The sequence below is a fragment of the Lytechinus pictus genome, chromosome 5, assembly GCF_037042905.1.
Source record: "Lytechinus pictus isolate F3 Inbred chromosome 5, Lp3.0, whole genome shotgun sequence".
In the NCBI taxonomy this organism is placed as follows: domain Eukaryota; kingdom Metazoa; phylum Echinodermata; class Echinoidea; order Temnopleuroida; family Toxopneustidae; genus Lytechinus; species Lytechinus pictus.
Window position 1 is genome coordinate 53431334 of NC_087249.1, and position 72089 is coordinate 53503422.

At 35.9% G+C, this 72089-nt stretch overlaps 1 protein-coding gene and 1 long non-coding RNA gene across 4 annotated transcripts; both read right to left on the reverse strand.

The window, feature by feature from the left end:
* Positions 1–586: 586 nt before the first annotated feature.
* On the reverse strand, positions 587–12936 carry LOC135154151 (uncharacterized). The gene is made up of 3 exons (XR_010293567.1): positions 12629–12936; positions 9987–10147; positions 587–2262 (listed from the first exon to the last, which is right to left on the reverse strand). It is a non-coding gene; the product is annotated as an uncharacterized LOC135154151 (long non-coding RNA).
* Positions 12937–21696: 8760 nt separating this feature from the next.
* On the reverse strand, positions 21697–58846 carry LOC129261089 (uncharacterized). Of its 3 annotated transcripts, none has more exons than XM_064099244.1 (13): positions 58747–58846; positions 54524–54692; positions 54066–54250; positions 53594–53743; positions 49198–49296; positions 47240–47376; positions 40212–40317; positions 39268–39403; positions 37718–37913; positions 34637–34833; positions 31896–32216; positions 27233–27323; positions 21697–26490 (listed from the first exon to the last, which is right to left on the reverse strand). In XM_064099244.1, exons 2-13 carry the CDS (start codon positions 54642–54644, stop codon positions 25932–25934), a joined length of 2298 nt encoding a protein of 765 aa, XP_063955314.1. In that variant the 5' UTR covers positions 54645–54692; positions 58747–58846; the 3' UTR covers positions 21697–25931. The 3 variants fall into 3 exon arrangements, with proteins under 3 accessions (XP_063955314.1, XP_063955315.1, XP_054755106.2); XM_064099245.1 differs by having other exon boundaries at positions 54524–54669; positions 58747–58813; XM_054899131.2 differs by lacking the exon at positions 58747–58846 and adding an exon at positions 58549–58717.
* Between the last annotated feature and the right edge of the window lie 13243 nt (positions 58847–72089).

The following is a 72089-nucleotide window of genomic DNA, read 5'->3' on the forward strand; positions in this document are numbered from 1 at the left end:
TTTTTAGGAAGCATTAAATTGCATAACATTTCAGAGATGAGGTCGGAAAGTTTTACCACGAATACATTGTTGTATGGATGTTAAAAAACGTTATTGAAAAACACATTGTTATTTTGTAACACGTTTTTCCTTTTTTTCACCTTTGAGAAATGCTATAAAAAGCTCGGAATTTCGTAACATTTCTCAGAATAACACCCGGGGTCGATCCAGGATTGACAAGTTGGGGGCAATGCACATTTTCAGCCAATTGGCAAGCAAAAAGTCGGAGGTCAAAGGTCATCGCCATTCCAGTTTTACTGTGCCCCTAAAATGAATAAGATACAAAATGGGGTCTGAGGGGGACAATGACCACACGGCAGCCACCCCCCCCCCCATCCGATCTAGCCCGTGTATGGAGCGGGTTGTGACGACTAATTAAAGCATAAAGCATGTCACATTCTGCAAGCTATTATGCCTAGTCTTGCCTGACCACCTAATTGACCTAAAACTAAATTGTTCGCAGATTTTTTTTTGCCCAGTACAATTCGTTTCGAATAGTTAGAATACACAACAAACTGACCTTATTTTGATCTCTTCTTTTCTCTTCGCTTCGTCGCATTCTTATTCGGTTAATCACACTACGATCCCTTCCTACGGGCAACCACTTGGATTGATTATCAGGTCGGGGGTTCGATGCCTGAGCTCTGGCTAACTGGGTGAGAAGGCCCCGTTCATGAGGAATGGGGCGAAAGCGGTTCTCGGACAGACTAAATACTTGATGTGTGACAACCAGAAAGACCGCTAATGAGATACTAGACATTTTCATTTTCTTCACAGGATAGCAGTAAATGTGGATTAAATACTGGCATAAACGGAACACGTCGAGAAAACATTTTAAAAAAACTAGAGAAAAAGGCCTTTTATGTACCTTAACATGCTGCTGGGAGCCGCCTCAAAACAAACAACGTTTATGTGACAGTAGCGACTATCATCAACAATCTGTTTTAAAGCTTTTCTAGTTCCTTCATTATTCTTCATAAAAAATTATGATAATTTGGCATCTAATTATCACGAGTCAGAACAATTAATATTTTAACCCCCACAAAATTTATAACTTTTGACTGTCATGTTCTATAAGTCAAGTGATGTCCTTTAAGCCATTAACAAAAAATTAGCGCCTGGTATACCAATCAATGACGAGTCAGGTGGCCCGGAAGCTATCACCTATATAATGACACCTGTCGCGTTTCATTTCCGTCGAACTCGTTGCCTTGACAACGGATGCACCTGACATGAAGCATGACGTTCTGAGTGCATATCTGACCTAGCAATAGAACAATATTTAAAAAGACAGCGAGAATGTCGCTCGGATCATCTTGTGGCACTAAAAAGTACAAAGCAATTTAAAATAGATAATGAATGAGACGATGGGCACATCTGTCATCGAATTTTAAGCTGGACATAAAGGGAAGATTGTGGACAACGATTCGCACGTTCTCTCTTTCTGAAGATTGATCGTGCTTAAATGAGAAGCTTATTGATTTTTAGTATGGTATTTATATATATCAATACAAAGGGCCCTTCCCCTAAAAATACACGATTATCATTTGGTTCTTCCTGGTAACGTCGTGTTCATCTGACCGGCCGCTGTGATCATACATTACTAGTTGCTATGTCTGGTATATCTCTTGAAAGTTTCAGTCTTTCGAGAAAAAAAAGATTCCTATTGAAATAAAATATGCGTAAAGGTATCGTTTGAAATGTTTGTCAACAGATTTATCATGAAGTTTTCGCGTATGGAGGAATCAAGAACATAGTCAATACATTGACAATGCCCGTCAAATGGCAAAGAACAGTTAGGAGGTCTTTGTCGAAAAATGGTGAACCGGAACAGCAGTTTCGTCATTTATAAGCTTCGGAACTGACCAAAAAAATGCAAATACATGTATGTCATTTGTCCGGAGTCAAGAAAGGACTAAACTGCTGTTTTGATTCATCAATTTTTCGAAAAAGACTTCTTGATTGTTGTTTGTCACTAAGGGCATTTGACAATATATTTTCTCTTTTCTTGAATCCTCGATCCGTACGTCGCCGTGCGAAAACTCGCTATTGGATAATAGATACCAATTTACCTTCCAATCAGGAATGTTGATCTGCACTGGATTCGAATGACCACTTGGGAATCTTGATGGTAGATAAAAAGGTTCAGCCCCTGGTTGTATTATTCCAGAATGCCATCTCCCGTAGTCACATAATGGATCGCCAGTTGACGAATAGCGGAAACTACGGATAAAATGAAAAAAAAAATTCTCACCTGTATTTTTCCGAGTCTTTAGATATAGCATCAAAGCGTTATATTATCAGAATAGATACTGGCAGTGGTGTACCGTGGGGCACGAGCAAAATATTTGAGTCACTTATTTAGCGCGCAAAGCGCGCTCAATAGCAGGGGCGGATCCAGCCTTCGCCAATAGGGGGAGGCTGATTTTTTTTTCAGCCATATATTCCCCGATCGGCCGCTCGAAGATCATGATATTTGGTTGAGGTAGTCCAATATTCACTTGTTAGCTTTATTCTTATAAATCAACCTAAATATATAATATCATAATCAATATTTATATAATGCGAGCGCGAAGCGCGAGCTCATTTTTTTTTGGAAATCTTATGTATTTTTTCCTAAAATTTAAAAATTCTGGGCAATGTTTACTATCCTGAAAAATATGTGTATGCAACTAAATAATTACTACGAACGCGAAGCGCGAGCAGAAATGAACAGATGAAAAGGTACCTATTAAAGACTACATGCAGGTAGCCATGAAGACGTTACATATTCTAAAAATCAAATAATGCAAGCGCGAAGCGTGAGCTGAAAGTTTTTGACATTTTTACGGAAAGAATGGAAATTCTAAGCACATTTTGTAACTTAAATAATAGGTATATTACTAAACAATTGATGCGAGCGCGAAGCGCGAGCGGAAAATTTCGAGATTTAGATCTACTGAACGAGACACTCTATTCATGTCTTGTAAATCATGAAAAGGATGAGTAATTGGGGATCTTCCTTACATTAATAATGCCAGCGCAAAGCGCGAGCAGAAATTTTTGATATACGTTTTGGCCTGATCGGAAAAAGTACCTGTTAGGGAATGATTGCACTTAGCCATGAAAACGTCACATATTTCAACAACAACAAAAATTATGCGAGCGCGAAGCGCGAGCTGAAATTTTTTGAAATTTCTACATAAAGAATGGAAAATTGTAGTTAATTTTTGTAACCGTGAACAGGATAGCTATATAATTAAACAATTGATGCGCGAGCGGAAAAAAATCGAGATTTAGACTTAAAAACGGGACACTCTATTGATGTTTTGTAAATCATGAAAAGAATGAGTAATAGGGGAGCTTCCTACATTAATAATGCGAACACAAAGCGCGTGCAGAAAATTTTTGATATACGTTTGGACTGATCGAAAAAGGTACCTGTTAAAGACTGCTTGCACTTAGCCATGAAGACATTACATATTTCAACAAAAAATGATGCGAGCGCGAAGCGCGAGCTGAAAATTTTTGACATTTCTACATAAAGAATGGAAAATTTTAATTAATTTTTGTAATCGTAAACAGGATAGCTATACAGTGCGTCCCACAGAAAACGAAACCGAGATTTATCGATGATTTATCATAACTTAATCGCAAATACAATAGACAAATGACCTACCATTTTAAAGCTTAGAATCTCCTCTTTCATCTGAAATTACTTAGATTATTTCTCATTCACGCATAATTTAGCAAAAACGATTTGAAAAGGGGATACCAAAAAGTCACTTGGCGGGCCGTATCTGGGTTTTAAAAAGAAAACCACATTTTTAAAAAGTTCAATATCTGCTCTTTAATTTGATACCTCAATCACAGAAAATGGTCAAGAAATGACAAAGTTCTGGTTATTTGAAATAAGGCTTGAATTTCAATAATTTCATAAAATGAAGAGGTTTTACAGGCTAGCGTTCAAACTCACTCGACACTTCGTTTTGTTGACGATCAGCCATGCATTAAGTCTTTTGTTACCGTGCGATAGCTTCAGTGGGAAACCGGTGAAAACACGTTTATTTAATGAAATTATGGAAATACAAGCATTGTTTCGAGGGATCATAACTTTTTTACTACTTGAACATTTACTGTGATTTAGGTATCAAAGAAAAGAGAAGATATTGAACTTTTTAGTCATGTGATTTTCGTTTTGAAATTCAGATACCCCCCGCCAAATGAGTTTTTGGCATCCTTTCTTCAAATTGTTTTTGCTCAATCATGCGTGGATAAGGAATAATCTAAGTAATACCAGATGAAAGAGGAGATTCTAAGCTTTACATTGGTAGGTCATTTGTCTATTTTATATATGATTAAGTTATGATAAATCATCGCTAAATCTCGGTTTCGTTTTTTCTGGGACGCACTGTATAACTAAACAATTGGTGCGCGAGCGGAAAAAAAATCAAGATTTAGACTTAAAAAACGGGACACACTATTGATGTTTTGTAAATCATGAAAAGAATGAGTAATAGGGGAGCTTCCTACATTAATAATGCGAACACAAACAGACAAAGCGCGAGCAGAAATTTTTAATATTGTGATCTAAAACTGGATAATGATTCAAATAGAGAACAAGTTGAGTATCTAAATAAACATGCGCGCGCGTTTCATATTGAGACATAGAATCTAGGCATTCTAAATACATATTTTATCATGAAAATCAAAGCGAGCGCGAGGCGCAAGTTTAAAATATTTGATATTCCGTCCTGAAAAAGGAGTCAATTTCAGTTTTATATTTCAAGCACTTTGTAGGAAAATTGTGAGGTGGATATGGATCGCACTTAATAAAGAGCTGACATCTTTCATTATTATTTCTTTGAGTTTTGACATAGGACCGGGACATCCTTAGGACATGTCATCATATGAAAATGCTAAATCGCTAAACGCGACATGAAACAAAAGGGACAATTTAATTATTAAATTAGTATCTTATTCATTAATGCCTATAGAAAGCGCGAAATCTTATGATATTATGGCCTGAAAACTGGACATTTGAAGCACTTTTGTAATTATGAATAGGATGCATCAGTTGATATATATTTTAACCATTAATGCGAGCGCAAATTGCGAGCCAAATTTTTTTTATAAACTGTCATGAAAGGGGATTTTAAATAGTTTGTTGTATTGAGACATACATAACTCACCAATCAAAATGCGAGCGTGCACCGGGACATCCTTAGGACATGTCATCATATGAAAATGCTAAATCGCTAAACGCGACATGAAACAAAAGGGACAATTTAATTATTAAATTAGTATCTTATTCATTAATGCCTATAGAAAGCGCGAAATCTTATGATATTATGGCCTGAAAACTGGACATTTGAAGCACTTTTGTAATTATGAATAGGATGCATCAGTTGATATATATTTTAACCATTAATGCGAGCGCAAATTGCGAGCCAAATTTTTTTTATAAACTGTCATGAAAGGGGATTTTAAATAGTTTGTTGTATTGAGACATACATAACTCACCAATCAAAATGCGAGCGTGCAGCGCTAGCTGATACGTTTTGACAATCAGACCTGAAGAGGGATATTTTGAAAACTTATTGAATACACGAAAATAATAGGTAGACTACCTGATAAATATTCAGACCAAAAACTGACATTTTAATAGAGCACTTTCTAAAAATCAATTTGTAAATCACACAAAATAATGAAAGTTCGATTTCCGAGGTGAAATATGTTTTGTATATTGACTTCCAAAATTTGATATTTAAACTCCATATTGAACAAGATATGAAAATCACCTAACAGGCAAAGCGAGCGCGAAGCGCGATCGAAAATTTTATATACCAGTAGTGAAATGAAATATTCTCTTTATTTTCCAAGTCTTCCCCTCATCTTATTTTATTCACTCGTCTTCTTCCTCTTCTTTTTCTCCTCTCTTTTCCCTCCTTTTTTTTAAATTCCTTTTTTTGCTCCGCCAATAGGGGGGGGGGCTGCTCGAGCCCCCCTGGATCCGCCTATGAATAGCCATGTATACTGACCCAATAGAGACATTTTAAGGACTGTGCCATTAAAAAAAATATGTATCTCACTCAGACCTAAATATATTATAAGCAAATTTTTGTAATCGTGATACATACCTGTCTCACTAAACAAACAACGCGAGCGCGAAGCGCGAACTGAAATGTTTGTATATATTGACCCTATATAGGGACATTTTAAGGACTATTTTGTGGGAATTCATGAATACATATCTTGCCATAGTCATCAAATGCAAGGGCAGAGAGCTTGCTGATAATTTTTTGGAATTACACCTAAACACAAGTCATGAAGCACCTTTTGTAGTCACTGGAATCATGAACATGATACGTTTCTCATGAATCAAATATTGCGAGCGTGAAGCGCGAGCTTAAAATTTCAAAATTCAGACCTGAAGAGGGGCATGTTAAGGCTTGTTTGTAAGAATTCACGAAGACTTTGTGTACTTAACTAACCGAATGATGCGAGCACGAAGCGAACATTTTTTAAAATTCAGACCAGAAAAAGGGACATTTTAAAGACGGTTTTTAGAAATTCATGAAGAGCAGATTAGACTGGAAATAATTTATATTCAGACCTTAAAAGGGGCAATCAATTTATTTAGTCATGAAAAGAAGCATATGTCACTACATAAAATAATGATAGTTCGAAGTGCAAGGAAATATATTGGTGTATATTGGCTTGTAAACGGGATTTAATCCCCTTGAACAGGATTATTTATCTCATTAAACGGACAATGCGAGCAGCACCAGGAGAGATGAACACATACTAGCCCTTAGCAAATTATGCGTAATGAAGTTATGGAAAAATATGTCTTATGCAATTTGATATAATATATATTACGTAATATAATATCACATACAATAATTTCTTCTTCTTCGCCCACTACGTTTCTTTTTCTTTCTCCCTCTTTTCTAATTTCCTCCCTTTTGGGGGGCACATCCCCCGTAGTTATGCCACTGGCTACTCGGTTCTGATGAGAACATGGAGAAAGAGGATCAATGTTTTTTCTCCAGGCACCACTTCTTAAGAGAAGAATGAATGAAAGAAAGAATGAATATGGATCAACAATTAAATCAATTTGGGCCGCGGAACGTTTTTGAAAGTTGTGGAAGGGGGGGGGGGGGGGCTCAGCTGAAGATAAGGAGAGGGGAAGTAGCTTGCACGGCCTTGGGGGTGCTGCATGTATTATTCACCATAGGCAGCGACCCATGAAATATGGTAGATTATGCTAAATATCATGAATTAAAAAAAAATAACCGAAATCACCTTAATTTTGCAACCCCCTTTTTTATTTTTGTTTGTCAAATGAAAAACAGCACCCCCTGTAAAAAAAAGTCGTTCCCAGTGCCCTGGTAGCAGACCATGCAGTGGCGTACCTAGGCTCACGGCATTGGGGGGCACCAGCAAAAAAAAAAGAGTCAATCAGTGGGCGCGCGAAGCGCGCTCAAAAGCCGGATACTGACCTAATAGAGACATTGTAAGGACTGTGCCATTAAAATGATATGTATCTCACTGATCAAATAACGCGAGCGCGAAGTGCGAGCTGTAATTTTTTCATATTCAGAAAGAAAAAAGGGACATTATCAGCTAATTTTGTAATCATGATACGTACCTGTCTCACTAGACTAACAATGCGAGCGCGTAGCGCGAGCTGAATTTTGTTTTATATTGACCCCAAAACAGGGAAATTTAGGGGCTATTTTTTTAGGAATTCATGAAGAGCATGCATATCTCACCATTGTCATCTAATGCGAGCGTCAAGCACGTGATGAACACATAGGCTCTAACCAATCTATGTTCCATAAAGTTATGAAAATAATTCTTATGTAATATAATTTGTCCCCCGTAGTTACGCCACTGTGTTCATGCATTTGTACACGTTTACAGAAAAGGTGGCACGCGGCTAGGTTCAGCTGTCCTCGAAGAAGATGAATAAATAGATAACCAATCAAAATTGAAAGGTACATAAAAACAAATTATATGATTATGATCATGATTATCTGCAACAAAGAAAGAGAGAACAATGCACCTTTGAAGCTCTGAAGGCTGAATGTCAAAGTCATATCTCACATGCAACTAATTTAGGGCTTCATTTGCTAAAAAGTGCCTCGTAATTTAATATCGATTGTAATCACCTTTGAAATTGATGATGGCAATTGCATATTCAAAGCTGGTAAGCCGGCCCAACCGATAACTGCTTTTTTTAATATCATAATTATTTTGAAAAAAAAGTTCATGTTAACGCTGCAGCTAGCCTGCAAATTTCTTCAGACAACATACAACATTTCACTAACTAAATAAAATGTTACAGATTGTCAATTTGCCAGGAGTATAATGTGTTTCTTATTTCCTCTACATCCATGCATCACATTTTATCGGTAACCATTGAAACATTTCTTTTCCCTTTCTCTTCTTTTTCCCTCTTTATTCATGTCTGACATTTATAATTCTCCTCAAGCCTAGTTGTTAATTTTGTTGACGGAAAATTGGCCACTGGGAAACATTCTAATCCAAAGACTAACGCCCGAACACACATGCCTAATATCATCATCACCATTATGTTTATGAAAATAAGTCGAAATTCATTTGACGTATAATTCTTTTTTAACATGTCTGACGTAAAATAATTAATATGAATATGTTGGTGATATCTTGAACTCCTTTGACATGTCATTCAAACAGATTGTTTAGGTTGAGTAGTTTTAAATTCCATTAGCAAAGTAAACATTTTCTTGAAAGTGAATGACTGACAATTTAAAGTGGGTCACCTTTATTGAATTTATGGTCTTTATAAATGTTTGAATTTTCCCGGACTTTACACTACATAACTGTTTTATTATATGCATCATCCCTTTCTCACTTCTTCATCCTATTTAATCGTTTATTACTTTCCCTTTTCTGCTATCATGATATTTTCTTCTTTAAAATATGCTGCGATTCTATCCGATATCATTCCTGACATATAAAAGGTATACATTAAGAAAAAATTGCACCCTTCAAATGCAATAATGGGGGCCTTTCTTTCCCATAGGCCTGTGCACCCTGAGAAGATTTTTTTTGACACCTCAAGAATGCAGTTAGCTATAGGCCAATGTTGCACCAATTAAAGGTGCATAAATGTACCGTTCAGCAGTTCAGGGAGGCAACGGGACGCAAAACATCCTAAAAGGTGAATTTCAGATGCAAACAGGAAGCAAGGTTGCATTTTGCACCTGTTTTTTTTTTAAACCTATAGGGTGCAGGATTGCTCCAGGCATGCCAGGATAGTCAAACGTTTACTGAGTTAACTTTGGTAGCTAGGACGGCGCCACTGACATGCTTATGTGTCGCCGACCCTCCCGAGATTAATTCAATAAATTACGTTTCTAGAAACAATCTGGTATTTCTTTCATCTAATACTGGCGCTTCATGTTCTTTCTTGTTTTATTAATTATCATTATTCCATTTTGAACATCAACATTATGTTCGAATATAACAATATTTCGCATGGGCAATTATGCACAGACAGTAGGCGGTGCACTCTAAAAAATATTGGGTAAAATACTCTATGAGGGTAATTATGTGTCCAACCAACATTGGGCATTTCTTTTGGGGCATTTTTATTTATCCAGTGTGATGAATATTTTGCCCATTCTAAAGTAATTGCTGCTTATTTTGTTAACCTTAGTGGACAATATGCTTCCCGCAATGGGTAAAGTACATGCCCAAATAGGTTGGACAGATAATTACCCTCGTGCTGGTTAAAATTTTACCCAATAATTTTTTTAACAGTGGATGGAGCACCTGTCACAAAAATCTGCGCATTTTAACCATGAAAAACTGTAACAATCATAATGCACTGAAATATGTACTAGGGACAGTATTTGGAAAAATATGGTCCCCCCCCCCCCATCAACGCCCATGAACATGTCACACAATGATCATACCTTGAAAGGTGAGAGACGCAGATCTGGAACTCGTAGTAACACGGACCACATTGCCCTTCCCTGAAGTTACAACAATTATTACCATATAACCTGCTGACTGGATTGAGAAACTGACCAAGTCTTAGAGACAACACCACTCTTCCATCACACCTTTTGACAATCTAGAGGGATGAAATAAAAAGAAAATGCTTAAATGATACCGGTTTTTTTTTTGTAATATCAAAGGAAAAGTCCATCCCCAACGAAAAGCCGATTTCGATAAATAGAGAAAAATCCAACAAGCATAACACTGAAAATTTCATAGAAATCAGATGTAATATAAGAAATTTATGGCATTTCGAAGTTTCGCTTAATTCCACAAAACATTTATATGCACATCCTGGTCGGTATACAAATGATGGAACTACTCACTATTTCTTTTGTGTTTCTATTATGAAGAATGAAATATTCCATATTTCTCCTCATTGTCCTGTAAAAAAAAGTTTTATTTCTTCCTTAAATGTGGAATTACCATTGCTTTAATATGTTATGGTTCAGTCAAGTTGGTCCTTATTGTCTAATCTGTAAAAAGTGAAACATTGTACAATTCAAGCAATAAAACACAAAAGAAATAGTGAGTGGGAGACATCATCGATTAGCATTTTGTAAAGCCATATAATTCGGATAGGTCGACGAATATAATATGAATTGATAAAATAAGCCTATATAACATAAACATCAGTAATCTTGCTCTGTATGCCAATATACTGTCTGTTATCTGAATTCTCGCTTTTGTTTAAACGCTCTAGACATCATTGGCGTCATCTTATTCATAACACGAAGGAAGATTATGATGTGACTCGATCAGTCACTTACTTCAGTCCAGTGGCGCATTATCCATCCCCTTTTCCTTTCTTATCTCATTATTTCTTTTTCTTTGGGGGATGCCCCAAACCTCTGCCATTGCTTCCTTCGTTCTGCACAGTCATTCAGTCATTATTTTGTGCACTGTGACCATGATGACTTATTCCAAAAATAACCCACAAACTCGTAGTTCTGACTTTGCTTGTTAGAAAGTTTGTATGCCGATGGTGGATCAAGAATTACAGAGAAGACGCGGCACTCAAAACTTTGAGAAGTGTTCAGACACACCTTTTTGACATAATTAGTTCAGACAACACTCTAAAAAATGAATTATTACATCAACAATTGAAAGGTTGGAGGAGTGACAACTTTTATCCAAATGTTACATCCAACCTTGCATAGAGCTGAATCCAACATTTGAAGTGTTGGTTCGAACCATGTGAAGTGGTAAATGCAACATTTAGACAAGGTTTTCACTCCTCATTCCTTTCAATGGTTGGTTTAAAATTTCTTTTTTTTTTAGAGTGAAGCAGAAAACAGCTTTCTTGCCTGAAGAGGAGCTTCAAGTTTTCTCTACATCTTCCGATAAACACCCCCAACACCGGGTGGATATTATCTGAAGAAGGGGCGAGATATTCCCTTATGAATTCAACTTTTCATAGATGGAGGACAAGCTAAAAAAGAAAAACCCAACACATAACTTTGCCATGTCTGCGGGGGCAATTGCCATGATTATCGTAAAAGAAATGACACACTTGCACCATCTGTAATAGCTCTATGCTTGCACACTTGGGGCTAAAATATGATATGGACGGGATATGCCTCTTTCTATTTCCAATGTATCACTTCAAGAACTCCGGTCAAAGTTTCTAGAAAGACATAAAATGGGTTTGATTGTTTATAATTGAGTGGGTTTTCAAAGTGTAGATGTAGGTCAGGAGCCAGAACAAAAACAGACAAGACAGGAATTAAGCGCTCATTAAGAAAATAGATTTAGGTACCTTAATCATTTCCCTTTCCCTTCCAGGTATCGCTTCTTAACACATTGTGTTTTAGACATGGAAACAATAGCAAGACCGCAGAAAATCAACTATGAACTATTCTTTGACCGACGGTCCTATAAAAAAACTTCATTGAAGTTTTCAATTCGTGATCAATAATGTGTACCGTCAAGACTGTTTATGGTCACGGTTATTCCCCCCCCCCCCAAAAAAAAAAAAAAAAAAAAAAAAAACGTCGATTTTAATAAACGTTGCATGAATTCAAACACGCTTAACGCTGCAAGTTCATCAAACTTGAACGTAAAATAAAAAGTAAAAATGTGCATTTTAATGTCGAAAAGTTATGCACAGTAGTACTTTGTTGATGAAGAGAGCCAATATACGCACCAATTATTTATTGGCCATATGAAATGTAGCCGGCCTATAGAATATTTCAAATTTGTAGAATTTATGACAGAGAAACTTTTGATTGAATCCAATTTTTTAATGTCTGGATGTGGAGGAATGAGTCAAACCGGTTACACAGGGAGAACCCCCCATCCCCCACACACAAACACCAGTGGGGGGGGGTTACATGGGGGCTAGCGAAGATTTCGCCTCCGAAATGCTAAAAAGTGCCCCGGAAAATAAAAAAGGTCCCCTGAAATTTCACATTTACTGCAATGTTTACATGGTTAAAGCTAATTAATTGTTGCAGATTTAGCTAGCAAACGCGTTGTGAAAAGTAGACACTGAAAAAACATATTTTTTCCGCACATCAAATATCAATAAAGAATGAATTATGATAAATATACTCACATGCAAGAGGACAACAAGAATGAGCAGACAGTGAAACAGTTTAGTCCAATTAGTTCCAGGCATGTTGAAGACTTGTGATTAGCTCGTCCGGTGAAAGCTATTACACCTCAAAATCAAGGGTAGTTAATCTCGAGTCTGCGGGAGAGTATGAAATAGATGAGGAGCCTGGTGATGTGATGTGGAATAGCTCGTTTAATGGTCTTGTTTACCTGAGGATTCTTTTTTTAGATTTCAAATATGAAATAAATGTAGGCAAAGATGTCATCTTGGTTCAGACTTGGCGTCTCTACTTTGTTGCGATTAGTGACAGACATGGGTTGCGGGTATATGCCGTGACGACCTTCCGGTAACAAACGGATCAGTGGGCCAATAAGACATTAAGTTGGTGATAACAGATTAGCTAAGAGTCACGGCTTCCAAAATCAATAATGCAGTAGGCCAATAATGGCGGACTTCGAGATAAACGTTAAAATTCCCATACTTTTTCTTTCATGAGCAAGTCTTATACGAATCAGCCACTATAACAAGTTTCCTTTAGTTGTTCTCTAACCCATATCCGGGAAGTCAATGTTACGCAATCAGGGATACCATGGTCAGGGTGACCATGGACCATGGGGTGATACCAACCGCAGGAGACAATGTTCACAAAAACACTTGAATCTCATTAGAAAATCATCTTAAGATAGTAATTGTACTATCCTGTTCGCTAGCTCTTACAAACGAATCCTTGTGAGGATTCAAATAAAATGTGCTCATCTATCGCTCCTCCGCTATGACGACACGTTTCAAGCCCTCGAACTAGTCGAATAAGTAGTCAACAAAGTTTGTACCGAGCCAAAAATACAATTTCCCCGGGTACATGGATGCACGCCTTGACTGAACTAGTGCAAACGTCCATAACCTTGCTTCCTGTCATCAACATCCTTGCGGAAATAGACCCAACAAGATCATCCAAAGAGAGAGAAAACATAAATTCGCTGAGAATGGCTTTTATTTATTAACAGAGTCAAGGGTGACGACCCCGATTTGCCGATATTTCGATTGGCACAAGAGCTGCTCCCTTTTCAACAACACAAGTCTGAAAAAAATCCCGGTTGATAAAATAATTATTTAGCCGCAATTCGTGATAGAAGTGGCCTTCGCAATGGCAGATCGGCACGCGAGGTGATTATCACGGACAGGGGTGATTCATTCTAAATTAATATATTTTTTTTCAGGGGTGTCAGTGTGAGCAATGTTCTCATGAATTTCAACAACTTCATAAATGACCTAGTAAAAGCCTCATATATAAAGTCCGAACTACACCCCAAACCTGACTTAACTACCCTACCTTAAAAGTCCCTTTTGAATAGTCGCAGAATTTGATATGATTTGTTTTTTTTCGGAAGATTATTTTACCCATACGTGGTTCTTTGGGGGTAGTTTTGGGGACTGAAGCCCCCCCCCCCCGGAAAAAAAAGATAGTTTAGATAGAGTCATGGATGTCGATCCAAGTTTCGGATGGGGGGTGAGAAACTATCCTAGATTTAATTTTAAAAAACATAATTTTTTAACATGGAAAACGTCAAAATCTTGAAAAAGAATGTATTTTCAACAATATTCTAATGTCAAGTATATTGGTTTTATAGTGCTTTCCGATGTTTTACAAACATATTTTTGCATTGAATACTTAACATTCTTTAAGTTGTCAAAGTTATTCGGGGAGCATATCGACACATTCTAATATACCTTATACTACATTCAAAGGTCTCTAATATTTGAAAATATCTCTCTTCAGTTGAAAGTGGGAATTTTCAAATTTTTCAAAATTTCAAAGTCTTCTTATTTGCCCAAAATCGAAATTCGGCTTGGTTACCATGGTTACACAATTCTGAAATGATCAACTCTGTTCATTTTGCATCAATTTGTATCGATGCCCCAAGAAGGAGGAGGACAGGAAGAAGAAGAAGACAAAAAAAAGAAAAAGAAGAAGAAGAAGGAAGAGGAGGAGTTGGAGAATGGGGAAAAAGATGGAGGAGGAGAAGAAGAACAAGTACAAGCTAGAAGGAGGAGGAGAAGAATAAGGATGAGAAAAGAGAGGAAAAGAGATGGCGGAGGAGGAAAAAGAAGCGCCCCCTTATGTGTAACACGTATGAGCAGTGGCGCATTGAGCCAAAAGTTTAATGGGGCCAGATATGAAGCAAAATTTCCAAAAAGTCGCTAGTGAGCGAATTACTTGGCCCTCTAACACTCAAGCTAATATTGTGATATATTTTGACAGTATAATTATTTAGAAAATAATACATTTCACTTTGTCCCCCCCCCCCTTGGTGGTGGAACTTAAGGGGACCACAGCCTCCAAGCCCCCGACCCCTTCCCCATATAGTCGCCAGTACGTACGAGTATTGTCGTTGATCAATTTTTGTGTCAGAAAAATGATTAGACCTGATTTTGCCGCCCTCTCTGGCAATGCAATGCATAATGATGGTGCAATAATTTACTTCATGTTATATAGTAAAATGATCCTTCATCTACTCGGGGTGAGCCGCAGTGTAGTGGATATCGTTTGAGACTGAAGCTAACGGACTTAAACCCGATACCAAGCATATGCTGGTGGGTTGTCCGCTGCACCTAATTCGATACTCACTCTTTTTACCTTTTTTTTCATAATAATTGTGAGCTTTAAAAAAAAGTGACAGATTCACGAATGGGGGCAGCGGCGATTGAACAGATTGAAGCAAGGGTGAAAGCTTAACAAACCTAATTTGTGCAGAAGTCATATTTCAATAGCATTTTAAAAAGAAGAAAAAACTTTTTTATAAAAAAAAGTCACGCAGAATGTACCTTTTAAGACCTAAAACCAAGAGGGGGGTGGGCTTCCATTGAAAAGTGGATACCTTGCGCGTCATGGGGTTTCGCAAAGCACCCTAAAAAGTATTTTCCATGTTCTGAAACTGCAACCCGTAACAAGTATTGGAAACACAACCGTACCCTGCACAAGTATTCCCTCAATTTGACACCCCAATCAAGTTCAGCGATATTTTAATTGTTAAGTCACCGACGTCGGCTTTACTTTTACTTACATTGGGTTTAGTACCGTCCAGTGGCGTACCTGGCATATTTCGTCGGGGGGGGGGGGGGGGGCAAGCGACAAGGATATGCAAGGGTGGGGGGTAGTAGGAATGGACGTATAGGCGAAAAATTTTCAAGGGTGGGGGCTGATAATCATTGCCCAAATATCAACATCACAGTTTTTAAATTTCGAGCGAGCAAAGCGAGCGAACATTTTTTCAATTATTATTTAGCCTTTTTACATGATGTTCAACGTGCAGAAATTATACATTCGGTCATAAAATTACCAATACACGAGGATATTTGGGCACCTCGCAGTCCTCCAGGAATTTCAAGGGGGACATTTTTGTTCACAAAAAAATTGACAAGCCCCACCCCCAAAATTCTTCACTTTCACTTGCACGTGCCTAACAATTTACACTAAAATAATATAAAAATAATAATTGCGAGCGCGAAGTGCGAGCTGAAATTTTCTAAAAATTTAGACCCAAAACAATACATTTTGTGCACTTAATTATAAATAGGATGGGTATCTTCCTTAATAAATTGTGCGAGCGCAAAGCACGAGCTAAAATTTTGATATTCCTAAGTGGACACTAGACATTCTAAGCAGTTTTACAGGATGGGTATCTAAACAGTCTTGCGGGCGCGAAGTGCGAGCTAAAACTTTTGCTATTCCGACCTAAGAACTCGATATTCTCAGCTGCAGCAGCACTTTTAGTAACCATGAACAAATTGGTTCCTAACGGAATAATTCATTGATGCGAGCGCGAAGAGCGAGCTGAAAATTTGTGATATTCCCCCAGAAATGTGGACATTCTAAGCACCATTTTTTTTAACTATGAACAAGATGGTAGTTAAAAACAATTAATTGGTGTTAGCTCGAAGCGTGAGATGAAATTTTTTTATATTTCGACCTGAAAACTTTACATTCTAAGCACTTCATTTAATTATGAACAGGATAGAATTTTATGCGATTGCGAAGCTCGAGCTGAAATTTTTGATATCTCGACTTAAGAACTTGATATTCTAAGCAATTTTTGTAACCGTGAATAAATCGGTTTCTAATGATATATTTTTGATATTTTTTATATTCCGACCTGAAAACCGGGCATTCTAAGCACTACATTTAACTATGAACATGATGGATATACCCAAACAGCCGCGAGCACGAATTGCAAGCTGAAATTTTTGATATTCAGCAAGACCGACTGAATATTATAAGCACTTTTTGTAACCGTGGACAAATTGGTTTCTAACTAATCAATTGACGCGAGCGCGAAGTGCGAGCTGAAAATTTTTGACATTTCATCCTGAAAACTAGACATTTATTTTAGGTATCCAACTAAAAAATTGATGCGAGCGCGAGCGAAATTTTTATTGTTATAATTATATTACTTAAAAATGTTGTTCTTTACCTTTTTTTACCTGTCCCTGGTCAGCCCAGTCCATCCTCAATATCGGTTCAGAGAGCTCTAAAAGTCGCATTGCGTAAAAATCACAATTTATCAATAAAAGTGTACAGTTTAATTGACATTTACCGACAAAGATGGTGGAACTAAAAAACGAATCAGTTGGAGTAGCCCCGTGTGCCCGACAGTTTATCATTAATTTTTTTCCAGACAGTCTGCAGTCCAGATTTTGTTTTCCCCTTTCTCTCAAACTCTGTCTTCTTTTTCCTCTTCCCCCTTTTTTCTCTCTTTCCTTGTTCCTCTTTTTTTTTCTTTTTTTTTTCGCTTCTTCTTTTTTTTGCTTGTGACTCGTCAGGGGGGGGGGGGGAGTCTGCCCCCTGCCCCCCATTAGGTACGCTAGTGGTACCGTCCCTCCTCCTTCTCGCTCAAATCGGACACTAAACACGTAGTGTTGGGGAAAAAACATCCTTTATAAAGCATTTTATTGGCGAGGTAAAATTTGACCATAAATACGTAGCTTTCCTAGCGAAATATATACCCCTTTAGTATTTTTGACACCCAGTCTTGAAAAAGAGATAATTTTTACGCGTTTCTATGGACACCTCATACACCCATGGTATCCACTCGTCAATTAAAGTACCCCCGGGCCTAAAACTGATTTAAGAAATTTTAAGCTATGTAATGAATGAGCCGTTTGTGAATGGACATACTTCTTCCCTTGTACCATAATTATATCCTTTTGTTATAATTTTTATCTCATTGTTCCCAGTATTAATTTACTGAATGATCAGAAATACAAAATAATATGGGAAATGAGAAATTTTATCCAGGGCCCTCTGAACGATTTTCTTTCTACTGGGGTGCTGATGTAAATTTGAAAAGTAAAAAAAAGGGCCACTCACTACAAATGGAATTCAAATTGATCCCGATAAATTGAAAAAGGTTAGAAAAACGAGTCTCACTTATACACTACAAAATTAAGCCGGTTATTTGGTTACATTTATCTTTTTTTCACATCTTCCAAACTGGGTGCTGCCTTTGGAAAATAATACACACAGTACCCCAAATAAATTTTGAAGGTGCCAGCTGGATCTGATGACATAACTGAATCTGAACAAAAGTTTATTTCGGATATCTCCAGCATTTTTTCACTAAGTTTTTATCATTTAAAATGGGTCTACATTTCATTTAATACTTGTTTCTCTACACTTTTTCCAAGCTTTTCACTAACTTTTCAAAAGTAAGTGGTGCTCACTCAAGCGGAAATATTTTTCGTCATTTGCTTAAATGGATCTGTACCAATGTTAAAATGTGGAAAAATCTTCAGGATATTACAAATGTTTGATTTGACAGGATTTTTTTCTAGATGTAAACTTTTTTGATACGCACTGTAGAATCGCACTGATATTACCCTTATCAGACGGTTTCGTCTCACCAATAATTCTATTGTAGGATATATTTATTCTTTTAGTACATGTAATATTACTATTATTCAATGAATAATATAAAAGACTTTTATTTGCCCAATATCGAAATTCGGCTTGGTTACACATTCTAAAACGATCAACTGTGCTCATTTTGCATCAATTTGTATCGAGAAGAAGAAGAAGAAGAAGGATGAAGAGGAGAAGGAGATGGAGGAGGAGAAGAAGAAGGTGGTCGAGGAGAAGAAGAAAAAGTGAGGAGGTGCAGATGGAGAAGAGAAAGAGAAGAACAAGAAGAAGGATGAGGAGGAGAAAAAGATGGTTGAGGATGAGGAAAAGGAGATGGCGGTAGAGGAGGAGGAGAAGAAGGAGGAAAAAGAAGTGTCCCCTTAACCCTAAAAGGCCCGGGGCGGATTCTGCCCCCAGCCCCGCGGCCTCTACACTTTTCACGATAAATCCCTTCGCGAAATTTTTCAACCGCGCCGTTCGCTGACTTTTTACTTTCAAACCTCGCAAAACTTTTGAGACCGATCGGTTACGACATTACGCAACATTATGTAAGTGCATATCAGACCCAAAACTGCTCAAAAACGTGAAGTCATGTACAATCCAATGCAAATTGTGTATTTAGCCAAAATTCATAAATGAATCATTATTTCTACTTTTACTGATTAAACTTAATTGATTTTGTCTTGTTTATGATCAGAATTTAGTCTGCAACAATTTCCTTCGAAAAAACAAAAAACAAAAAATCGGAAAACAAAAAAATACATAAGAAATTAATGCGATACAATTTTTTAAGTACTTTTGATCGGGATCATACGAAGAGCCTGTGAATAAAGAAATTAGCAGTTTTGGGGCCGTATGATAGTTGATTAGAGCAAATGTTTTGTTTCATGCATAAATTAGCATAATTAATTCATTAAATGAAAAATCTTATTAAAAAAAATAACCATACAGCCTTGTAGATTTTATCCCACACTACCACTGTGCAAATTTTCGCGGCGCTCTCGCGATCGAAGGCCGAGATCTCAGGTCCGCCCCCCCCCCGAATGTGAGAGGGGTACCGAAATAACCCGGCTCTTTTTATAGGGTTAAGTGTAACACGCATGAGCAGTGGCTCATTGAGCCAAAAGCTTGATGGGGCCAGACATATATAGACTATGAAGCGAACCCCCCCCCCAAAAAAAAAAAAAAAAAAAAAAGTCGCTTAGAAAAAAGGGCCCCTCGAATACAAAAAAGCTGATATAGTGATTTTGACAATATAATTATTTAGTACATTTCACTTTGACCCCCTTCTTCTCCCCCCTTGGCGGTTGAAATTTTGGGGACCGCGGCCTCCAAGCCCCCAAACCCTCTCCCATCTAATCGACAGTACGTATAATAAGAGTTTTGACGTTGATCAATTTTTGTGACAGAAAAATGATTAGACCTGATTTATGCCGCCCTCTCTGGCAATGCAATGCATAATGATGGTGCAATAATTTTACTGCATGCTATATAGTAAAATGATCCTTCAGCTACCCGGGGTGAGCCGCAGTGTAGTGGATATCGTTTGAGACTGAAGCTAACGGACTTAAACCCGATACCAAGCATATGCTGGTGGGTTGTCCGCTGCACCTAATTCGATACTCACTCTTTTTACCTTTTTTGTTTATTTTTTTTCATGAAGATATTTGAAAGATCTTTTTTAAAAGTTTATGCTGAGTGGCAGATTCATGAATGGGGTCACTAAGGATCCAGGGGGGGGGGGGGGTGTTCCGGCCGGCCCCTGCCCCCCCCCCCTTTTGATAGGCACAATTAAAATTTGTAATGTAAAAATGCTGTTAAAACATAAGTGTGCTCCCCCCTTTTGAAAAAGAAGACCTTCACGAAATACCCTTAATTTTTGTTTAAAACCTTTTTTTTTTTGCTTGTCAAATTTTTCCACGGGAAAATGTGCCCCCCCCTTTCGAAAAATGCTGGATCCGCCCCTGAATGGGGTCAATGGCGATTGGACAGAGTGCAACAAGGGATGGAGCTTTATAAACCTAATTTGTGCAGAAGTCATATTTCAATATTTTAAAATGAAAAAAACTTTTTTATCAAAGTCATGCAGACGTTACTTTTTAAGACCTAAAACTGATAAAAGAAGCTTTAAGCTATGTAATGATTGAGCCGTTTGTGAATGGACATATAAATGGGAAATGTCAAGTTGTGGTTACACAATTTCTAATGTATAACTAAAATGGATATCGTTTCGTGATACTATGCCGGACAAAAGACAATAATAAATAATAATAAACAACATCTATAAAGCACTTAATATGCATTGTTTCTAAGCGCTGGATACATCTTTAGGATAAATTAACAAATTACAAGGAATATATATCACAAATAACAAAAATTGATATGATTTGCTACTGATTAAAAAGGCAGGTTTTCAGTTTAGTATTAAACATGGAGAGTAGTACCGTAGCGGGTTCGAGGACCATGAGACAGTTGAAGGTGGACAGATGAGGATGAGCGGAGTCTGATAGAAGTAGGGGCTTTAGGCGAGAGGAGTGCTGTGATGTATGCTGGAGCGAGTCACATCCAAATAAGATGAGGTCCGAATATAGTAACCTGGGAAGGTATTCCACTACTTGGCAACAGCATGTATTAAGGGCCTATCCCTTATGAATGTCGGGTATGGAGAATGTGCAGCAAAAGATCAATTCAAATTGCAGCGTTGGACCACGTGACGAGATCCATCGATGGCCTGATGGACTAGTTTAACACATTGGAGACTATTGACTTTGCTGTAGCATATATTTCCAGACTCCAGCTCACAAATGTGCGGGCTCACTCTCTAACGGGTTAACATGGAACCTTTCATGTATTTATAACATATTTGAGTGATAAACAGGACTCAATCTATGATAAAGCAAATAAACCGCACACAATTTGGTTATAAATATGAAAAAGATACAGATAAACCAAGGGAAAAGCAAGGAGAAACCCATTCACATTAGCAGCTATGGTCAATTAGTTTTGATACATTTTCATCTGCCATCAACCAAGCACGATCCAGTGCAAACCAATTCATATCAACTCTGCTACGCATCCCCCCCTCCCCTTACAAGCAAATATTAACATTCACTCTCCCATAGCCGGCCAAGTATAAGTATGAAGAAAAAATAGCAACTTGAATACAAACTGATTGTAAGTCTAGTGTACAGCAGTGTTTAATCATCACTCCAGTAAAGAAAGTTAATCCAAGATTAATACAATACATTTTAATCTGAAAGGAATAATACCATCACAAGATACATACAGTATACAAACTGTAAGTTTATAAATACCAAGCGTCATGAAGATAACCTGCTCTAGACACTGATCGGCACTTTTGTCAAATATTCTTGTTTTGAAAGAATTTGGTAGATGAACGTTAGTTTGGTTATATCGAAGAAATGCATTATTGCATTGAAATACGAATTGTAACATCAAATAGAGATCCACTACAGTCTATTACAACATCTATATGTAAATCAGTTTCATGAAAGTGTTGCATGGTCAAGTACACAGAAATTTAAAGTATGACTTTAAAAAACAATATGGTATAGCGGAGAATGAACAGCCCTATATCTACTAGATTCATTACCAGCTATGAGTTAACACAAATAAGGCTTCAGCTTTCAGCCTGGCTCCTTCTGAATGAACTTAGCTTTTCACAAATAGATACTTAACTAAACAGTCAACTTGTTTTAATTACAAATCATATATCTCAATAGCATCAACAAAGATATACAGAGAATTTGCTACTTATACATAACATGCATGCAGTTCTCTATTAAATCCTTTTCAATAACCATCACCAAAATATTAATCGGAAGGGGAAACACATTATTCATTATATTTACAGTTCACACACAAGACAACAAGGTGTATTTTTTTCAACAGGATGATATCAACAAAACCAACTACAATGAATAAACATCTTTAATACAGAGAGAAAGATAGGAGCTGAAGCTTTACTGATATCTTAAAAATAAGCATGGATTCCAACCTGAATATAGTTTGTTTGTACTCACATTGATATATATATATACTAAAGGAAATACATTGATAAGGCAGTTGGTGTGTTTCATTTTTATAGAATAGGTTATAAACTTCTCTTTATGAATGTTAAATAATCCAGTGATTGTTAAAACATGGGGTCATGTATCTGACCATGCCTGCAAAGCAACAAACTGTGGAGGTTACCGAGGGGAAACAGGCATAGTTAAAAAGATTTATGACCACTGCCACCTAGTAAAAGAAATAGTTAAATTTTTCCCCAGCTAGATCCCCACTGATGACATGTAAAAAGTTGCTTTATTCATCAGATTGCTTTGCAGATGTAGAAATAGACAGCACAATGACATCGTAAATTAATCATTGTTAACCAACTTGAACACCCAAACACTTTTTATAAACACATGCCTACATGTAGTAACAAAGATTGCCTATCGAATACAAAGTCTTTACTTCTGTTTGTTCTATCCTCAATATTTCATTGGATATTGTAAAAAAAAAAAAAACATTTTCTTTTTTTCGTTCTACCAGCCTTAGATGTCAATTATCAAGGCTTGCAAAAGGCACCAAGAGTGTTTAAAAGTTAACGTAAGTCTAATGTATACAAGATAAAGTTTAATAGGCTAACTATCTTTTAGGTTAGCCTAGATTTAGATTTAACATTACAGTTCAGATCTAATAAAGCTATTCCACTAAATGCAAAAGATCTTACCTAGTAAACTATTTTTCAGGTCTAAACTAAACCTAAACATTAATTTGGTTCGTAAAAGATGTATGGATTGCTATGATATGTTTGTTGCTTTCGGTACATGTGTACCACATCAGCCAAACCATGCCCTCGGCAAAAGCCCTCTGGGATAGTCAAAATGCAGTCCCCTTGAGCCTCTAGAAACAACTATGTCTCTCATAGCAGTCCAGATATGATATTTATAATAAAAGGAAATGTACAGACAGTATGGCAAGCTTCTTAATCTTAAACATGTCACCTCTCATTATCTCTTGATAGTAAAAGGCCAATTCAACCTGAATTAGTTGATTTGAATAAAATCTGGAAATTTTCATCACACTACGAAGTAAAGTTACATGGTTATCACATTTAAAAGTTTTGCTTAATTTCACAAAAAATAGTAAAATCGCAACAGGGCTGAATAAAAATGAGAGAGCTGATGATGGCATACACTTACTATTTATTTTGAATAACATTATAGAATTATAAGACAAATTTCAATTTATTCCATAACTTCTATAACAATTTTAATATCAAATTGAATGATATCAGTAGCTTATCACAAATTTGTTAAGACAAGTTTCATGAAATGGGCCCCTGATTTGATTGAAAGAAATTCTCATTAAGTAATTTCAACCCCAGCAAAATAATAGGCTTTTAGTAGCAATTTACATGAATTACTTGACGGGTTGTGTCTGATAGTGAAACCCAATTGAGGTTGTCTTTGGAAAAACACCTGCGTACGCTAATATATTGGCATATAAATTTATTTGTATAGTAACATATCTAAAATATTCATGTGATATTCTATTCATGATCTGTCTATTCTTGCGTAGCAAGGGTTGCATATAGTATAGGAAATTTAAGTAGACTTACAGAATGAGTAAAGCTAGGACATTTACAAAAATTTCATCTTACAGATTATAAATTGCTAATCAAAATAAATAGAGTAGGTATGACATAATTTATAATTTCACTGAAACAAGGGGGGGGGGGGGTGTTTAACCCTAAATCTCCCGGGGTATTTTTATTCTTGTCATTCCTTACGATCTCAGCCGCGGATTGCACGATCACAACGAAAATTTGCATGATGGTAGAGAATGACGTAATCTACGCAGTTGCATTGGTAAATTTCACTGATTTTATATATTTTTATTTTATATGAATTAATTATGCTAATTTATTCATGAAATCATACTTTTTGCTCTGATTCACTAAATAAAGCTCCTAAAATGATATTTTTTGGTGAAAAGATTCTTAATAGCATTCCTAACAATTTTGAATGAAAAAATTCTGGTACCAAGACCGATTTCTTATGTATTTGATTTTTTTAAAAATTTCTTATGTATTTCTTTGTTTTTTTACTTTTTGTTTTTTTATTGTTTTTTCAATGGAAATCGTTCCAGACTTAATTCTGATCATAAACAAGGCAAAATTAATTTAGTTTAATCAGTAAAAGTAGAAATAATGATACATTTATTAATTTTGGCTAATACACAATCTGCATTGGATTTGTACATGAAATCATGTTTATGAGCAATTTGGGGTCTGACATGCACTTACATAATGTTGCGCAATGTCGTAACCGCGTACCCGGGCGTCACAAATTTGGTCTCAAAATTTGCGCGAGACTTGAAAGTAAAAAAGTCTGTGAGCAAAGAGGTCAAAAAAATTTGCGCAGCAGATATATCGCGAAAATTGTCGAGGGGGGCCATGATGCCCCCCCCCCCCGGGAGAATTAGGGTTAAGGAGCCAATGGTAATGACAAACCAAATTAAGGCATGGGTGGAACTAGGAGGAAAATGTCAGTGCTTGCCTAACTGAGATAAAAAGCTGCATCACTTATTTTATCATTACTGAAATTATCATGTTCCTTATCAGGTATTTTCTTTCAACGCCTATGTAAAAGAATTCCATAAAAATGATCTTTGCGGACAGGGTCCATATTCATTAGGCAAAATGAACTCTATGGAGACAGGTCGTCTTTTAACACACTTGGTTGAAATAACAGGGTCAATTCTCTTGACCTACAAATTCTTTGTCATAGTCACTATTGTGATACTACATAAGATCTACACTGAATCTTTATTCATTGGTATAATTCTGAATCATTTCCTTTCAAATTTCATTTCTGTTTTGCTTTTGGGTTTATTGTGTAATAATTATTTTGTATTTTTAAATATAAAAAAATGAACTCAATCGATAATAATTATAGTATATAAAGTAGAACTCATGATTTACCTATTTAGCTTGTCCCTGAATGCGATCAATGTCAATTCATTTTACAGTACTCTATATGATAAAGCTATGTTGTTTACCAATATTCAATGAATAGTATTCACCATTTATGAGGTTTCTCACATATGTGTAAGTCTTTCATATGTTACACACGGCCTCAAATATAACAGTACTTCATACCTTGACAGAACTGTCCTGTTGGATTTTAAATAACAAGACAATATATTAATAAATAAATATATAAATAAATAAATAAAAAAAAGATGAATAGATGATTAAATTAATGATAAATGTGCAAAACAATAAATCAATAAAATGTTCAGATGAAAATAAGACTTCATCTTCATTCTTCAAAGTATCTATCAAATAAGCTCATCTCCTATATAATATAATTTGCCTTCAAATTGAAGGAGCATTTAGATGATCAGATCTTCAAAGAATCTTTCCATCGCTCGAGAATGATTCCCTTCCCTCTGCACTCTGACATGACCATCCTCAAACTCCTGATGACCTCCCGACCTATGCTGACCTCTACTCCTGCTACGACGGAAGTCTCTCCGCAGGTGCTGATGCTGGGAGTATTCCTGGTTGTCATGGTGATGTGACGAGTGCTGATGATGATGGTGACGTCGAGATGAGGAGTGATGCTGATGATGCCGACTACCAGCATGATGATGGTGGTGATGGTAGCCAGGGTGGTGATGCCTTCGATGTCGGTGACTTCCCCAAGAAACGACCGCCGGAGGGGCATCACAGTTGCTGTTGTTGTTGTTGGAGGAGTGGGCTTGAGATGATGAATGCGGGATGAGAACGAAGCTATGACCGCGAGGACGTTTGTAGCAGCGACGAGCGCTTGAGGAATGATGGACACAGCTCTGACAGAAGACTCTGTTGCAATGCTTACAACGGACGTAAACAGCAGTGGCTGCCTGAGATGAGCAGTTGAATACTGAGCATTTTGGTTCCACGTTTGATCTGAGATATGAAGAAGTAAAACACAAAGATATTGAAATCTAAATTCTCTAATTCCAATCACTTATACAGAGTTATAGCTCTATCTCAGGGCTGGAATTATTCTCCAATTTCCAGAGATACCTTTTTTCTATTTAAATAATGTACTATAATTTGTCTACAAAATGTACCATATCATGTAAATATCTTTATCATCGATGTTGTTCATAATGACAATGATTTGTAGTGTGAACGTTTGTTATAAATGTATGAAAATAATTTGTATTATTTTTTTTATGTTCCGTTGGAAATAAAATCTGAATCTGAAGGGAAGAATTATTGAATTACTGGAACCAAATGCAACAATATCATATGATTACAGGTAGATACATTCCAGCAATGGAATGCATGGAAATCTCAGTCCTGTAGTCCTTCTTAATAACATCATATGAAACTTTCATGGAATATAGTTCTTAAGCTGGTTAATTGTCAAAGTCTGTGAATTTGTTACGTATTTCTTTATTTCACCAGTCTACTGGAGTAACTGGACTGCAATAAACTGGTGAGTGGTAGCATCAGTCAACACTGGTGCACTAGTCTGTTCTCAAGCAGCCTGTCTACTGTTAATATTCTCACATGAAAGAATGTTCTCTTTAAATAACAATTCCTGAATTTCTCAAAAGGATCATTGCCCTTTCAAGACAATCTTCAACCAAATATAAGATACTTATAAAAACCACAGGATTGTGGTGAAGCAGGTTCTTACTTTGGATGGACATGGCCATTAGAGGTCAGTATACATCCTGTGTCCGTGGTACCATCTTGGCTTCTATCAGGATTTCTTGGCATCACTTCATCTGAAATACAAAACCAAAGCTTACCAGTGATGTAAGAAGGAACTAGCACTATTTCCTCCTCAAGCTTATTAAATGCACATTGGACATGACAAGAAACTATATTTCCCACTGCTTTGTGGTCATACAGAAAATTAATTTATGCTTGTATGATTGGAAATTTTCAAGGGGGAATATAACCATTGCAGTGTGTTTTGTGAATGTCTGGTTTTTATCAAGGTAACACTGAAATATCATCAAAATTGGATGTTTACTAAGAAAATTAAGACATTTGAAATAAAGTTTGCTTAGTTTGCACAAAACAGTTACTAGTATATGCATTTTGGTCATATGCAAATGAGAAAGTTGATGTCACACTCTTTATTATTTCTTTTATATTTTATTGTCTGAATTATAAAATATATCATTCTTTGCAGATTTGACAATAAAGAAACTTTCCATAACAGGTTCAACTATATAACTATTCTACACGTTTAGGGGGGAAACATACTTACTTTTACATTACCATGAGGCAAAACAAATCATAATTCATATTATTAAATATGAAAGAAAAAATGAGTGGGTGACATCAGTTCCCTCATTTGCATATCAACTAGGTTGTGCATATAACTGACAATGTTAAATTATTAAGGCAAAACTTTGACATGCCATGTAACATTCTTACTTTTCATCAGATTCTGATGGAATTTACAGCATTAAGATTTAGTTTATCTCTTTTTGTACATGTTGGCATGGACTTCCCCTTAATAAGAAAATAACATGATGAGTATTATTGTTTGAATACAATTTCCCTTTAATAACACGATACTGAAAGCACAGTTAAGATTTACAAGTTCATCAATGATGATTCAAGTACCAATCCTAACATCAAATATTTCTTCAAGGAAGATAAATAAGGATGATCAGCCTCTTGAGTATATCTGGGATTTTAAAAATAATATCATGCATGTCCTTCAAATACAGGAAACCACGTATGGGTTTTGATATCGTGGGAGTAATGTGGGATGATCATCGAAAGTGATGGGGCATAAATTACTTGTAATCATTACCAGCAAAATAATTGCTTGGGAAATAAAACAAAACCCATTAAGACAAGCTAGATAAGGATTAATTACATGGCTTTGACATCACTTTGCTTTTTTTGAGGGCCGATCCATTTCCCTATTTTGCTATTTTTTATTTATATCTCCGATAACTGTGTGATGATTTGCAAGACACTGTGTCTAACTTGTATTATCCAAGCCAAAATCGACTTTTGCTTTGGAAATTACAAGTTTAAAGACACTTTTTCCTTCCACTCTCGTATGCGAGTACAGTTCACTATTAATATTGATCCATTACCAAAGCATTAGAATGGCTTTAAAGATAAATACCAGTTGTGGTAACGATCTCATGAGTTCGAACAGAATCAAATGAAATTACCACCAAAGTGTTTGTATGTTTAAATAGAAAAATATGTGCCAAATAGGTCTGGAAGGAAATATGTAATTGCTGAGAAATGAGCAAAATGAGCATGGAATTCCATCAAATGTCAGGTATTTTTCGAAGCAATATTAATACACTGTCCCACATATGCTTTTCTGTGTTAGTGATCATCAGAATGATCAATTTTGAGCTAAGATTTCTTGAATTTACAAAAATAAGTTTACCTTAATGTACCAGATTTAGATGTATAGTAATATTTTGAAAATTAACCTTGATTTAAAAAGACTTTCTTATGAAACTATTGTTTGCTGCAACTTCTGTCTTTAACCTTTAAAGCCTGCCTTTAGCTTTGGCAAATCATCCTAAATTGTGTTTATCCCTATTTCAATTCATTTCTAGATTATATGAATGTGTTTGCTCTGTTTTACAGGATATATTTTGTGATATTACATAAACATTTATATTGATTGGGTGCCCAATGAAAATAAATTGTGTCTTCTTTTCTTTCATATATAAAACATAGTTTAAAGCATGTAATATGCTGAAAATTTCAGGTTATAATCTTTGTATGTCGCTTTCTGATATCCAATCACTGAATTTGTGTAATTTTGCAAGTTTCAAATGACTCCAAGCACGCCTGGTGACCCTTTCTTTTGCTAAATGATATGTTCTTATATTGCTGATTTAGCTCCTAAGAACATGATCCAGTCATTCTTAAAGTTGTGCGCATGACTTTACAAACAGCTTTATGAAACACCACCTAGGGATGCATGTTACTTTTGTTCACTGGGCCTGAAAAGAAGACAGGGGGCTGTTTCATAAAGCTGTTAGTATTAGAGTAACTGTAACCCTATCTAGGCGGGGGGCCTCCGAGCCCCCCCTCAACGAGTCGCCTGATATTTTCGCTGCGCAAAATTTTTTGACCACGCTGCTCGCTGACTTTTTACTTTCAAGTCTTGCGCAACTTTTGAGACCAATTTTGCGTCACCCGGGTACGCGGTTCCGAAATTACGCAACATTATGTAAGTGCATGTCAGACCAAAAATTGCTCCAAAATGTGATTTCGTGTACAAAGTCAATGTAAATTGTGTTTTCAACCAAAAATCATAAATGTATGATTATTTTTAGTTTCGCTGGTCTAAATGTGTGTATTTTACGCTGTTTATGATCTTAGGAGAGTCCCCAATGAATTTCATTGAAAAAACAATGAAAAACAAAGAAATACATAAGAAATTGCAAAAAACAATAAAATACATAAGAAATTGATCTGATATACAACACCACAAAGAGTTTCTATGCCAAAAATTAGAACATTTGGAGCTTTATTTATGGAGTTAGAGGAAAAAGTATGATTTTGCATACTAATTACGCATAAATTAGCATAATTACTTAAAGGGGAATCCAACCCAAATAAAAACTTGTTTTTATAAGGAAAAGAAAAATCAGACAAGTTGATAGGTGAAAGTTTGAACAATATTGGACAAACAACAAGAAAGTTATGAATTTTTAAAAGTTGTAAATATTGGTAATCACTAGACCCATGGAGACTTCAAATTGGCCGCATATGGGATGTCATAGTGATGTAAGGCAAGGACTACTCTTCCCTTTACTCCAATACATATTATGGCTAAAATTTCATTTTTCCCAAAAGTTTTATTTCAAATTATATTTTTCTTTCATGAGGACATAAAACAATATACTACCTGGGTTATATTCAGATTACTGCCCTAGGGGAATGGGTACTTAGGAGAAAACCACAAATCCCTGATAATAAAGTACATGGCCTATGGGAAAGTTGTCCTTGCCCCCTGTCATAATTTACTTACCCAGTTGCCAATTTGAAATCTACATAGTATTAGTGATCTCAATTTTAAAGCAGCTATAACTTTCTTATTGCTTGACCAATTTCTTTCAAACTTTCACCATTCTGTTTGATTTATTTTTCTCCTTCCCAACACAACATTTTATGGCCAAGGCTGGATTCCCCTTTAATAACAATTCGCATGAAATAAATTACTATACAATTTTGTAGATTATATCCCAGACAACCTGCATGCCAATTTTTGGCGCGATCCCGCGGTCGATGGCCGAGATCTCAAGGGGGGCCTGGGAGGCCCCCCCCCCCCGGCCATATGAACTCCCAAAATACCCCGGCCTAGAAAGGGTAAGAATGATTGGCAATCCTTTCTTGTGGAAAATGATATTCATGTTTAAATGTTCATTGGTGATTATTTAGCATGTAAGAAAGGTTCATCAGTCGTTCTTAAAGTCGCTCTTAACATACAAACAGCTGTATAAAACATCCCCCCAAGAACACATTAAAACCCATATGTTCTGTACAATATAAAGCCTGAAAGGACTGAAATGAGCAGTTGTCAGGGCCATAAGTCAGGGATATACATGAAGACTGGCATCTCTGACTACTGTTTTCTATAAGTAGAATTGTAAGAGCAATTACATTCATTTTATTTAGTTATTTTCTCTTTAAGGATATTCATAGCATAGAATAAAGTTTTGTTAGGCATGTCTATTTAAAGGGATGGTCCGGGCTGAAAGTATTTATAGCATAATAAATAGACTAGAATTCACTGAGCAAAATGCCGAAAAATTCATCAAAATCGGGTAACAAATAACAAAGTTATTGAATTTCAAAGTTAAGCAATATTTTGTGAAAACAGTCGTCATGAATATTCATTAGGTAGGCTGATGATGTCACATCCCCACTTGTTCTTTTGTATATTATTATTTGAAATTAGGTTTAGTCAAACTTTTTCCTCCAAGAACTAGAAAAATTTGATTGACAACTGATTTAGTGCATTAGATATTTATTGCTGCAACTTATTTCATTATAAAGGAGACATACTATTCACGCAAGTATGAAATAATGAAAAAATTATGATTTTATGTAATAACATAAGAAAACGAAACGTGGAGATGTGACATCATCAGCCCACCTAATGAATATTCATGACGACTGTTTTCACAAAATATTGCTAAACTTCAATAACTTTATTATTTGTTATCCAATTTTGATGAAATTTTCGACATTTTGTTCAGTGAGTTCTACTCTATGTATTAAGATATAAATATTTTCAGCCTGGACCATCCCTTTAATAGGCTGAATAATAAAAAAACTACCCTGGTACCTACCAGAAGACAAGTTAGTGTCCTGAGCCTGTCCTCCAACGGCTCCACCCTCTGCAGCTTCCCCGGAATTCTGTCCTCTCTCCATCTCGGCCACGACCTCCCTGACAGATACCCTGACCGGCGTCTCTCCCGCCGTCGTACTCCTCTCTCCTTCCTGGCAGAATGGGGAGGGGTTGACATTCGGTGATGACCAGCCTCCAAGGTTTGACCAGGCCGTCCGCAATGGAAGGTCAAGCTCCAGGTCACTAATGTCGCTGAAGTCAGGGCTAGCAGCGGAGGAGGAGGAAGTGTCAGAGCTCGCATCACTCACGTCTTGAAAGGTGTCTGTTGAAAGTACATGGAAAATTCATCTTGATATCAAAGAAAGCATTATGTAAACCCACAGGACATTGGGGGCATTTTTTTCTCATAGACAAACAAACCTATTTGCAATTAAAATGCAAACTCACAATTGATCAAAGGTCAAATTTTACCATAACAATCAATTGCACATGCTGTATAGGAGTTATTGGAAAGTCTTATGATTGAATTTCCAATAAAAAAACAAACTTACAATTGATTACAAGTTGCATGCAATGCCCCTAAAGACTAGTCTGCTGTGCAAACCCTCCACTAGAGTTAAGGGTCTGAATGTGCAGCCTACTCATGCCTTGTGTACTGAAGGCCCTCTCGCTCAAGTTTTGTATGTGCTAGTCTTTGCGTGGAGACACACTTGCTGATCAAAGTTTCAATCAGAATTACAAGAATTACAGACATAACCACAATATAAGCATTCACCTTCATCTTCCAAATGATGTTCAAATTCAAATGAATAACTAAAAATTAATAAATTTTTCCTGAACGAAATGCATTTATATAAATTATGTTAGAATACAATACGGATTTGCCCTTTATGTGAGGAAACAACTTTCATTATGAAGGGGGTACACAATAGATAAAGCTGTTATGAATATTCAGATAAATTTATTCAGATCCATTCGGGAGGGGGGGGGGGGTAGAGGCTAGGTAGTTTCAGACCGCCTCGAAGTTCGTCAGTTCCAGGTATTTTCAAAATACCAGGTAATATTGACAATGTGAAAGCAAATTACGTGTAATCTCCCCGAAAGAAAATACCCACTTGTCAAAATTACGAGAACTTTCGCGGGGATTTTTCCAAGGTCGCAGGTATTTTGGCAATGTGAAAGCAATTTACGGGAACTTTAAGCACAGCGTGTAGTTCTGCACGGGCGCAATGGGTGGCTGCTGAGCGAGTGATTTTGAATCTCGCGCCTTGCTTGCTTATCAGACCATATACCGCGCATGCTCGTAACTTCAGGAACTTATCTCGAAGGGTATGTTTCGGGGCGGTGTGAATGCAGGAATTATCAATGGGTATTTTTTAGCCTAAAAAAGTTCTCTTAATTCAATGGGGATTCTTATGATCGAGGCGGTTTGAAACCATCTGCTGTGTACCCCCCCCCCCCCCGATCTATCATTTAGAAAAAGACAATAGAAAACGATTAAAAAAGTCTTTGGCTTTCACTCCACCCTTTTTCCGAGTACCTATTTATCCCCCTTTTTTTCTATTACTTGGAAGGGACAGTGCTTTCAGAATATGTACCAAGGAATTCATTGTGTATGCGCAATGCGCACAGCCGAGCGAGAATTTTCTGGAACGTACGCACGCTTCATTTAATTTGGCATACACTCCATAATTCAGCGTCCGCTGTTCATTATATATGGGTTCGTTCTCAAAATCTGTTCATTCGTGCGATTTCACTCAGATGAGTGCGTGTCTGTGTTAAATAGTTTCCAGTTTTGAGATACAAGGCAGTCATTCATCCACTCTATTAAATCTATTCATGTATCAAATTTCTTTCATGTGAGGACATTTACCGAGAGACCTATGCAAGTGTGAATAATAATTTGCCTCTATTCAAATGAGAAATACCTTGGGAGTGATGTCGATCAAAAAGGTAAGGACTATTTGAAAACTTTTTATACCAACTTTTCATCCTAAGGGCACAAATTATTTCTTTATTAGTGTAGCGGCACAGCTTTTTTCCACCCCGCTATATTACCATGGTGTTGTTCTTTTTACCCACCCCCCTTCCAAAGGAATGACACGATACAAGTCTGTGGAGCACAAGTGGACAATACAAAATTTATTTTCCATTATCTCTCATGAATAGAGTGTTTTCAACTCTACTAAACAAATGAAAGCAGTGCTGTTCTATACATCCCATCTATATCTGGCAGTCAGGAATTGATCCTGCTGACAATGTAAGGACTGATTACAGACACTGGGTACTTAAGTATTCAAAGTTTTCTTCAAAAGGCATATGCCATAGCTGAAATGAAGTAGAATTTGAATGCTTTATATGTTTCATAAATCATTATCTTGCTTTGTGTTAATTAGAATTTTATATTTGCTGATGATTTCCTTCTTTTGTATCTAAAAGAAATAACTCCCTAAGTCTTCAGTTTTCAATATTTATGCAAGATTTTTAATATACAACAGGGGCCCTGTTATCAAGTTGATTAGATGAAAATGGACACAATATACCAGCATAATCATTTTGAACATAATATTTTTATATTTCACTAGAACACAAGATGGGACTTTAAAAGTTTTTTTTTCAGTGCACAACTAATAAACAGGTACATGTTGAACTATGAAGATCCTCTTTGGCATTTATCATATTGCTAACAAATTAAAAAAATCAATAACAAATGAAATAAATTAATTATATTAAGAATATTACCCTCTTCATTTTGGCTGGTATCTCGTTCTCCCAGTCTGCGTCTGCCGCTGTGCACAAACAAGTCACATCTCCCGCGACTGCCATCACCATGGCATTGGCATAGAGGGCGCACTTGACATACAGATGGATCGATCTCATCCAGGTCTCCTACACTGTCAAAGATGATGACATCGGGTCTCTGGAGTCTTTGCCTTGGTCTAGACAAGAAAAAAATGGCATCATCTACATAGAACATTACACGGATGCAAGGGAGAGTTCTGTGACATCACAAATTTTCATTAAAAACATACAACATAAGATGTGTATTTCTTCAGAGGACTTTTTTGTATTTTTATGGGTTTTTTTCTCCCATCAGCTTGTTTTATCAAAACCAACAAGACATTGGTTGGAATTCCCCCTTTAAAACATGTGAAATCTCAAAATCATTCAGTTTTAAGCTTTGAATTAGTTTTCTGATATCAAAAATAGTATATCATAAACAAACGCTTTGAGAAAGAAAGATGCAAACTATCTTTTTTTCATGAGTAGAAATAAAATTGATAATGAATTCAACCTATGAAAATCAATATGATCCTTAGATTACCAAAATACATGTTGCAAGAGCAATATTGCAACTATACAGTAGATGCAATGACTTCACGTTAAACAATGAAAATTTGGGAAATATTACTTGGAAAGTTGTGCCCAACATACTTACATCTTTATGACCCCCATGAAAATGAACAATAATTGCAATACAAAAGACATATCATTCATTTCCACTGAACATAATACGCTATTCATTATTGAACCTCACTGAACACAATACACTATTCATTATTGAACCTCACTGAACACAATACACTATTCATTGTTGAACCTCACTCACAAGGAAATTCATACAAAAAATACAATCATGCAGAGATTGATAGTGAAACAAAATCTCTTAGACATAAACAAGAGATGAATTATGAAAAAAATGAAAATAATAGTTTTGAGCATGTCTCGTCACGCAATTGAAAAAAAGTAGTACCCTTAATAGCTAAAAACAGAAACTATCATATTGCAACCCTGGAGAAAGAGAGAGAGATTTTATGCAGCAAACTCAGGAAAGGGTTATCGGGGCTCCGTAACACAAACATTAGCGATCAATCACTATCAACAAGTGGAGCGGTTAAGATTTGATGTTGACGCCGCCGTCGCCGTCGGAAAAACAGCGCCTATAGTCTCACTCTACTATGCAGGTGAGACAAAAATGAACTGACCAATCAAGATCAATTTTACACATGCATTTGGCGCAACATACCAACCAGGAACCAATCAGAAGTGTTCTTTCATATTTGCTATTCATTGCTAAGCTTTGTGTTACGGGGCCCTGGCTTTCCAACATCTTTGGAAAGATTTTTTTGGTTCTCAGAGCAGTACAGTGATTCATTTATTTCATGTTCCTTAAACTGGCATGATGATAATAGAGGATAAATTACAACAACACAATTAGGATTATCACGCTGGTGCCAAGTGGGAATCTGTTGGATATTTATCCCTTGTGTTTAGAGTAGAGAAATCACATGTCTCAAATTTCATGACAGCAGAAGATAGAATTCCCCATGATTTTGATTGAGAGGTGCGATTGAGAGGTGCGATACATTTATCATGTAATATTCCAGGAAGTGAACTAAAGCCACCAACGAAAGTGATTCTCAAAACTAATGTGAGCTGATAAAGTGATCTACAAGAAAAAAAAATACTTTCAAAAGCTGTTATAAATATATGTCAGGAAAGAAAGCCCAGAGCTCTGTGCATTAAATATACCATTAATGAATTTCTCTCTTATGACACATTAACATATTTTCATTTGTGAGGATTAGTTCCATGAATAGTATTTCTAATAATAATAATAACATAATATACAACATTAATACCATGTTTGTATGCGCTGCAAACCAATGTATCATCCAGTATTTAGCATGACTACCCTGACCTTACACTGAAGCATTCAAGGAATTCCTCCCTACTGGGCACCAATACTTCCCCTGGGTGGAGAGTGATGCATGAAGATAAATGCCTTGCCAAAGAAAAGAAGTGCTGTAGTAGGAAATGAACCGCAGACCTTGTGGTTCAAAATCTATCTACTGAGCTCCAACATGCCTTGCTTTTTATGATCCTCCCACCAAAGATATATGTATGTACTTGCTTCATTGCTTACAGGTGTATGTTTGAATTTGTGGAGATTTGTGGAGACCAATAAATGAAATAATATTGTAAATATTCCTTTATAAATCAAAAGGAATCATGCACAAGCAAACTGGGTTTTTCACAGGAGAGCATGATCAGTTATGAAAATAGAATATTGCATGCAATGCGAATCGGCTTGAATTATAAGCAGTTACATTACTTCCTTTTTTACTGTCAGGAAATTTTGCAAAAATCTTGTACAAACACACAGTCATAATGATAATAATATGGATCCTTGAGATATTATTTTAATTTTTGGACTCAGTAAATTATTTCAGGCATTATTTGATCAGCTTTTATTCTTCCTCATTGGCAACCCTGGCATTTTCTAGCATGCATATCATCATCATCATCATCATCATCATTATCATCATCATCATCATCACTATCAATACCATCATCTTCATAATTATCATCATCATCATTATAATCACCATTACCATCATACTTATCATTGTCGTGATCATCACCATAATCATCATCTTCATAATTATTATCATGATAATCATCACCATCAAGACAATCATAATTATAATTACTGCTATCAACCATAATCACCATTATTCTTATCATTAACCACCTCATTATCCCCATCATCAACAGCAGCATTATAATAATCATCATCTTCATAATCATCAAGACAATAATCATCATTATCAGGATAAGCATAATTATCATTACCATTATAACCACCTCACCATCATCATCACCTTAATCATCATTGTCAGAAACACCTCCAGCAGCCTTTTCAACCTCACACTAACCATACGCTTAATCACCATCACCAATCTCCACATCCTCCTCCACATCATCAATCTATGACTCTAAAGAAACAACTAAATTTTCTGATAGTTTTCAAAGCAATACCTGGTTGAGGAATGTCTGTTTCTCTGACTGGGAGCAGCGGCTATCTCTGGGCTCTGCAATCGGACACCAACTACCTCAGCCTCATCCGCACTAGCTCCAGAGTAGCTGGTCTCTGTAACTGGTTGGGACTGTTCCTGGTCCTGTATGCTAGCCCCTGATGGTTCGGTTGTCTTTGGGTCTTCTAATCGCTCGGGATCTATAGTTGATTTAAACAAAATAACATATAGGTCCAAGGTGTCAGATATGATATTTGATGCTAGTTTCAAAGTCACACTTCATAATGCTCCCTTTGAAAATATGATAAAAAAGTAATCTCATGAAACAAATCATCTGAGTTATTAACACACATTGATAAACACTTAATATACAATTCCACCTCAAAATTATGTGCACATTTGTACATTAAAACAACAAAATATAAAATGCAAGCAATATAGAGTGTACTTTAGTCCTTCTTTCTCTCTCACATAATCTTTTAGGATTCATTAAATAGATTGAATTAAAAATTGTAAAAAGTGTACCACTGTGTTAATTTAAAGGGATGGTCCAGACTGGAGATATTTATATCTCATTAAATAGAGTAAAATTCACAAAGCTAAATGCTAAAAATTTGATCAAAATCGGATAACAAATAATGAAGTTAATGAATTTTAAAGATTTGCATTATTCCGGTGAAACAGTTTTAGGCATGTCTTTATGAATATTCATTAGGTGGGATGATAATGTCATATCCCTACTTGTTCTATTGTATTTTTTTATATGAAATTAGGTTTATTCAATAATTTTCTACCAAGAACTAAAACAACTGGATTAACATCTGATTAAGTGCATTAGTTATTCATTGCCACAACTTATGACATCATAATGGAGACACATCATTTACACATGTTTAAAAAAATAAAACATTTATGATTCCATGTAATATCATATGAAAAAAAGAAAGTGGGGATGTGACATCATCAGCCTACCTAATGAATATTCATGACAATGTGCATATAACTGTTTTCACAAAATATTGATAAACTTAAAAATTTGTTATTGTTATCCGATTTTGATGAAATTTTCAGCATTTTGCTCTGTGAATTTTACTCTATTTATACGGACCATCCCTTTAATCAATTTCCTCTACATATATGAGTATTCATCTGTGTGTTTTTCCATATATTTTGTTTAGGGAACAGGAAGAAGAGGGGGGGGGGGGGGGTGATGGTCGTGGGAGGGGGGGGGGCTAAGATCCCCCAAATCTCTAAATTGACAGCACTCGATCACTACTCTTCTTCTTTCTACAGAGCCCTGTACAACCATTTATATGGTAAATTCTTTTAAAAAAAAGGCTTGTTCCGTATGAATTGTGAAGCTGCAAAAAATGCAGTTTACGATGGCACAAAGAAAAGATAGATAGTTGTGTTGTATAAAGGGGAACTGTACAGTGTAGGTGTGTAAAAGTGCAATGGATGGGAATAATAAAAGTTACTATTTGACAAATATGGAATCTTAATAAATCACATCACATCAAATCTATTTCGATAAAATTCATATCAAAGACCTACCCTTGCATTCAATCACTGCACCATGAGCTGCTATGGCCCTTTGCAACTCTTGAGGTAGGTCACACTCAAGATTATTCCTTGCACAAGGACTCAAGTCATGACTGGGTAGCTCTGCAATGAAGGAGTCTACATCACGCTATATTAAGAGAACAATGATAAAGAAAAATGATACTGAAACAACATGGTTGATCATTACATTTCATGATTTATTTCAGTATTACATTTTCTATAAATATTTTCTATTGAAACTGGGAAAATCATACTTAAAAAAGCAAAAAGCTGTAAAATCTGTACAAGGACATGATACTGGGTTTTAAGTTACATGCCAAACTAAACCATGGGCCAGCACAAAAAATATGTATTCTCATCTTTCCAGTTTTAGAAACATTAGAATCTTTTTTCATCATAACAACAATTGCTTTTTCTCCACTTTGGAAATATGATCTTCAAACATCAAAAGTTTTATGGCCACAAATTTGCATACATGTACATGTATACGCTAGGCAGTCTGATACACTTCCCAGAAAAAAAAAGAATTTTACATTTAGAACATAACTTAACAGCCCCATGCCTTCAATCAATATGTGTTCAAAATGAAACATTACCATGAAAAAGACCACTTTTGTCAAACTCCATGATAAAATATCTTTCAATACACATTCAAGTTGTTGTGTGGGGGTTGGTTGTTGGTTTGTTTTCACTTTCTTGTTCATTTGTATTTATTTGTACTTGTATTCATTCATTTTATCATGAATGACTTTAATATCTATGTGCTCAAAATCTAGTGCATATACAGGTACAGTGTAGAGCAAACACTGTCATAACCATCATATTGTTAGAATATGAAAATATGGAGTACCAATGATATACATGTACAAATATTATTTACATGAATGTATCACAGTCTCCATTACATAATCATCTAAATGTTTAGGACACAATACCTTCAAAGAATCCATTTTGAGCACAACCTCATAATCTGGGCCAGAGATGAAAGATTGGCAAGCCATTTTGAGCTGCTCCACTCTGTCCATTAGCTCACCTATTCTCCTATAAAGACATAGAGTCAGTGAAAAAAAATTACATGGGGGCTCCAGGTGATTTCGCCCCCAAAATGCCCAAAAGAGCCCTTGAAATTCCCCATTAATTGCAATGTTAAAGCTTGTCTAATGCTGGAAATTTGTTGAGTCAGCTGTGAACAGTAGCCCCCGAAAATATTTTATTTTATTTTTTTGCCTGCATAGAATTAATTTCATATGTGACCTGACACCCTTATTAATAAGTCAGCCAAAAGGAATTCTGATATGTTTATTGAGTTTAAAAAGGCACATCATAAGCTTTAATATGATTTAGACAGTAACTTGTCAAAACCATTTCATGAAAACTTGTTAACATAACAATATCTATAACAAGTTCACAAAGAGCCAATCAGATTGAAGGATTTCGAAAGTTTTAAAACGTAATTGTAAGTAAACACATTTTATGAAAAGGGCCCCGAGATGGCCTTTGATCTGTTTGAGCCATAATGGAAATTTAGAATAATTTAATATTGAATAAGAATACATGTAGTAATCCTTCACATTGGACAATTTTTTTTGGTTTTTAACCCTATTATCAATATCATATTTTGTAAGCTCATCATATTTTACAACGTATGTATATTGCGGATGCTGTTTATATGAATTTTCACATACATGTAGCACTTCCTGGTTCTGAAATAGATCAAGGAAGTGAAAGTGTTTTTTTTTTCAAACCCATCAATCAAAGAAAAAGAAAACTATGCCAGATGCCACAATTAATATTGTGAACCACAAGAACCATATAAAAAAATAATAGTTTTAAACAAGCTTGATCTCTCTTTCAATTCTGCTGATTTTACAAAGTCCCTCTGAATTATTTAACAGTACTTAATTTTCCTGCATGGCAATTTTGAAATTGACACAGGCAATCATTAAAAAAAAAAATTCAAGATGGACACTGTATATGTAAGATTTTTGGCCATTTTGAGCCAAAGAAATAATCAAGTGAGGATATCAGCAGTTTGAGTAGCAACTGAATAATTTCAATATGAATTAGTGAATACCTCCTGAAAAGCTAGCACCCCCCCCCCTCGCTCTAAACCCCAGTGTATTTTTTTGCTGCACAGTTTTTTTCAAGTTACATGTACATGTACCATACCAGCTAAAAGGATGTCATATGAGAAGGTCAAGCTCAATAAAAGCACAAAATTTACGACATCCTGGATAATGCATTCATGCAGTACGGGTGGGTTTTACAGGAAACACAACATAAACAATGAGCTTCACCTAGTTCTAAACCATGCACAATAAACTCCATTTATTCTTAAATGTATACCAAAAAAAAACCGAACTGACCACTAAGGATCTTCATGTAAAATTGTGTACATAAAACACACTCATACTGTTGCAAAACAGCAGGGATGTGGCCTTACGGCCGGCTTCAAGGCCACATTTTGCTGGTGCTGGCCTTGGGCTGAGTAACGTGTACAAAGCCTATGGGAGAAGGTTTTCTCCAACGGCCTCGTAACGGAAGACTGGCCTTGATTTCATCCTAGCACAACAGCACTATCCCTTCCTATCATTATTTGACAGCCTATTGTTCTGAATTTTAAGTATCAATCTAATTTTACTTTCACAAAATGCTGTTAGTTTGTTCAATGATTTATGAAAAAGAATACCAGATACTGGACAGTTGAATAGTTAAGGAACTTAACACTAAAATAGAAAGCAGCATTTGAATAGTACTAGTTATTAACAAAAAGATGTTTGATTCCCCACCCATAATTACCATTGCAAAAATAATAAAGTAAAACCAAAAGCGAAAAGATCTCAGAAAATGAATGACATCTTGTTATTAAGTGCCATAAGGAATATCAATCGTCATTGAAAGAGAATTGTCACACACTTCTTTCATCAAAGATTAATACTCCCATTGTTTTTAAAATACATCACTCAAACATGAATTGACATTTAGGTTTCACTTCATAAGTAATCATCCTATTAAAAACAGATAACACGAGGGCATCATGTGATGAATTGCATAGATCTGTGATTATGTTGGTTTTCCAACATGTATGCATCCATTTGATTTGATTTGATTTAATGTTCTCTTCTGCATACATTCGTATAATTTGTACAAAGCATTTTTCATAACATAACAAACATAAAATTATTTACTGTTTTTGGCATGAATCATAGAATAAATGTACTAAAAATATAATTTAACACAAAAAAAATGATCCACTAACATATTACAGCATTTACAATTAGCAGAAGGATTGTCATCATAAGCAGATTGATTGAAAAAAATTACAACCCCAGTTTCAAAATCCATGCCCTAATTTGGAACTGATGAACAATTGTATTCCTTCCATCCTGCCCCCATCTCCGGATATTTCAAATTATTCATCTCACTCTAAGCCCAACAGGGGGTACGTATGTGCTCTAAACAAGCACAGCCATGACTGTAGCATGAGCCCTATCATTATGCAGTCCCTTGTGCCTTTTACCCCAATGCAACATTCAATCACACAGTTAACAATCATACTCCATATCAAATTGATTTTTACTCTTAATACAAACTTCATACATTATTTTGGAAAAAAATAAAATGTTTCAGTAAGATTTTTTAAATATCGTCTTTTTTGTTAAAGATCAAAAGGCTGTATAAGTTTTTAACAAAATTCAAAATTTCTCAGTTGTTTCTAAAATGAAAAAGTATGCATCAAGACGACCACTGTGGTCAAGGGCATATGGCAGACATACATATATATACTGCATAACCAACATTCTTGCAAAGGCAGCTCCCATTTAGAGATAAATTAAAGTAGTTGCAAACACTGATTTCATGTGAGTCTGTTAAACCAAGGTTAACTATCACCATATCATCGCAGGTCGAGATTTGTGTAGAGTTGCATGGACTGAACTTATAAAATCTAAGCTGAAACCAACCACACTGAAGATAACCAACTTAGATATTGTGGGACAGTGTACTGTTATTGCTCAGAAAAAGACCTGACAAGTTCATACTAGTTTTGCTAATTTCTCAGCAATCACACCATTTTTTTTCCAGAATCCTTTGGTAAATATTTTTTTTTTCTATTTATGCAAATGGACACTCGGGTGGTCATAATTTCATTGGATTCTGTACAAACTTATTTTAAAATGGTTACAACTGCCATTTACACTGTATCTTTAAAAGAACTTTTGAAAATGAAACATATTTTTGGTATATTATTCATATTTGGGCTCCAGCCAATTTTAGTTGGCTAAAAACTCAAACCAGAGAAGACAAAAATCTGAGTACTATACTTCATCTACAAGCATTTTAAAACTCTCACAAAATTTATTGCAAAAGAGCAATATCCAAATTAACAATTAGTTGTAATCATGTGATCGTAAGGTAGGATAAAATTTGAAAGTGAAAGTGAAAACTAAAAAAAAAAAGTTAAAAGTGCAAGTACAAAAACATGTTTCATAGAACCTATTCTGATCTTCTTTCTTCAACTAGTTTAGAGGAAACCAGTTCAGTTGAAACCAATCAAACATGTAATGGGAATGCTCAAAGTGGTCTTCGAAGCGATCTCATGTGGTCTGCTAAATCAGTTTGGAAATCCACCTCGTGATGTGATCGCTTTGCTTCATTAAACTGGCTTAAACACAACCAGTCTTCGTGAAGCAATCTTCACCTGGAAGTATGATAGAGTGTTCGCACAGTGTATACATGCAGAATACTAATTATTATGCCCACGTAGCAATTTCAAATTTGTACGAAAAATGTGACTCCAATGAGAGCATTCTGCAATATTTATAAATTTATGCAAAATCTGGACAACCAATGGCCAGGCATCCAGGGGCCTACTAAGCCCCTGGCGTGGTCCAGGGAAAGAGCATCATGCGGGGATCAAGAAACCAGTTCTCCCTGAAATTCTTGTATTTTAGCAACTTTAACCTGAAACGAATTGAGTCATTTATGATGTATTGAGAACTTGGGTCATGAATGGGTCTAAGGCAATGATAAAATCTGGACAGTTGAATCAAGGTACTAATGGATAATTTGTTTTTCCGTTCCGATCATGAAGAAGCGAAAACGGAAATCAGCCTCGTGGTTTGGTTCTTGATAACACTAAAACGAAATCACTACGAGAAAAACGTGTTGTGATGTCGTTTTTGTAGATCAAAAACAGAAAATTGAAATCAGAAATACGTTTGGGCTTTTTCTGATTTCTCATTCCGTGATTCTGTATTCGGACAATCGCACCGCAAACATTGAAATTGCCGTCGGCTCTCTGATTTCTGATTTGCTTTTCGTTCATCAATATTAACCCTTTGCGTGCGGGCCCGCGAAACCGGATACCTCTCCCTGCGGCGGAGCCGTTTTGGTACATTGCTGGGATTTGGATCTGTGGTGGTGTTTTCCTAAACAATTGCTAATTGCGCCAAACTGAAGTATTTTCAGGATTTTTAGTAAATGTAAAGATGAAAGATCAGACATTTTTCTTTCTAGAAATGAAGGTTTTGCTTCTCAAATCAACAGAATAGTTAAGAAATTTACTAGGAAATAGTCGTGTTATTTTGTTGAATCTTCGCTTTTTCCCAAGTCAATAGGCATTGTGTACAAAAATGCGTAAGGGCATTCAGCACGCATGGGCGAGTCGGGTTCGATCGATACCGCTTTGTTGTCTGCTCTAGTGCTTTTTTCTTTGCCTATTGTCACGCTACTCATAAATGGTCTCTTTAGCCCCTTGTATAGAGATCATTTGCAAAGTGTATAATTACGACGATAATCCGTTTTGGGTGAATTCACAGCATACCAAATACCTTTATTTTCCAGAATGAATAAAAAAGGGTAAATATTCCCTTGCAAGTACAATGATGATGCTGCGCAACGAAAGTACGAGACTAATTTGTGATTTTTGGCTTCTGGGCTTCAAGACGGTGGTCTCAATGTTTCACTAAAAATCGCCTTTGGTTTCTTCTTTTCATGAATTATTGTTTGTAATAAAAATACTTTTGTTCCTGAAGATTGCATACCAGTATTCGATCTGTTTTCCTGTTGCAATTTCAAAGAGTGAAGGGGATAAAATTAATGTGACTCAAATAGTGGATCTGAAATCATACCTCCCAATGCTCTCCTCGTCTCGTTCTACGTTTCATTTTTCTATCTCCCTTTTTCCTCCAAAAATAACCATGCTACCGATTACTGTTCGTCACAATGAGAGAAAGTAAATTATTTTTATCTATTGAAATTGTAGCATCTAAATTAAAAATGTTTTATTTTGTTCTTTCATTTCCATCGGGGGGGGGGGGGGGGGTTAGGTCAAACAAGAATAATAATAGCAAGTCATCAGTTTGACAAGGGTCTGAGGACCAAGTTGCGACAAACAAACGTTTTGGGATTTCTTTTAAAATTAATCTAACAAAAAAATAAAGTCATGTTGTTATTCGTTTAAGTAGATATTCATAGAATTTTAGCAAAAGCGCACTTGTCTATTTCCCCTTTTATCTCTGTCTCTCATTGTCTCTCGTTCTCCGTGACATCTGAACATTTTTTTTTCTATCGTTTCCCTAAATGATTCTTCTTTCATCCTTATATGCATCATCACCCAGGGGAAGCGCTTTTATGCAATATGAATCATTGACTGATGTCCTAAGCACCTGTGTTGTCGGTAATTGAGACAATTTTTTTTCTTTAGATACGGTATGTTGGTCGAAAAAATGTATTCATAAAAACTGTTTGTATTGCTAAGTACGAAAAGCATTCAATAGGTAATCCTGCCGATAAACACTAATCTTCCTTTTGTTCGGGGCGTTAATTGACCATCTGTATCCTGCTCTTTTCGGAAGGAATTTGTTTGAGTGGCCGCCCAGACATTCTTTTGTTTGGGTAGTGCCGATATCATGAACTACATGGACATTTCCCTTTTGAAAAGAGCATAAGATGAATGGTGTGCTAAACTGCTTTCTTTTCTCTTTTGATGGGGAGGGAAAAAGTTCAAAAGTGCACCGAGATCAGATCAAAGTACTAAGACATTACAAGCTTTTTGTTTTTCTGATAATGCAATCGATCGATGAAACCAAGATATCATTCTATCTAGAGTGATATCACATTGATGAAACAAATAAGACGAAAATGGTAAATAAACGCGTAGCTTATTACGCGACGATCTTGCAGAAAAGATTTTAGCTTATCTTTCAGAACAACGATATGGATCAAATCACGTGATCAGAACAAATCACGTGATCAGGCCAATTGCGCGCGCGTACGTACACGTCACAAAATTTGTCCTCCCCGTCTGACTCCAACGAAAAATTCGGGTAAAGTTGAAATGATTTCCTATTTTGGGGATTTTTCCCCACGTAGCTGTATATTTTTTTCATTTGGTTATCAAAATAGGTTTATAAAGGAAATAGTGGCAGAGGTTTTAGTACATAACAATTACGAAAAAGCTGAACAACTTCAACGAATTAAACCAAACAAATCTCGGCTTCTGTAGAAGCCCGTCGTAGCTAAGTGAACGACTCGCTGGGCTTCTGTGGAAGCCTGTCGCACGCAAAGGGTTAAAGAGCGTCATCTACGTCAACAAAATGTTTAAAGCGCCATATTTCATAATTATCTTGATAGAATTCAAAGTAAACCACCGTTCTAGCACATATACTGGCAAGCTATGGGTGTCGATCTCTATTCATGGTTGGGGGCTGTTTTGTTCTCTTGTGAGGGATCTTTTTTTGTTATTTTTTTTTTGGATAGATTTTTTTTAATTATTATTATTATTCTGGAACGGAAAAACTAATTATCCATTAGTAGGCCTACCTTAATTCAGTTAAAAGGTCTGGCCTTCGGGCTCTGGAAACCAGTTCAGTAGATCTTCTAAACTGGTAACCTATTAAAACTGGTTTAGTTCAAGAAAGGAGATGAGAACTGGGTTGTAGTGGTACACCATGGTACCTACCTGCATTGTTTGTGCAGTACAACAACTTTTCCCGATGTGAGTGATTTTAGATGACCTGTGACCTCTTTCTCCCTTCGGCATAATTTCCTCCTGAGAACATCAAAATGTTGACGAACTTCTCGCATCAATTTCTCCTCCTGTATGAACACAGTTCATATCATCAAAACAAGCTCTTGCAATTGTTGGTTGATTTGCTAATGAGATTCTCCCTTCCTCTTCCCACAAAAAATCTATTGTTTTTACAACATTCCCCAAAACATATTTAACCCTATCTAGGCCGGGGGGAGGGGGGGGCCTCAGAGGCCCCCCTCAACGAATCGCGCGATATTTTCGCTGCGCGAAATTTTTTGACCGCGCCGCTCGCAGACTTTTTACTTTCAATTCTTGCGCAACTTTTGAGACCAATTTTGCGTCATCCGGGTACGTGGTTCCGAAATTACGCAGCATTATGTAAGTGCATGTCAGACCAAAAATTGCTCAAAAACGTGGTTTTGTGTACAAAGTCAATGCAAATTGTGTTTTCAACCAAAATTCATAAATGTATGATTACTTTTAGTTTTACTGGTCTAAATGTATTTATTTTATGCTTTTTATGATCTCAGAAGAGTCCCCAACAAATTCCATTGAAAAGACAATGAAAAACAAAAGGTCAAAAAAATAAAGAAATAAATAAGAAATTGAAAAAAACAATATAATACATGAGAAAATGATTCGATATCGCAATTTTTTCATGTACACTTGCTAAAAACACCACAAAGAGTTTCTATACCAAATATTAGAACATTTGGAGCTTTATTTAGGGAGTTAGAGGAAAAAGTATGATTTCGCATACTAATTACGCATAAATTAGCATAATCACTTAATAGCGATTTGCATGAAATAAATTACTACATGTATACGATTTTGTAGATTATGTCCCAGGCAACCCGCGTGCCAATTTTCGGCGCGATAGCGCGGTCGACGGCCGAGATCTCAAGGGGGGGCCTGGGAGGCCCCCCCCCCCCCCCCGGCCATATGAACTCCCAAAATACCCCGGCTTAGATAGGGTTAAGGAAGCATATACATGTTTAGATGAAACAAACAAACAAAAAACCCTAAAGATGTATGATGTATAAAACGATACATATTAAGTGTTTTATAAATGTTGTTTATTTTATCATAATGCAAAATTTAAATGGTCAATGGTAAATGTACATGTAAGTATTACATAGAAATTTGATATTTATACCATTCCACAAAAGATCAATGTAAAATACAATATACAAGGATTTTTAACAATCTAAACAGAGATATTACTTTATTGCAATTCCCCTTCAAATTCTCAAGTAGAATTATTGTCTGCCATATCCAAGAAAATTAAATATTACCCCACCCCCAAAATAAAAAGGTAAAATTCCTGAGTTTATCATTCCATTAGATTTAGGTTTCCCTTTTACATTGAACATGATACAAGTTGTCATTTATAATTGTAATCTTTCCCTTTAACCCTTACATATACAGTGTATACTGAAATCATTTACAAAAAATATGAACCACGCTCATTATACTTGCATGGAGGAAATGAGATAAGCAGATTAATATCCTCAATTGCACAATTTCTATTTTAGAGTGGGATGGGGGTCAAATTACCAACATGACTCCAAAGTGTGCATGCTTCCTTTAGAGAGAATCCTGTTTATGTAATTTAAAAGTTTAAAACTGATCCAGACAGCATACATGTAGTGTTATTTGAAAAAAGCCGAGGATCTAGGAAAGTTAATGTAAAACAAGGTAGTACATGTATACTGTATGATTTTTTTACCCTATATGTAGGTGCAGCATACATGTAGAATGTTTTAAAACATATTGAAAGTAGGCACTATTGAGGGAGCAAAGCAACCAAGCCTATGGGGGGGGGGGCAAGCACCCCCTGAAGCTCCCCCATCTGTATACTACTGACACTCATGTACTCTACTCACCGTAAGTTGTACAGTATTGGAGACATCTTGGATCTGTCTCCAGGCAGGGAGTAGTATCTTTTTCTGAGTGGACAAATCCTCTTGCATTTGAGCTAATATCTGAAAATAATAATATAATGACTGGCCTTGAGGGAACATAAAATATATTGCCCACAATAGAATGATGAATCTGAACTTAACCATTGTGACGTAATTGTGTCCCTGGCCTGGGGACCGACGCAGTATCCAGCGTTGTCTCATCTTGAATTAATAACATGACATTGCTGCGCGGTTCAATAGAACGCGTAGAATACCCGGACGTTAGCTCTGCCTTATTGCCCGCTACTTTTCCAAGCAATTTCTCATTGACTTTCCTGAGCAGGCAATAAATTGGGTCCGTGAATAAATAATTGGAAACTTATTGACCAATCATTTGATCACAGTCATAAGCAGGCAATAATGTTTTAATTCTACCCTGTTTAGATACATGTCTGATACAGTTAAAGGGATGGTCCAGGCTGAAAATATTTATATCTTAATACATAGAGTAGAATTCACTGAGCAAAATGCCAAAAATTTCATCAAAATCGAATAACAAATAATAAAGTTATTGAAGTTTAAAGTTTTGCAATATTTTGTGAAAACAGTCACCATGAATATTCATTAGATGGGCTGATGATGTCACATCCCCACTTTCTGTTTTCTTATGTTATAACATAAAATCATATTTTTTCCATTATTTCATACTTGTGTGAATAATATGTCTCCCTTATAATGAAATAAGTTGCAGCAATAAATATCTAAAGCACTAAATCAGTTGTCAATCCAATTTTTCTAGTTCTTGGAGGAAAAAAATTGAATAAACCTAATTTCATAATAAAATACAAAAGAACAAGTGGGGATGTGACATCATCAGCCCACCTAATGAATATTCATGACAACTGTTATCACAAAATATTGCTAAAGTTTAGAATTCAATAACTTTGTTATTTGTTTTCCGATTTTGATGAAATTTTCGGCATTTTTGCTCAGTGAATTCTACTCTATTTATTATTCTATAAATACATTCAGCCCGGACCATCCCTTTAATAATACAAAATACTTGGTGTATCTACACTAGGCATTTTGAACCTTATGTACCTTATTCAAAAGAAAATTTGCATGTGAAATCATACATAATTAATATTATATTTATGTACAAAGTCTTGTCTTACAATATACTGTAATGGAATGTGACAGTGGGATGGAATTGAAATCATGATTTTTATAATATCAACCAAATATGATATATATGTATAGCACAGACACGAATACTCTACTACGCTTTGGTTACTTCTTTTGCTTATACTACACACTAAAAATGATTATCTACTTCAACACTTCCCTATACAGATAAGTCTTTAATAAAGTTTTGAAAGTAGGTATAGATTGGGCCTTTCTAATTGTAAAGGGGACATTGGCTCCATAGATTCGGAGCTCTGTAGCTAATTTGTATTGATCTGAAATGACCTTTAAACTTGTCCAAGTGACATGAAGTTCTAATACATACTTGATAATTAGTTTTTCAAAGTTCATAAGAACTTTTGGATTTAAAATAATCTTGAAAATTTGATTTTTTTAATTTTTGATTTATCGCAACACTCCCATTCATTGACCTAAAATGACATTTGCCCTTGTTTTGGTGACCTGAAATTCTTGTCAAAGTATTCTGACACTTGATTTACCTTTGCAAGTGCAGCTACATGTTTTTATTTAAAAAAGTAATTATCAATCTTACTTTACCAATTGTATTTGTGCTTTCAATTATATTCTTGCTTTATGTTTTTGTAACTTTCTGTGGCAACATACTTATTGTAAGTTCTGTGTTTAATGTTTACAGACCATATCAAATGTCTATATTTCATGAAAGTCCTCATGATTTTTTTTTAAGTTTGAATGACTGTTTTAAATTCAGAAGAGGGGAAGTTGGGGGGGGGGTTGAGGGAAGAGAGTCATGAATAGAAAATGTTTATTAGACACTTCCTGAGGAAGAGCACTCTTAAGAGGGGGAAAACCCAAAACAATTGAAAACATGAATTAAGTACATCCTTTGTTACCTACTGTGCAGGTACCTACAGTATATTGTAATTCACAATAGTGTACAATATGAACATGTACATGTATATAATAGAACCAAAACCAGACAATGGACGCTATTAAAATGAAAAGCCGTGATTGGCATATTGGCATCGAGTGAAATCTGCTACATGCTCTGTATATAGTATACTTGTACAAATCCACCATCAAGAAGTGTCGATCAAACCACTATATTTCAGTATGAAGTAATCTACTTTTTTAAATTTCTAATATTTGTCAATCAATGTGTTTTGATATACCGTACAATAAATATCAGGTAAAAATTATATACAATTAATATCAGGTAAAAAATATAAGTTTCTATTTCATGCGACATCTTAAAGTAATAAGTTAGCACTTATACAAAGTTCATTTTAAAAACTAAATTTTTCCATTCATAGAACTTTCCTGATGTGAGCAGTTCCCTCATTTACAAACATGTACCAACCTGGATATGCTGTTTGATGAAATAATGTGATACTGTCTTTATTGTTTGAACTTTCTTATTCTATGTACAAGTTTGATGAAATTTTTAGTATTAACTTTGTAATTTACTCTTTTTTATCCAACTTTCTGTCAGGGTGTTCAGTCAGATTCCACAATTTAAAGTGACATTTCCAGATGTTGAAAAGATCTTAACATTATTGCAAGCTTTAGTTTTTTCCCAAACTTTAATAGGAAGAATATAAATAATGATCCACTACAAAAAAGTGCTCTTTTTATATTATATTCTAAATTAAGATTATGAAAAGTAGATTAAAATGAACAGTGATAGATTACAGATTTAAATAAAAACTCAAGAGATACAGATCTTGGAGAAAGTTTTGTTCCAAATGAAATGGATGAAATGAAAGTATGAACAAAATCAACAAGGATAAGAAATTTATGATTTCTTTAAACTTGTGAACAAAAATTATCATCTAAAATTCTCAATACCTATATGAATTCACAATTTGATGCAAGGTTTGGACAACTCCTCCAGCTGGCTTCAGTACACAAACTGACTAAAATGTGATAATTATCAAAATATTTCGTCAAAATGATCTTAAATTTAAGTGAGAACACAATAAATACATATGTTTGAATGTTGATATATCTTGATTTGCTTTTGCCTTATTACATGTATATAATCATCAACGGCAGAGGAGAAACTAATCGTATGACATCCATAGGATGGATCATAGTGTGTGAAAAAAATACCAAATAAAGGGGAATGAAAACTTTGGAACATTTTGACTTGTGTGGAAACAGAAGAATCAAAGAATATGAAAAAAGAAAATTTGAGAAAAATCGACAAATAATAAGATATGAGCATTTGAATATTGCGATCACTAATTTGCTTTGGTGATTCTCCAATGGACAATGCGAAAAGGATGCGTGATGTCACATGTGAAACAACTTCTAGGTGGACTATAAATTTCCCAAAAATTTATCTTTTTGCTCTTTCTTATGGTGATACAAACTCTTTATCCATCATATATTCTTTAAAAATTTGTATTACATGCCCTCATATAGAAAGAATCCATACACATGATCTTCTGATAGATGTGATAAAAGAGGCAGTTAAAAAAGTGAAACAATTACTGGGAGAGTTGTTCACAAGCACTGATCTGAATAATATACATGTAGTGTACAGATCAGTGTTCACAAGTAACATCACACATCTTTGTCGCATTGCCAATGGGAGGATCACCATAGAATTAGTGATCGCAATATTCAAATGCTCATAACTTTTTCATTATTTGTCCGATTTTTTTTCTAACTTTCGATGATCTATTTCTTTGAATTTTCTGTTTTCACACAAGCTATGTTGTTCCAAAGGTTTTATTTTCCTTTAAAAACATATATTGATGGTCTCCATAGCTTCAGCTTCAGCCACCACCTATTCCACTCCCCCACTGGTTAGCTCATAAGCTGGGCTCTGTAACACAAAGGTTTGCATTACATCACTAAATGGCAATGGAAAGTCAACATCACAACAACAATATTTCTATTGCGCACATTCCAGTGCTCACAGCTTTTGAGGAATTACTTCCTGCTAGTACCAATTTACCTCACCTGGGTTCGAGTTCAGCACATTGTGGATCAATTTCTTACTGAAGGATATGATGCCATGGCTGGGATTTGAACCCTCTGTTTCAAAATCTGGAGACTAATCCACTGGGCCAAAATGCTCATTCTGGACTTTCTAGTATGCACATTTTATTCAAAACATTGACCAAGAACCAATCACAAATAATTTCAAATTTGTAATTGACGGCAAATCTTTGTTTTATGAACTAACATTAATCTCTCAACCTACCTCCCTGTTGTTGGAAGCTACCTGACTAACAAGCTGGCATTCGTGGTCTTTATGAGGTCCGTAAACTTGGCAGTATATACAGATTACCATGCTATCTGTCAAACAGTACACCTTCTTCGGCTCGTTTTCATGTTCATTGCATAATAACATCTGTGACAAAAGACAAAATGAAATATAACAATGATATATATGTGATGATGATGCCAAATGATGACAATGTAATTATGTTGGTAGTGGTGACCAGTCTGGTGGTTGTGGTGGGTTGTGTGTGGTGATGACGATGATGATAAAAAATGATGATGATGGTGATGATAATGAAGATGAAGATGATGTTGATAATGAAGATGGTGATGATGATGTTGATGATGGTGATGTTAATGATGTTCATGATGATTAAGATGATGAGTGTGATGAAGATGATACAATCATTTGTACAATTTGTATCTTGTCTTGTATTACCGGAGCAACTGACCTGATTTGTGGCCAAAGATGAGCCTCTTAGAACCTCTTCCAAACCTTCCAGTATGTCAAGAACAGCAAAATTCTTTGCCAGCTTTTGCACATTGTTCACCAGTCCTGGAATTGTTGTATCTGTTTTGCATGTTGGGCAGCAGATTTTACCATGAGAAAACTTGCCAACCAGCTTACCTAGACAAGCTATAATGAGATTCGAATAAAAACAAGACGAATATTTAGAAAATTAGAGTTAATCATACGGGTTATCTCATTCTTCAACTGTCTCAAACATCATCGATGACAAAGAAAACTGAATATGAATTGATGAAGGCAGTCAAATTTTATGCTCCATCCTCACAAGATTTTTAATATATTTCATAATCTCATCAGTTTATATGGATTTATTTTTTGTGACATCACATTGGAGCAGTTTGCCCATATATCATACAATATCAATTCCATAAATTTATGTACCTGTACAGTATGTATGGCCGCAGGTTAGAATCCGAGGAACATGTTCACCATCTCGTGCAAAGGAATGGTAGCAAACATTGCACTGTCGCCCTCTTTGATCTTCCAAGGAAAGAGAATCCATGTCATCTTTGAATTTACTAGATCATCTGTAGAGAAAGACTAGGCTAGCCTGAATATGAATGTTAGAAATCTTTAATAGAAAAATGTTAATTTATGCCACTACATTAGTCAGATCAGGGGGTTGTTCCACAGAGATTTAAGTGTGACTTTTGAAGAGGGCCCCATGTCTGCGCACTTAAGAATTTAACTTAAGGATAAACATGAATTCCTTTTTATTCCACAAAAAATTTTCAGATGATAATGTTCCTTATATTTGTATGAGTAAGTTTGCCAAAAGTCTCATAAAGAATTGAGAGAAATATGTTGTTTTCTCAGAAAAAACCTTGGCCAGTCATTTTCACACTTAACAAAAAATGGTGCCTTACATGTATATCTGTGCACCCATTCACTTTACACATGATTCGGCAAATTAAGGCCGACACATGAAATGCCTGAAATTAAATATTCTTCCACCACTTTTATGAATATTTGTCTATTGGGGCATTGCAGAAACTTGCAATCAATTGCAACTCTATTTTTAGTCCCTAAATGAATATGTCTTGTAACTGATTAAAAATCTGTTACTGATGCTAATCTGCTTCTTGAAACAAGGAGTGTAATCTCATTTGCTAGAGCTAAAATCAATCTACCATTTGAAAAATTACAACAGAAAATTTGCTATTGATTGAAATTATTTTTTTGCAACAACCCCAATGTATTGCGCGTTTCCTTTCATTAGAATTGTGCAGATATACGTATGCGCAGAGAAGAGGAACTCCAGACTTGGCACGCTTGGGCACCTTACCATAGATCTTCATGTGTCATGTTTGTCCAATAGATAGTGCTACTTTTACAGAGGAGGTGAGAATTTATGTGGAATTTCTGTAACTTTTATTATGTTTTAGGACTTTAGGATTATTATTATATATTTTTAAAACAAATTAATAACTTTCTAAATTCTGTTGTCCTAACCCCACCTCTCTTGATGGAAAGTGAATTGCAAGAAAATTGTCATTCAAAAATCTCTAATGCTAGAATCTATTGTCAGTTTAGAAAAAATAATCAAAATAATTCAATTTACTTAACCCTTAATCTCCCGGGGTATTTTGATTCTTGTCATTCCCGGGGGGGGGGGGGGGGGGGGGGCCTTTATGGCCCCCCCTTAAGATCTCAGCCGTGGATTGCGCGATCACAACGAAAATTTGCATGATGGTAGAGAATGACGTAATCTACGCAGTTGCAGTGGTAAATTTCACTGAATTCATATATTTTTATATGAATTAATTATGCTAATTTATTCATGAAATCATACTTTTTGCTCTGATTCACTAAATAAAGCTCCTAGAATGCTATTTTTTTGTGAAAATATTCTTTATAGCATTCCTAACAATTGTGAATGAAAAAAATTCTGGTACCAAGACCGATTTCTTATGTATTTTATTGTTTTTTTAATTTCTTATGTATTTCTTTGTTTTTTTACTTTTTGTTTTTTATTGTTTTTTCAATGGAAATCGTTCCAGACTTAATTCTGATCATAAACAAGGCAAAATTAATTAAGTTTAATCATTAAAAGTAGAAATAATGATACATTTATGAATTTTGGCCAAATACACAATTTGCATTGGATTTGTACATGAAATCACGTTTATGAGCAATTTTGGGTCTGACATGCACCTACATAATGTTGCGTAATGTTGTAACCGCGTACCCGGGCGTCACAAATTTGGTCTCAAAATTTGCGCGAGACTTGAAAGTAAAAAGTCAGTGAGCGGCGAGGTCAAAAAATTTTGCGCAGCAGATATATCGCGAAAATTGTCGAGGGGGGGGGGGCCATAATGGCCCCCCCCCCCCCCCGCGGGAGAATTAGGGTTAAGAGTCAAGTTATCTGATGAATAGTTGTGATGAAAACTGCCAGTGTAAAAAAAATTAAAGCATTTTATTTGTCCCAAATCAAAATTGCCTCATTCCTGGACACTCAAGGGTTCATTACATGCCGCCGCACACAGAAAAATTAAGCCATAGAAGTCGTGTGCTGTGGATGCCAGAAGTGGTGTCACAGTACGCGCGACCCAATAGATGTCTAGACTATAGCTAGAAATCCACTGCCAAACGCAGTTCTTGGTGCGAGGTTAGTATACTAATACTCCTCCGCACTAGTGTGTGTTCCTGGATGAGTGGCCTAAACCATGGACCTATCACAAACTAAATACAAGCCTGGCTAAGCCAAACAATTTTGTTTTGCCTTTTGGCCTGCCATCCATTCATACATCAATACTCTAGTCTTGACGTGACCTTAGCCTTGTAGTTGTATGATGGGGTGTCCAAACTTCGCGAAATTTTACAAAATATTCTATATTTTCATGAATGCTGAACTCATCCTAATGAGACTTACACCAAACAGTAATTTTAGGTGGCTTTTCATGTTGATGATGTCAGGCTTTAAGGATATTGGCTAGTTTTTTAGATAATGACCATTCATGAAGTATGGACATACACGAAGGTTTTTACTGCCAGTCGTAGGGAGTCAGAACAAGATTATAACTAACCCAGGGAGCTCCGGCCCGCGAAGCCGATGCCGTTTTGAAATTTAATACGTGATTATAAATAATTATTATAATATTACTAATTATTTATAATCACGTATTAAATTTTAGTATTTGTGAAATAATAATTTTTATCTCTATAAATTGTTCTTCAAAACGGCATAGCTAATCGGATGTACGTCATAACGAATTGGTTCAAGGGTCAGGCTGTATTGTATTTGCTTTGTTGACAAACGGAACGAGGGATCTACAGGAGATCGGTCTGGTAAGAAACATCTCATTTTTACCATTTATAGTGAAATAATTTTTATCAATTTATACACATTAGGCGCATCAAGGTTCATAGATAAATAAAATTCAACCCTACAAACTGATTTCACCCTCTAACTACGGATTTCCAAGGGAAATCCATCTTTGTTTACATGTGTCTCTTATACATATATGGCCGGCGGTTCAAGATATTCAAAATATTTTTTTAAAAACATCATCATGGAGTCCCCAAGACCAAATGTGAATACACGTAGATTTAGCGATGAAATAAGATATAATAATGTAGAGCCTTGTTTTGAACTCTAGGTCAGAGAACTTTCCTTCAGTTTACAATTGTATGCTATGTTGATTGTATGCTATGTTGATTTCATGCTAGTAGATTACATTTTTCACATTTCTTATTTCATTCAAACAAGCACACACACGCACACCCCACACACACCTTCACACAACAAACATCAACCACTCTGCACAACCACTAGTATACTTGGTGCAAGCTGAAAGAGGGGAAAAAATCTTTTTGAAGATACCATAGAAAAACTCGCTCTTCTTGCACTTCACTAGGTGGTACGTACTGCACGCGTACCGCCTGCTTATGTGCAGCGCTGAGCTTCAAGCGACCGAGTGATTCCGAAATAGGTGTAAAACTTTGTAAAAAAAAAAAGTGTCAAAACGGCAAATATTCAACTTCTACTGGACTTTGGAGGCTCAGCCTCAGATGCAAGTATTTTAGGTTGTGAATTATTTAGGGTGAGATTGTACATGTTTGAAAACCATTAAACGGGGAGGTGCGAAACTACACTAGCGCCTAAAGGAGGCCTAACTTTAAAAAAAATCCCTAAGTTAACTCCACCACGACCAAGTCCGAGAGTGCTTGCAGAATCAATGCCCTGTGCCCCATGCCTTTATTTCTGCGTTAGTTAAGGCCACGGAGCTCAGTCGACAGTCTCAAAAATCACTTAATCAATCATCCGCAAAATTACTCACCATCGGACACATATTAAAAGTAAATGATCAAAACAATTGCATAAATCTAACACAATATGAAATCTAAATCGTGCCAAACTAAGATTAACCATCTTAAATAATTTAGGCCTAGGCCTAGTTATTTACCAAACTTCGGCCTTCCGTATTAATCTTACTGACAACCGTACCGCCTACGGGTAGGTACGACTTTATTATTAACGGTATGCATACAGTACAGGTTCAGGACTTCGTGATGATATTTTTCAATATTTTGACATGTACTTCTTCTGTCAAAATATTAAAAATATCGATCACGAAATCTTCAATGCTAGGTTCGTACAGTACCTTATATACCGGAACGGAGAATCTTACGTATACCAGACGGCCGGCCGAACGTTTGGTTTAGTCATGGGGCCGATTGCACGAAAGGGTCTTTCCAAGGACCGTCTTTCATGTCGCCCATCTTTTATGATGCGCTATAAGCGGGGTGTTTCTGAAATTTATGATAAACAAATAAAATTCGTAAGCTTGCTTTTAAATCAAATTTTATACAATTTTATGAGATATCACATCATTTTATAAACAAATATTTTGTTCATTTTAACGGACAAATAAAATATATTTGCAGATAATTTATTTGAAATGCGTTTCACATGGCGTATCATAAAAGATGGGCGACACGAAAGACGGTCCTTGGAAAGACCCTTTCGTGCAATCGGCCCATGGACCCTAGCTGGCTCCATGGTCCAGTAGCAGCGGGAGCAAGCGATCATATCAGTCTTGTTTGGGAGGTAGGGGCCGGTGTAGCGGCGGATTTGGTTCCACCGGCGGATACCGTATCCGCCGGCAGATATCGTTCTAAATGGCCGATATCGTTTTTAATCGGAACCATATCCGCCGGGTTTGACGCGGCTTGATGTTTGCAGATTTGGTTCCTCGGCGGATTTGGTTCTATTGATTTGATTTGGACAGACAACCTCGGCAGCGCGCGCATGCGCGGCTCGGCAATGTCGATCGCAATGCATGGGGGGGGGGGGGGGGATTTTCGTCCGCCTTTAGTGAATTTTTATTCAGGGGCGGATCCATACAGCTTTTGACAAAGGGCTCGATGGGGGTGAGGATTAATAGGAGAAATAATGTCTCGATATGTATTACGTAGACCTAGCTGACACATACGCAAAACTATGCTATTTATTATTACAAGATTTTGATGAAATTTTCATCATTTTGTTTTGTGAATTTTTATACTATTTTCAGTCCGCAGTATGCATCGATCTCTTTAACTGTGCTTTTTCACACCATGTTTAGTGTCAGTTTGCCAGACTGTTTAGCGAAAATTTGCACCCCCATATAGGCCTATAGGTTTTTGAAACTACACATTTTTAGAAAAATGTCAACAAGTTAAAATTTTCATATTTCAAATAAATGATTCAAATTAGTGTATGAAAATATTTTTTTTGCTGTTAACTCATATTATTGCTTGTAAAATGCTAATTTTTGGTGAAAACATAATTTTTTTATTTCTAACAAACATAAAAAAGGAATGTCAGACCATGATTAATTTCTTTTGTAGTTTATTGAAGGCCTATTTTTAAATTTTCATGTATTTTTTTTAATTTGTTTTTTTATTCTTTTTTTTTCAATGTTAAGGAATCTGAATTAATTTATTTGATTTGATTTATTGTTTTTTTTCTGCATCCATGGAACATTCGTATAATACATTTTCCATAACATAATAAACATAGTATTATGTTAGCATTTTTGGCATGAATCATAAATAAAGTGTACTAAAAAAAATATTCCAGACAAAAATGATTAACTACCAAATTATTATATGATATTCACAATTTGCAGGAGAAGGATTGTCATCATAAGCAGATTGCTTGAAGAAAAATGACAATCCCAAACTAAAACTAATTAAATTAATTTATGCATTTATAAAGCAGAATGGGCATATATTTTTAAAGGAGAATGAAACCCTTGAAACCAGCTGAATCCATATCAAAGAGAAAAATCAAAGAAACATATTGTTGAAAGTTTGAGGAAGATTGAATGAATGATAAGAAAGTTATGAGCATTTGAATATTGAGATCACTAATGCCATGTAGATCCTCCCATTGGCAATGCGACCAAGATCTGTGATGTCACACACGTACAACTCCCTCATTACTTTAGTACTTATTTCACTTATATTCTCACTTTTATAGAGTCTATCACAAGGTGAGGTGTTCTCTTTATGAGAGGACAAGTACAGAGGTTTCACAACATTATATCATTGATGAATCGTTTGTCATATGATTAGAATGAGCAAAAAGAGATGTTTTGGGGTATAATTTCAGTGTCCAAAAGGGGAGAGTTGTTCATCTGTGACATCATAGATCTTGGTCGCATTGCCAATGGGAGGATCTCCATAGCATTAGTGATCTCGACATTCAAATGCTCATAACTCCTCTATTGCTAGTCCTATTTTACTCAAACTTTTGTTGATCTTATTCCGTTGATTTTTCTGCTTTCACAAAAGCTAACTTGCTCCAAGAGTTTCATTCTCCTTTAAATACGAAACATCAATTCATGCAATATTTTTAGTATGAAGATGAAGATGATAAAGATGAGGGTGACGGTGATATGATGATGATGATGATGATTGAAGGGGACCGGAAGATCACCCTGACAAAAGTTAGATACGCCACGTACTGTTTGGTGCTCCCTAATTTACCTCTCAGTCATCTAATTTTAAGATCAATATGGGATCTTTAGTAAAATATAATTTCTCCTTTATATCTTTTGTTTCTTTTACTTTACCCCCTCCTGGTTTTCATCTCTTTATTTTTTTGCCTTTCTTTCTGTCCCTGCTCATTTCGCCCCTTTTGCCTCTTTTCCAGTTTCCTATATCTTTCTCTCACATTATGAATATATCTGGGGCGTATACGCGTGGGTAATATAGCACCAAAAAGGAGAAATAGAAAGAGGAAGGGGAGGGAGAGAAAAATAGAAAAATATACGAGAAAATGTGGAGGAAATAATAGTAATACATTGGAATTTCGTAATTCAAGAATTTCATTTGCAGTGATCATTATTTATACAAATTTACACAAATACTGATTTTAATTATCGAAACTGCCATTGTTTGTCTTTATTTAATACTCTGTATTAATCATAATTGATGCATATTGTGCCCAATTTATCCCCAAAATTGTGATAAGAAGGACTTTTCATACTGCAATAAATTAATAGGTATAAAATAAATTAACAAATGCATGTTATTAGACTACAAGCATTATCATATCATGGGGTAAACTCTTTGTATACTAGTGCAGTAGACATTGAAAGTTGAATGAAGACTAAATGTGGACTATTTAAAGACCCAGACCAGACCCCAAAAGTTGACAAATCAGTCAAATCGAAAGCTATTAATTCAAACTAAAAACAGAAATGCAAGTTTTATGCAGTCATCGCTTACAGCTGAATATTTTGCTTAAGAATAACTCCAATTATCGGGTTTCGAAAATATACTTTCTTGTAAATATGCTTTCACCGGCCTCGCACCGAGACCGTGACGTCATGTAGTGTTAGAAGTGGTGTAATTCCCGTAGAGTTGTAACAAGAAAATGGGTTATTTTCCCCTTTCAGATTACGCATTTTATTTCTTCACTTCTATCACATAGAGATATCATAAATATATTTTTTTGCAAGCTTTTATTGATGAAATCTACCGCTTTTGACTAGTTTTCTCATACCACGTGACGTATGTGAATGAAGGATATCGCGATAGCGCAGGAACGATATCTTCCGAAGAGAGTGGCCTTTCTTGGTACTGAATCCGCCGGAGTAGAACACGATCCGCCGGCGGATTTTGTGCCTAGAACAGTATCTGCCAGGCGCAGGATCCGCCGGTACACCGGCCGGGAGTGGCGCGGCCCGGATCCGGAGTGCAATGGGGAGGGGGGTCACACTTTTTTGTGCGTGGCAAGCTCCGGGGGGGGGGGGGGCAGTCAAATATATTACTGTACGCACGAGTGACCAAAAAAAAAGCGTGGTCAATGGTCAATCGCGGGGTCAAACGTATTTAGGGTATATTTTTCCCCAAACCTTTTTTTTAAGGCTATAGGCCTAGCCGTTTTTCCCCATGCAATTAGCTTTCCCCGCGAGGTCATATTTTGGCGACAACTTGTTTAGGTGCCAAAATGTGTACCGGTAAATAAAGCCCGCGAAAAACTTGTTTAGGTGGTTATTTTGCACACAGAGAAAAACTCGTTTAGGAGGTGTTTGGAAATTACTTGGTCACGCGTGTGTACAGCAATGTATTTGACTGCCCCCCTCGGGGGCAAGCTGTCTTGCTGATATGAATAGAGAAGCAACGGGGGTCGGGGGCTGGGTAAAACCATCTCTGGTTCCACGGCCCTACAGCAGCAATTAAAGAATAGTAAACAGAAGGAAGGGAAAGAAGGGGGGGGGAACAACGGGCAGGGGCCCAATGCGGAAATGCAATCGAACGTTACTTGACTTTAAACCAATAAAATGCACGCATTAAAACCTGCGATTGATTTTCATGGTGACACGGCACTTTCTGCAAGCTATAGGCCCCTGCTCATCGGATATCTATAGGCTTATCTATAAAAAAATAAATAAAAAAATCAGCTGTGCTTAATTCGCAAGACACACAATCTTGAGTGCTTCATTAATGTACACATTTTACTCATATGTTTTTGCTTTATTGGAGGTTTAATTTCAAGAAAGCAAAAAATATAGATTTAAATTAGGCCTCAATTTTAAAAGTATTAACCACACATACCACCACACATTTTCTCATTTCGATGTTTTTTTGTTTTTTTAAATAACCTTTAGCTAAATTTATTATGATATTTTATGTTATGCTAGCTATATAGGCCTATACGATATGGATTGTATAATAAGCAATGAGGCTGAGTCTCCGCCCATTAACAATCATGAATGGAAAAAATGATAATAAATATTAAAATCTATTTGTAGGTTTCTTGATCACATAAATATTATCCATTCATCTGCCACTTCCAGTTCAATAGAAACTAATCCCTGCCCCCTCCCAGCTCTCCCTCCATCTTCCACCCCCCCCCCACTTTCAAACCCAACCTTCCTCCCATGATATGCCAGACGTGCCAGTCATCAATCATTCCACTATAAACTCGTACAGAAGGAATGCATAAATACTCATTATTCATATGTGATGAATTTATTTTGCAAGGCCTAACTTGAAACTACACGATTCAAGCAATTATTCAAGTTGTTTGAGATATGTGTGTGTATATTTTATACATCATCTTTTCTTACACAGTAAAAAAAAATAGCACGTTGTTTAAGCCTGTCACTCTAACAACAGGTTGTTTAAACTTTTTTGTAATTGTAACTTTTTAAACTACTTGTTTAAAAAGTTTAAACAGTAGTTGTTAGAGTGACAGGCTTAAACAACGTGCTTAAAATTTTAAACAGCGTTTTTACAGTGTATGGGAATCAATTTTGTGTGCAAATTAAATCGACTTGTATTGTAAACTGATTAACTTTTTCAATAAATAAACAGTATATATAACGGAATATGTCAAATGTTTTTCCCCTTAACTTACTACTGTCTCTTAAAGAAATACATGTAATCATTGCCGAGTGCTACATTACAAACTCAATAATTATCAAACTTTTGTACATATATAGTGATAAATGATTTTGGTGATAATAATGTATATACACATAAACTCTATTTATAAACTCATCATACTCATTCTCTTTTCGAGTGCAATATTATCTATAAACATTAAAGAGATTTTCCATTAATAAGTCCGTTAAAAACGAATTGAAGTCATTAACACTAATTCTTATTAAAAAACACCGTCACTGCCTCCGCGCACAAATATTTTATATCCTATAACAGCACAGCCTCAGCCCTAACCCTCCCTACCAAAATCCCTCAATCAGCCCGTTTCTTTCTATAGGAGGGCTTGTAATACAGATTTTCAGAGAATGTATTGTGGATAAAGAGTTTGTATCACCATAAGAAAGAGCAACAATTATTTGTCCGATTTTTCTCAAACTTTCTTTGATCTTATTCTTTGATTTTTCTCTTTCCACACGAGCCCAGTTGTTCCAAGGGTTTCATTCCCCTTTAAATCACAACCCTCTCAGAGCGAGACGAGGGACGAGTCATTCCGGAAGCGGGACCCATACCCCCCCCCCCCCCCAGGGAGCATTATAGCTCCCTTTTGAGTGACCAGTTTATATTTCATTTCATTTTTTTCTTACATTTCCACTCCAGTAGGAGCCATAATGCACCCCAACAGATGCAAATCCCACTCCAAAACGACCACCCCCATCCACTCCGAGAGGAGTGTGACTATATGGACCAGACCAGGACCATTAAACAGTTAAAGTTAGAGTGTTCAATCACTGTATCAACCAACAAGTCAGAAAACGAGTATACCTTTGACTCGGGATTTAGTCAGCTTCTACCAATCCCAGTCAGAATTGACTCAACATACAGGCAAGTCAAGTTTAGACAAATTTAAACAAAAATGAATGCAGCTGCTCAACTCAAGGTAAATAGTGTAGTTTCAAACAATAAGCTAAGGGAGGCGTTTCTTGAAACAAAATAGTCAATGATTTCCTCTAACGATACTAATTATCTGGTATTATTGCATTTTATTGCATCTGATTGGCTCAAGAGTTAAGTTTAACCCCCCCCCCCCCAAAAAAAAAAAACTGCTTCATGAAACACCCCTGGTTTAGGATTTCAGTTAATGAACTTGATTAAAACAGTGTTAACAAACTGACTTTACTCAGGGACAACTATTTTGTGGCAATTATGACTGTGGATCATTAAATATTATATTACTTTGATTTATATACAAGATTATTTGTTAATTACATATTGTTCATTATCTTGATGTCAAATTTTATTTTCTAGACATTTTTTTATAAAAATGTTGCAAAACCAATAAATGAAATGAAAAACATAAGCTTATTAACCGAATATGGCAAAAATATCGCCTACAGCTTTATCGTTTTGTTTTTCTTCATCAAATATATTTTTTGGCCGCCACTTCATTCAACAATCAGTGTATTCTGATACTGATTTCAATTCAAGACCTATACATATAGGGGAAGGCGGGGTCAGTTGTGACACTTTTTGCTTAATTTTTGCATGTTAGATTTGATATGATTAATTATCTTGGAGAAAAAAGTACCTTGCCTTAAAATGTTATTCTTCTGAAATATTTTTCACCTATATATAACTTTCTACCCCCACACTAAACAGTCACGGTCACCTTTGAAAAAAGAGATGTCAAATGGCTCAACTTGCCCCATCTGTAGGGTAAGTTGACCCACCTTCTGGGGTAAGTTGAGCCACAAAAACTATGTACAAAATATATGGGGGAAGAACCAGCATGTCATTTTTTCATTTAAAGTCTTTTCACTTGCTAATTCTCTATATATAGATACTAACATCCTCTAAAAGGAAAAGAACAGTCATCATTACCACAAGAATTACCATGGCTCAACTTGCCCCATGTTGGCTGGCTCAACTTACCCCAGTCCTAACTTAATACGATAATTTCGCATCCACACATTTCTTATTCATCCATCATGTAAAAGACTATGACAAGAATGAAGATCCATACCTGGACTAACAATGTTGTTCTCATGTCTTTATTATATTTAAAGAAGTGTGTGAGTGTAAAAAGCACTTATCTATTTCACACCCATTTTTACTTTTTTGTTTGCAATTTGTATTTTCCCCTCTAAAAAGTACTTTTTGATTCAGACTGTTTTGCTTTCATGTTTTTTTTTCATTTCCCTCATTATTCTTACCTTAGATCTTATACTTCTACTATTTTTAGTCATAGTATTAAAACTACACACATACTAAGTCATTTACTCAATGATTTTTATCATTGTCTATCTATCCTAAATACATTTTACATATTGGTATATTTACATCATCGCCGTTACACAAACATATAAAACACAATCATCATATCTGGTTATTATCGCCATATACCCTTGCATTTCCCTTTGCCAATATTTACAGTTGACCTACTATACTGTATGGTAAATAATACATGCGGCGATTTGTTAAATTTGCATCAGGTGAATGTGAACATATTCATTTTTGAAACACGTGCACACATTGGAAAACAAACAAAGCCTATATCATTTTCATTTATTTTAAAGAGAGCTGTGTTGATCAAACGCCTTTCTGAACGGCACAGTCAAGTAGATGATATATAATATTTAGTGCAGTAAGCGCACTTTTTATATAGGATTGATATACAATCTCGTCATTAGACAAAACATCATTAGTATAGAACACAAGCATCATTATGATCTGGTTATTATCGGCAAATACCGTTACATTTTCAATAAAATTGAAACATGTGCACACATTGGGGCACACAAAGTATACAGTAAAACATTTTCATTTATTTTAATGCATATTAAAAGAGCAATACTGATGACGCCTTTCTTAACGGCAAAGTCAAGTATAGTGTACAATATTCATTTACAAAATAAAATGCATGGAACTTCACCCCCCCCCCGGGGGTGGTGGCGGTGCACAGTCATTAGCTTGACACCATGCTCGTCTTTGGAAAAAAAATGACCCTAAACAAATAGCCTCCTAAACAACAGCCTCCCCCATTTCCAACCCGTTTGAACGGTTATCTTGATTATTGTAATATAAGTTTTCCTTGTTCCATTGATTATGTATCAAGATATACGGAACAAACAATATTGTAAATGTTGGAAATGTAAATAAATAAAATGAAATGAAATGTAATGAAATAATCTCGCTTCGATCTCAGTGCACACTAAAAACATTTTACAAAATTTTACCCAATATTGATTAAAAAGGGAACATGCATGTTTGCTGGGTATTTTTTCCCCCATACTGGGCTATGCATGTTTTAAGGGTGATTTTCAACGCAACATTGTGTAAAATTTACAAAATATTTTGTATTTCTTACCCAACCAACATCCATATTCCCATTTTACCCAATATTGGGTATGTTGGGTAAACCTTTTTTAGAGAGTGTACCCTTTAACAATCATTTGTCATGTATATATTTCCTACCCTAAATATTGTCTCAAATATTATTTTATTTTTAAGGTATAGGTTGAAATAAAATTTCCACACACAATGAGCATGTACTAGGCTGTGGAAAGTAGACCTTCATTCTCTTCATTTCGACAATATATTGATACACCATCCCCAATCGTAAAAAAAAACACACCCACTTTTCCGTGCTTTTCTCCTTCTCGTGCATGGTTTGCACCTGGTAAACGAGATTGCTCCTCAAAGCAATTTGCATCTTTGAAGCATCTTGTGGGGGGATGATCTTGTACTGGGAATTCACCCTGCATCCCCCAATCAGTTTTATTGGGAGAAGAGATAGTGATTTAGTTCGCTTTTCGCCTCTCTGTCACAGGTGACTCCAAACAAATAATGATAATAACAATGAATAATGAGAATAGTAATAATAATGATAATGATAGTAATAATTACAATAATAATAATAATAATAATGATAAAGATAATAATAGTAATAATGAAAATAATAATAACAATAACAACAATAATAGTAATTATAATAATAATTATATTAACATAACCAAGCGATGTTTTCAGTGAGTTCCCTTTTTCATTTCTGTTATTTATATTCTGATTTGTATCTACTTATTTTATCAATCTCTTTGAAATGAAGAAGAATATATTCAATCAATCAAACAACAATAATAATGAATCCACCGTTTTGGATAACTTCTGCATATGGTGATAAGACGAAGTTCGTGTGTTTGTGATCAATAACTTCAGTTCAGTACCTCACGATCAAAATCGAGTGTGCGGAGAGAGAAGTACATGTTGGAGTAAATGGGAGATAACGATGTGGGAATTTGACCTGATTTCTGTTGAATTTTGTGTACATCCCACAGTAAGATGTACACAAAATTCAACAGAAATCAGGTCAAATATATATGGAATGTGATTATATTAAAACAGTAGTCCATTACATTTTATTTAAGGCACTTGCCGACTTAGAACGAAACTCGAATTTCAATTTCATTTTATTTTCCCAGCGTGTTTGTCCCATTTAAGAAACCGTTAGAAAAAAAATCGCATCGAAATCCAAAACCCCGAGTGATTTCGCACGCGCATGCGACCCGACTGATTAGTGTAAGTCTTTTCTACTCGGTTTTTCCCATAGAGATGTAGTATACATCTTTATGGTTTTTCCCCTCCTCGGCTGGCTATGGGATTCGTATATTCGTGCCAGAAATTGTGTAAATAGTATAAAATGTAACTGTTTTTCAATTGCATTGACACAAAATTCGGCTCTTCTGTTCGGAGCAAGTAGGTAAATACACTATAACGTCAGTCCCCGAGTCCCCAAGTGCTATTTCGTTCGCTTTTCAGCAAGCAATTTTTGGCAAAGGATCTGCTTAAAGGGGGAGGCATTGAATTCGTGCTGCGCTATATTCAAAAGTAGGTACGATAAAACTTTATTCTCTATCAATGCATTCATCTCCTGTCTTGTTTTTAGCCATTAATTTGAAATTTAGAAAATCATTGAAGTTTCTTAATCATACAAACTAAGGGAAACGCTAACTATGAGCGAAATTACCCCCCCCCCCCAAAAAAAAAAAAAAAAAAAAAAAAATCTTCCAAAATATATAAAATCAGAGGATTCCGTGCTTCGCGTTTATGAAAAGGGAAAAGTCCCTCTTCTTGCATCTTCCCTCTCACATTTTGAGCTCTTTTTCTTCTTACTTCCTAATCGAGTAATATGATATAAGACATATCAAAATTAGAGCAGGTTAAACTTTTAGAGAATTTTCTAACATTGAGAGCTTCAACGCCATTCATCGGAAGGAATATCTGCTCCATGCAGCATATATGCCTACCCGTTTTTTACTCTGTTTTGCGAGTGAAAGAAATCTTAAGTTTTTGCAATCAAATATGATGTGAACTAGGTATGGGCATTTTATACCACTTCCGTTCTTTTATAAAACGCTTTAGCTTCCGCGCTTCATACGGGAAGAGGAATTATTTCAAATTCCTCAATCGTTTCGCATTTTTGGGGCTCTCATAATTTCTTTTGAGAAACAATTTTGTTTAAACACGACAATTCAATTGAATTCGAGTTTACAGAGGTACTAGAGACGCAAGAAACGTTTTCTTTTTATTTGAATTTGATGAGATATAAAAAAAATCTCCCCCTTCCCTGCACCCTCGGAAGCGCGCTTCGCGCGCTCTGTTAATGTTGGCACGCTTCGCGTGCACTTACCGCCCCGCCTAAATTAAATCCCGGCTCCGCGATTAATTGGTATAAACAGAAAATAAAAAATTAATAATCGATATGTCAATTTTCACATAAAAATATTAATAATAATCAGTATAAGCAAAGACATAAAGAAAGTATTGAAATATAGACACTATAAATTATTCACAGAATAAGGAAAACATATAATAAGGCACCATAGAGGGAGAGATTAGCATAGGTCTATTTTATGTTGTTAGTATAAAAGCTACAGGCACTGTGATGGAAGACATTGTTTATCAAGCAATAAATTCAAAATGGATCCTTTGCTATCCTCGTAAAAATGGTCAAATATTGCACCGTACGTGATATCATGTGTAGAAAAGTATATGATACAAGGCACAACTACGAACACTGTGGAAGAAATGTATATCTTCTTTGGTCAAATCCTTACTAATCTTGTGTGTCCTTCCGTTTGTTTGACGGCGCTTTTCTCCGTGGTTTTCCACTCAATCGAGCTGTATTTTTTTTTAAACATGGTTAAATTTTTCGCAGATTGTCATGAGGGGGTTGTTTGTGGTATTTTGGTCGCATTATTTAATTTTTTTTTGACAATTCGTAACTTTTTTGCAGGCTTATTGCTCTTAAAAGACCCATATTGCCCTCGTCTAAAGACTCGGGCCAATATGATTCTTTGCTGGCAATATATTTGATGTTCCCCTCAAAAGCAGTCAATATTATATAATTATACACTCGGGGACTACCCAAGAAGATTTATATTGCTATATACATGATATATGGACCCCTATAAGGTACACTCTTAAAATGGTGGGCAACATATTGTCCACACAAGAATTGGTTTAAAAAATGTTATCCAACTCTGGGTAGTTTTCAATCAACACTATGTAGTTTTACCCAAAGCACACATTATTGATTTAAAACTACCCAGAATCGGACAAATTTTTAACCATTGTTGTGTGGACAGTATGTTGCCCAACATTTTTAAGAGTGTATAGTTTAGACAATGCCCACCCCTCCCAATTTACAAGATCTAAGGCCTAGGTTATTTCTTTACCTTGCCGTAAAGTCGAGAAATTTCAAGTCTCTCTACCTGTTCTCTTTCAGGTATCTTATTGAGTGAAGTTCGATCTGGTAGAGTAGGTTGCTCCTTCCCTCTGAAGCTCCTACGAACTTCAGAATACTCTCCATCACCTGAAGGGGCTGTTCCACGGAATTGTGAGGCATCGACCTCGGAATATTCACTAAGATCAGAGGTCACCTTTCCTTGAAAGCTAACATCAGCATATTCTCCAAGATCAAAAGAACAGAAAACACCTTTGTTTGGATCCCCAACAGTTTCATAACCTTGCCATTGACTGCCCTTGGGATGGTTTAGCGATGATCCAGGACGTTCCTGTCTTGATGATGAAGCCTTTGGTGAAGGTGATGATTTCTCCAGGGTGAAGTACAGATGATTGCCATCGTTGCCTTGGCGATTCTCTCTGTTTTCATCTGTACTGATTGTCTCGGGCTCAAGAGCAGGATTTTGGGCACTGTTATTTGTATTCGTAGTGTCAGGATCACGTCTTCCTCTTGTACCAACACTCGACAAGGGTGTCTCATTTTCATTAGATCTCCCATTTGATGCCCTGGCTGCATATCCCGAGGCTGATGAACTTGCCACTACTATAGTGTCGGATTTATTCTTCTTGGTTATCACCCAATAGAGAACTCCACCTACTACTGTAGTGACTATCCACAGGGAGAGAAATGATAAAGTTAGCACCAAGTAAATGTTATGCTGATTACCAGAAGTGGGGGTAAGGTCGCCTGTTTTGTTTGCACTGCTGTCGTCTCCAGTTACATTCGATATCACAGCGAACCCAATAGTACCATTGTTGGTCTCGTTGACTCCTGTGGTTCGACACACCACTACCTTCCCTGCATCCTCTTCAGATATATCCCGTATCAACAGCGATCTCCCGCCTTTCCTCGACCATGAACGATACCTTATATCTTCTTCTATTCCATTTTGATTGTACAATTGCCATTTTATAGTTTCAAAATCAGAAGCGTAATTACAATTTACAATGACGTCAGTTTCTTCGACAACGGGCCCTGCTTTTATGATATTAGGATAGGAGCAAGATCGCGTTATACTAATTTCCGGAAAATGGACATTGCAAGTAGCGTCATAAAAGTTTTTGAACTTGTTAAAGTGAATATTTTTCACTGTTATATTTTGAGATGATTCCAGGGTTTCAAGTCCAATTCCTTGGAATGTCATATCAACATCTAGCCCACCCGAGTTAACTTCACATGACAATGTAACACCATTGACTCCATTCTCATCACGACCTGGTAATTCAAAGGTACAGTTGGAAGCAAGATTATTTTCATTAACTGATA

Excerpts from the sequence above, each read along its gene's own strand:
- LOC129261089 (XM_064099244.1), bottom strand. The coding sequence starts at position 54,644 with ATGGATTCTCTTTCCTTGGAAGATCAAAGAGGGCGACAGTGCAATGTT. Across the intron at positions 39,404-40,211 it reads TCAAAATGGATTCTTTGAAG|CGTGATGTAGACTCCTTCAT; the intron begins GTATTGTGTCCT and ends CTCTTAATATAG. Across the intron at positions 26,491-27,232 it reads AATGGCCATGTCCATCCAAA|ATCAAACGTGGAACCAAAAT; the intron begins GTAAGAACCTGC and ends TTCATATCTCAG.